The sequence below is a fragment of the Electrophorus electricus genome, chromosome 12 (assembly GCF_013358815.1).
Source record: "Electrophorus electricus isolate fEleEle1 chromosome 12, fEleEle1.pri, whole genome shotgun sequence".
NCBI classification, from domain to species: Eukaryota; Metazoa; Chordata; class Actinopteri; order Gymnotiformes; family Gymnotidae; genus Electrophorus; species Electrophorus electricus.
In genome coordinates this window covers 23,142,655-23,214,743 of record NC_049546.1, presented here as the reverse complement: position 1 = coordinate 23,214,743, position 72,089 = coordinate 23,142,655, and the positions used below count along the sequence as shown (strand labels likewise).

The window sequence follows — 72,089 nt, the reverse complement described above, 5'->3', positions numbered from 1 at the left end:
ACCCTAACCCTAACCCTAACCCTAACCCTAACCCTAACCCTAACCCTAACCCTAACCCTAACCCTAACCCTAACCCTAACCCTAACCCTAACCCTAACCCTAACCCTAACCCTAACCCTAACCCTAACCCTAACCCTAACCCTAACCCTAACCCTAACCCTAACCCTAACCCTAACCCTAACCCTAACCCTAACCCTAACCCTAACCCTAACCCTAACCCTAACCCTAACCCTAACCCTAACCCTAACCCTAACCCTAACCCTAACCCTAACCCTAACCCTAACCCTAACCCTAACCCTAACCCTAACCCTAACCCTAACCCTAACCCTAACCCTAACCCTAACCCTAACCCTAACCCTAACCCTAACCCTAACCCTAACCCTAACCCTAACCCTAACCCTAACCCTAACCCTAACCCTAACCCTAACCCTAACCCTAACCCTAACCCTAACCCTAACCCTAACCCTAACCCTAACCCTAACCCTAACCCTAACCCTAACCCTAACCCTAACCCTAACCCTAACCCTAACCCTAACCCTAACCCTAACCCTAACCCTAACCCTAACCCTAACCCTAACCCTAACCCTAACCCTAACCCTAACCCTAACCCTAACCCTAACCCTAACCCTAACCCTAACCCTAACCCTAACCCTAACCCTAACCCTAACCCTAACCCTAACCCTAACCCTAACCCTAACCCTAACCCTAACCCTAACCCTAACCCTAACCCTAACCCTAACCCTAACCCTAACCCTAACCCTAACCCTAACCCTAACCCTAACCCTAACCCTAACCCTAACCCTAACCCTAACCCTAACCCTAACCCTAACCCTAACCCTAACCCTAACCCTAACCCTAACCCTAACCCTAACCCTAACCCTAACCCTAACCCTAACCCTAACCCTAACCCTAACCCTAACCCTAACCCTAACCCTAACCTAACCCTAACCCTAACCTAACCTAACCCTAACCCTAACCCTAACCCTAACCTAACCCTAACCTAACCCTAACCCTAACCCTAACCCTAACCTAACCCTAACCCTAACCTAACCTAACCCTAACCCTAACCCTAACCTAACCCTAACCCTAACCTAACCCTAACCCTAACCCTAACCCTAACCTAACCCTAACCCTAACCCTAACCTAACCTAACCCTAACCCTAACCCTAACCCTAACCCTAACCCTAACCCTAACATAACCCTAACCCTAACCCACACTTCACGCAGTTTGACCCTTTAAATAATACTACAACCAGACACATACGGGTGCGCACATATACACAGATACACATTCTGTTTAATTTCTTTACATTTGCAGACTAGAGTAAGCTGAGGGTATAGTGTTAAACCAGGTACTACATAAACAGTATATAGTATATATACAGAGGATATAGTGTTAAACCAGGTACTACATACAGAGTATATAGTTTTACCAAAAGATCGTGCTGATCTTTGATCTCCTGGTTCTTCATCTCCAGCGCCACTTTCAGACTCATGTCCTGCTCTATGGGCTGGTATAACACACACACACACACACACACACACACACACACAGAGAGACAAACAGAAAGACACACAGACATATTAACCATTTTTGGCAGATTTCACCACGTTATTACGAACGTGGATACGTTATCTTATAATTATAAGCAGTGTGAGATGTGAAGCTAAGTGAAGCACATGTGCAGAATTTCTAACAATAGCCTGTTTTGTATAGCCTGGCTAACTGACCAATCGGTGAAATTAAATGTGGTTGCTGAGCCTGTCGCAGCTGGGTCAATTTAATTTGATTTCATTGTGTTTAATTTTAAACTCAGCTGCGTGCCACGAGACACAAGTTAATCTGAGCATTTTTTGTTTTAATGCCGACTTAACCTAGCCATGTTTTACAGTTATCTTGAAATAATTGAGGTTCATCGCTAGAGGGTGCTGTTCATCTTTTTTTTTCTTTTTTTCTTTTTCTTTTTTGTATTATCGATCAGGAAAAAACTATAAAATAGATGAAGTGGATGTTTTCTATGGATCATATGGAATTTGAGTATATGAGTGAATGTTACTATGTAAATGTATAAGAATTTGTGGATAAGATTATTATGAGATTATTTATAATCAAACGACTACACTATACAACCACATCTTCCTTTTATTTACATATTATACAGATATTTATATTTTACTTACAGAGCAGCTCCTCACTGGTTTGGCTCAGAAGCTTCTTTTCGATGTTCTCTTTCTCCAGGTACTCCTGCAGGTTAGGCATCTCCTCCGCCAACCGCCTGAGGGCAGAAGAGACGTGGTGTGAAGCGTAGCCCGCTGTTAAAGGCTACAGATATAGTACATCTGTGAGGCTAACCGCACTTATTATATGAAGCCTTACAGAGGTCATATGGAATGATCTCATTCGATCAACCCTAATGTAACCCTTACAAACTTTCATCAACTCATTTGAATAACACGACCATAGCCCTCAAGAACTTTCCTAAAATGTTTTAGGATGTTCTGAACAGATTCTCTCTTAAAGGTTAAATCCCTTGCAGGTCTTAGTCCTGCTCATCCCACATGCTGATGTGTGAGTGAAACAGTGCATAGGTGTAGAGACCTGGACTTGGCGAGATGCAGGCCTATCCTCTCAGTCTGGTGCTATTCTGTTACTAGAGGACCTGAACACGCTTCTCCAACAGCACGTTCTTCTGGGCCTGATGACAACGCGCACACACATGCACACGCACACACACGGGCACACGTACAGACATACAGATGCTGTTTAATTTCTTCACATCTGTAGATACACTAGCATAAGTTGATATATACGTTTATGAGTTTGATTATGAGCTGATTTCAACTTGACAGGTACAGAGTATATAGTATACATATAGAGTGCATAGTTTTACCAGATTGAGTGCTACAGATTCTTGTGATGAAAGGTGACAAACCCAGCGATATGAAGAAAACAAGTACTGGGTTAGTCCCTTAAAGGTTTAAAGGAGTCTCCCTTAAAGGTCTTAGTCCTGCTCATACCACATGATGACGTGTGAGTGAAACAGTGCAGAGGTGTAGAGACCTGGACTTGGCGACATGCAGGTCTTTCCTGGCAATTCGTGCTGCATTCTGCTGCAGGAGAACCAGAACATGCTTCTCCACACACACACACACACACACACACACACACACACACACATACAGGTGCGCACATATACACAGATACACATTCTGTTTAATTTCTTCACATCTGCAGACTAGAGTAAGCTGAGGGTATAGTGTTAAACCAGGTACTACATAAACAGTATATAGTATATATACAGAGGTCTCTCTTCTCCAAAGTAGCGGAGAGATATGAAAGGATAAAAGGGGAAAAGAATAAAATGCGCGTCGGTTTTAAATTCGCAGGCTGGAGTGGAAAACGAGCACGTGACGGAAAGGCTTCCGTACCCGATGGGTCCAGCTCTCGTGGCCAGTCGGTAGCTCGAAGGCCGTGCACATTCGATGCCGCGCGGCCCCTGGGGCTCACGTTTTCAAGGGTCTAAGTGCGCACGTGCTGATGACCGGCGACCTAGCTCCGTGCCTGGGCACAATTCGGGCACTTTGACCCCCTTCAAGTGAATGGATAGATGGGGGGGAAACCATACTTCCAGGCCCACCGTGTCACATCGACCATGCAGGGCAAAGTGGCTTCGTCCCTGGGCACACTTTCTTGTGATTTGAGCCTTTAAATAATACAGGATCCAGACTTCCAACGCTCTCTAAATCACATGCCCAGCAAAGTAGCCTTAAACCTGGACACACAATGGAGACCATTTGACCCTTTAAATCATACTACAACCAGACTTCCAGGCCCACCAGGTCACACAGTCATGCCCAGCAAAGTAGCTCTGGGCCTGGGCAGACCATGCAGTTTGACCCTTTAACCAAAACTAGAAACAGACCTCCAAGCCCAGGAGGTCACAGAATCATACCCAGTAAAGTAGCTAGCTAGCTTTCAGCTCAGTAAACCATACAATCAAATGTCCACCAAGCATTTAAACCGCAAGCATTTAAACCAGTAGATACAGCTAGTTACCGGCTGCACGGTTAACAGTGCAAAGCCATTACCAAGCTACCTAGCTAGCTAGCTAGCTACTGACTTTGCACTGTTAAAAGTGCTTCCGGTAGCTAGCTAGCTAGCTAGCTAGCTGGCAGCTCAGTAACCGTACAAATTCGCCTGCTGCTGAAAACTGTCAAGTTGTATTTATAGCTTTCGTTTTAGTTCTCTCAGCTTACTTATTTGTTTTTTTTTTTGTGTGTGTGTGTTTTTTTAGGGAAGTTCAATAATTTCTTAGAAATTTTGGAACATTTTGCCAGTTGGCATCTAGGAAAGCCTTTCTGCCCACAGACAATAAACACAAGCCAGAATTCCTCAACCAGGAATGAATCTACTAATTTACAACACGGTTTAGTAACATTTCAGGCACATGAGTGGAGGAACTAGCAAATTCTAAATGATGAAATCGAAGCTGATAAAAATCCATGAAAATTTAAGCTGGTCATGAAAAAATGCTTGTGAATTGAAAATGTAAGTGATAGTTATCTGGAAAAGAAAGGATTAAAACAGTCTTGATTTGATATATTTTTAAAAATCAAATATCAAGTTTGATCATTCATGACCAGGGGAGTTTCTATGAGGGTGTAAACAACAAATGCATGTGAACTAAATACTACAGTGGTATATAATTAAATAATTCGAATAACTTTGTGTCACGTCATTTAACGTTTAACTCAAGCCGTTTGTGTTACCGGACTCTTTTATCACTTAACATTAGTAACTGTTTCAGTTGCCTTGTTTATCCAATAACATTCATTAATTAATCAATGGTTTAACCCAAGCAATTTTCGTTACTTCCGCCTCTCGAGGCAAAAATGTCAATCAGAACGTTGCGCCCGCAAACTTCAAATAAACGATAAATAATAATAAGGCAAGTAATAAAAATGGATAAAGTTGAAAGATAAGTTGATTAAACTTGAGTCAAATAAAACTACTTATCAGTCAAAACGTCAATTCATATGCATTTTATTGACCCTAAATTTAATTTACGTGCATTTTAATCAGCCATATTTTTGGTGTATAGACCTGAGTTTTGTCGTTGAAGAGAATAAAAGAATCCGTCGTGTAAACTTACGCCATCTGCAGGCTGAGATGGTGTTGGGGTGACCCGGATGTGACATTTGCCAAGCTGATGACATATCGCGATATTAATTGTGAGATTTCCTTACCATCTTTGCTCTTCGCAGAAGGGCACAGTGCGGCCGAACAGCGTAAGGAGTGGACTCCTTTGGTTAGACGTTTCGATCAGTGTTTCGCCCGATTTTACTGCAGGCATGCTGTCGAGACTTGTACTCGTTTCAGGTTGCTTGACTTTATTAAGAAATTCTCAGCTATATCACTATAGTTTGGACATGTGTGAACAGGAAGATTCGGCAAGTGAAGTTGAAGGGTAAAAGAGCAGGCCTAGCTTTAAATACTGCTTATGATTGTTAAATTAGTCAGATTAGCTAGCTAGGACAGAAGCTCTGGGCCTGGGCACACTTCAGGCCATTTGACCTTTTATATAATGGAAACACCAGACCTCCAGGCCCAAGAGGTCACACAGTCATGCCCAGCAAAGTAGCTCTGGGCCTGGGCACACTTCACGCAGTTTGACCGTTTAAATAAAACTAGAAATAGACTTCCAGGCCCAAGAGGTCACACAGTCATGCCGAGCAAAGTAGCTCTGGGCCTGGGCAGACCATGCAGTTTGACCCTTTAGATAATACTACAACCAGACTTCCAGGCACAAGAGGTCACAGAGTCATGCCCAGCAAGGTTGCTTTAAACGTGGGCACACTTCAGACCGTTTCACTCTTTAAATCATTCAAAGCACCACATTTCAAGGCCTAAGAGGTCACAGAATCATGCCCATCAAAGTAGCTCTGGGCCTGGGCAGACCATGCAGTTTGACCCTTTAGATAATACTACAACCAGACTTCCAGGCCCAAGAGGTCACAGAGTCATGCCCAGCAAGGTTGCTTTAAACGTGGGCACACTTCAGACCGTTTCACTCTTTAAATCATTCAAAGCACCACATTTCAAGGCCCAAGAGGTCACAGAATCATGCCCATCAAAGTAGCTCTGGGCCTGGGCACACTTCATGCAGTTTGACCCTTTAAATAATACTACAACCAGACTTCCAGGCCCAAGAGGTCACACAGTCATGCCCAGCAAAGTAGCTCTGGGCCTTGGAACACTTCATGCAGTTTGACCTTTTAAATAATACTACAACCAGACTTCCAGGCCCAAGAGGTCACACAGTCATGCCCAGCAAAGTAGCTCTGGGCCTGGGCACACTTCATGCAGTTTGACCCTTTAAATAATACTACAACCAGACTTCCAGGCACAAGAGGTCACACAGTAATGCCCAGCAATGTAGCTCTGGGCCTTGGAACACATCATGCAGTTTGACCCTTTAGATAATACTACAACCAGACTTCCTGGCCCAAGAGGTTTCAAAGTCATGCCCAGCAAAGTACGTTTAAACCTGGGAACAAATCAGACCCTTTCTGTCATTCAAAGCAATGGGCCTCCAACTCACAACTACATGCCCAGTGAAGTGCACCCTCACCCAACCACACTACGCCACCTTGCCCCTCCTGGAACAACCACACCTCTAGTGCACCACACACCAATCTCTCATGCCCAGCAAACTGCAACCTCACCCAGCCAGGCCACACACCGTCTCCCCTTATACGGTCCAGGGACACACCCCTCCACAAACCTGGCGCACCAGCCGAACCTTTTGGGCCCAGACTTAAGCACCCCTCCTCAGACAAAACCATTTAAGCCCACCCCGCTCAAGCTGCAGGCCACTGGTACATGTCCAAAGAGTCTAGCCACTGTTTCATTTTGTGAATTGGGTTCTGGCAGGCCCTCCCTTGCTACCACCGTTACATTCGCTCATTGGCAAAAATGGTGGGGAAACTCATCCCACAGGGTTTTGGATTTAAAAACCTGTAGCGTGAAAAGGCTAGGTCCGATATGGATGCCGCTCAGACAGGCTTAAACTCGAGATCCAGACCTTTCCAACGAGCCATCGATCGACTTTCTACTCCAAAGGAGCCCAGAGATATTAACCGATAAAGCGTTATGCTCAAGACAGATGAGCGAGAAGTTGTGTCACCGCGAGTCACACACACACACACACACACACACACACACACACACACACACACACACACACACACACACACTCACACACACACACACACACACACACACACTCGACATGCATGCGCAATTACAACGAATTGGAAGAGAACTTTGAAACAAACATGCTGACTCCGAATACTCACATCTAGGCCGGGCCAGGTCCAAATGGCCTGCAACTCGGTGCACATCACCTCCATGACTGTCCCTGACGAACGCCACCTGCCACGCGTTCGTCCCGTCCCTGGCGGTTTTAAAAAATCGTAGCATGAAAACGGTGGGTCCGATCCGCGTGCCACTCGAAGTGGATTACAGGGGACATGGAGCCCTTTCCAAAGAGCCCTGAACAGAATAAAATGCATGTCGGTTTTAAATTCGCAGGCTACCTGCGCTGAAGGCGTGGAAAACGAGCACATGATGGAAAGGCTTTCGTACCCAATGGGTCCAGCTCTCGTGGCCAGTTGGTAGCTCGAAGGCCATGCACATGCGATGCCGCACGTGCTGATGACCGGCAACCTAGCTCCATGCCTGGGCACAATTCGGGCACTTTGACCCCCTTCAAGTGAATGGATAGATGGGAAAAAACATACTTCCAGGCCCACCGTGTCACATCAACCATGCAGGGCAAAGTGGCTTCGTCCCTGGGCACACTTTCATGTGATTTCACCCTTTAAACAATACAGGATCCAGACTTCCAATGCTCTCTAAATCACAACCACATGCCCGGAAAAGTAGCCTTAAACCTGGGCACAAAATTGAGACCATTCGACCCTTTAAATCATACTACAACCAGACTTCCAGGCCCACCAGGTCACATGGTCATGCCCATCAAAATAGCGCTGGGCCTGGGCACACTTCACGAAGTTTGACCCTTTGAATCAAACTAGAAACAGCCTTCCAGGCCCAAGATATCATACGGTCATGCCCAGCAAAGTAGTGCTGGTCCAGGGCACACTTCATGCACTTTGTCCCTTTAAATAATACTACAACCAGACTTCCTGGCCCAAGAGGTCACACAGTCATGCCCAGCAAGGTTGCTTTAAACCTGGGCACACTTCAGACCATTTCACCCTAACCCTAACCCTAAACCTTAAACCCTAACCCTAACCCTAACCAAACCCTAACCCTAACCTTAACCCTAACCCTAACCCTAAACCCAAACCCTAAACCCTAACCCTAACTCCTATCCTTAACCCTAACCCTAACCCGACCCAACCCTAAGCCTAACCTAACCCTAACCCTAACCCCTAACCTAACCATAACCCTAACCCTAACCCAACCCTAACCCTACCCTAAGCTTAACCCTAATCCTAACCCTAACCTAACCCTAACCCTAACCCTAACCTGCATGTGTTTGCGTATATTTGTGTGTTTATATGCGTTTGTGTGCGTGCTTGTGTGTGTATATGTGTGTAAGTGTGTGTGCGCATGTGTGTGCATGTGCATGTGTGTGTGTGTGTGTGTGTGTGTTTGTATGTGTGTGTGCATGTGTGTGTGTGTGTTTGTATTTGTGTGTGCTTGTCTGCATGTACGTGTGCGTATGTGGCTGGGCGTGTGCGTTTGTGGGTTCGTGTGTATGTGTGTCTGTGCATGCGTGTATATGTGCATGTATATATTTGTGTGCATGTGTATGCGTGTGTATGTGCTTGTCTTTTTGTATGTGTGTGTGCATGTCTGCGCGCATGTATGTGTGTGCGTGCGTGCTTGTGTGCGTATTTGTTTGCGTTCGTGCATGCGTGTCTGCATGCGTGCGTTTGTGTGAGTTTGTGTGTGCGCGCATGCCTGCATGTGTGTGTGTGTTTGCGTGCGTGTGTCTGTGTGTGGATGTGTATGTGCGTGCGTCTGTGTATGTGTGTGTGTGCATGCGTGTGTGAGTAAGTGTATTTGTGTGTGTGTGTGTGTGTGTGTGTGTGTGCATGCGCGTGTGATTGTATAAATGTGTATACGTGCGTTTGTGTGTGCGTGTTTTTGTAAGTTTGTGTATTTGTGACTGTATGTGCGTGTCCATGTGCGTGCATGTGCATGTGTGCGCGAGTGTGTGTGTGTGTGTGTGTGTGTGTGTGATTGTATGTTTATGTATACGTGCGTTTGTGTGTGCATGTATGTGTGTATGCATGTGTGCAGATATGCACGCACACACACGCAATCACACATGCATGCGCACACACACACACACACACGCACAGACACACACAAATGAACATAAACACATATACGTACATATGCATGCACACACGCATGCACACAGACATGCACAAGCACAAACATGCACACACATACACAAATACGCACACACATGCAATCACAGGCATACACGCACATACACACACACACAAATATGCACGCACACACACACACATGCATGCACACAAATACACACACAAGTACACACACATGCACATGCATGCATGCACACACACACACACACGTGCACACACACACGCACTCACACATGCATGCACACACACACACACACACACACACGCACGTACGCACATGTACTCCCTCACAGACACACACATGCACACACCTACACTCACACGTGCAAATGCACGCACTCTCACACACTCATACAGACGAACACATGCTTTTGCATGCACACACACACACACACACGCAAACACACGCGTGCACGCACTCACACACACAGAGACACACGCGCACATACACACACATATACACACACAGGCACACAAATGCATGCGCACACACACACACATGCGCGCGCACACACACACACACACACACACACACACACACACACACACACACACACACACACACATATACACACACACACACACAGGCACACAAATGCATGCGCACACACACACACGCAAGCACGCTCACACACATGCACACACAAAACCCATACAGTTTGAGTCTAAAATGAGAAACCCCAGGACCAGTGGCAATGCTTACCAAGCGCCAGCCCGTGCATGACCCTTGACCTTCTTACACAACCATGCCGTCTGATGGACGACTATGGGGGAAGTCATTGAAGATTTACAAAACCTAACCCTAACCTTAACCTAACTCTATCCTAACCCTAACCCAACCATAACCTAACCCTAACCCTTAACTCTAACTCTAACCCTAACCCTAATGCTAGCTCTAACCCTAACCCTAACGCCTAACCCTACTAACCTTAATCCAAACCGTAACCATAAACCCTAACCTAACCCTAAACCCTAACCCTAACCCAACCCGCAACCTAACCCTAACACTAAACCCTTACCCTAACCTAACCCAAGCTAACCCTAACCCTAAACCCTAACCTGACCTAACCCTAAACCCTAAACATAACCTAACTCTAAACCCTGACCCTAACCTAACCTATCCCTAACCAACCCTAACCCCAACCCATCCAATGATTCCGAGGTACACTACTGTCCTACAAATTTCCCATACATTAACTAAAATGACCCCTTGACCCAAACCACAACTTCACACCTGCCCAACTTCTTGTCAAATGAGAGTAGGGAGGATGGGTATGTGAGTGGAAAGTACCCAGACAGGCATGGGTGGTGTCCCGCCAAACCCGGTGGTGCACCTACTCCTTCTGCAAACCTAAAAGCCACCCTGAAATCAGGACACAATTCACCCTAACAATCCAGCAGTGCCTCGTCATTCACTCACACACACACACAAACACACAGACAAACCTTCTAGCTTGTCAAATGAGATTAGGGAGGATGGGTATGTGAGTGGAAAGTACCCAGACAGGCATGGGTGGTGTCCCACCAAACCCGGTGGTGCACCTACTCCTTTTGCAAACTTAAAAGCCACCCTGAAATCATACTGAGTCACCCAAGTCCTTAACTTCTGACAGTCTGTTGAGACACCCCAAGACAAAAACCATTCAGGTTGAGTCAAAAATGAGTCTAAAATGAGAAAAATATGGAAATTCTCTAGCACTCCATATGAAGACTCTGTAAAGGTTCTGCCAGTGTACAGAAAAAAAAAAAAAAAATTTTATCTATAAAGACAAAATACTACATAACACTGCCACTTGGTGGTGAGAAATGAGTCCTGCAACAAAAATATTAAAACACATGAAAATACATAATTATGTCTTCCCTTTAGAAATAATGCATAATTTTCCACTTATGCTGATGTAATTTCTATCATTTATTTTGGTGTACAACACTTGAACAGAGGAGTTATTTAATGTTTACATAAAAAAAACCTTGATTAACCTAATTTTTGTGCCAAATATTAATTTATGACAAAATATTGCTGATATTCTAGTGACATTATGAAATTTTGATGTATACACATAAATCTAACAGAAATTGTCATTGCAGGCCCTCTGTTTTACCACTTGATGGTGCTCTTGGATAAAGAAAAAAAAACATTCATTTTTTTTCCTATTAGACCATAAACCCTGTCAGTACAAATAATGTTATTGAAAAATTACATAAATCTTCTAAAAATTAAACAACTATTCTGTTTATTTACAAGGACACAGATACATTCTGCAAAAGTTCTGTCAGTGAATAGAAAAATGTCAGTTTTCTAGAACTCCATAGAAAGAGTCTGCAAAACATCTGTAATACAAGACCCACCTTTATCTAAGCCCCAAGGTCTCCAATGGGGCAGGTCATACTATCTGGATCCTTCCCAAATATTGCGGGGTAATTAGTTCCCGTTTACAGGAAAAAGGTTTAAACATTAAAAAATATGTATATTTTCTAGAAGTCCATGTAAAGATTTTATAAAAGTTTTGACAGTATATAGAAAAAAATATATGAATTCTCCATCAGGACACTGTAACGGACACTGATACTGAGCTCCTGTTTCTGCAGGTTATCTGTGTTGTACCCAATTTGAGTCAACAGAAAGAAATTACATAAACCTTCTAAGATTGAATTTTACAATATTTCTGGAACTATAAAAAATTATGAAAATGTTAACAACTAAATATAAATTACAGAACAGTTCTATGATTGTAGATCATTTATGTAATTGTTTTTAAACACAATAAAAATAATTAAATATTACTAAGCTTTCTATTCCTGTCAGGCTGGGGCTACAAAGTGAAACTCTTGTTGTGGTTGGAAGGCTAGAGGCTTAATTTTTTGAGTCCCTGGCCATAGATAAGTGAGGTTAGGCTAGCTTAGATCCAATACTAGGGGCAGGATCTCAGTTGGGTTATTTCCTTCCAGTTGGGTTTCATGGATGTGTAGGGGTGCATACTCTCTGGTGCATGTGCATGTGTAGACACACATACACATATTTAAACTAGGGTCTAGTTGGGGTTCCAATAGGTTCTGGAAAGCAGATTAGACTTTGAAGAAACACTGGGTATGGGTGCCCTTATGAGGTCTTCATATGTCATAATGTGCCCCTCTAGAATTTAGATTTTTATATTATTATTTAGTTTTATATCTGTTTATTTTATTTTAGGAATTAATACAATATGAACAAAATATATCTAACAGTGTAAATAAAATATGTTAAACATAACTATTTACAGGAGTCTTCAGTAAAAATCTAAATTAAAAATATTACAAGAAAACCATTAAAAAGTGGGGACTTTTCATATAAGTCCATCCCCAGATCCATTACATTTCTAGCTTGACTTCTTCCTGCTTCATCCTGTCCATTCATATAGACCCTGGGGGAATTCACACTGAAGTTTTTTTAATCCAGTATGGGGTTTTTTGTCTTTTCCTTTTTGTCCAGTTGAGACTGTGGTGCAGTGCCCTTGATGGTGAAGTGGGCTACCAGGTAGGTCTGCCTTTTCTTTTTCTTTTTAATGTTGTAACGGTGTGTATGAAGCTTGGTCTTAATTGAAGTGCCAGTTTCGCCTAAATATTGTTTCCTGCACCAGTGCAAGCTATCAGATAAATATAGTTTTGCCTATTTAAAGGTATTTTTCTGGGCAGGGTGTAGGCAGTTTTGCTCAGGTAGTCTTTTACTATATCTCCAGGAGGTAAACTCCCCCACTGGCGGTTAGGTGGGCCTACCCTGCTTTTGACTAGGAGGTCTTTGAGGTGTTTGTTTCTGACACAGGCTGGCATTACAGGCTGGCATTATTCGATAATCTTGTACCAATTTGGAGTTTGCAAAGGTTAAATCAAAGTTGCTTTTCAGGGCTCTGGTTAGTTTGAAGGATTGTTTGGAGAAGCGAGCTATGAGGGGGATGATCCTGGTTTTTTGTGGATCTTGAAGGATACCTGGCTGGTTTTTGTTTTTATTACAGTCTTGTTTTCTTCTGCGTTTTGGTCTCTATGTTGGTATAAAGTCCATTTATATCTACAGAGAATAGCATGGTTTCCTATTCTAAGGTCATGTTCCTGACCTTTTGTTAGGGTTAGGGTCAAGGTTCTGCTCTTATTATTTCTTCTGTTGTAACTGCAAATTTCCCCAAGACAGAAAAAGGTTATGTTGTTATTTGTTATCTCTTAGCTTAATTTATAGTTCAAAAAAGTTCATTTGGGAGCCACTGATGTACAAATATTTACCCCCCCCCCCCGCAGCACCAAGGCAAATGAATTTAAAAATACATTCTTTTCACAGCACTCTTTACATTAAAAACTGAACCATTAAATCAGTACATTTCTAATGAAATGAAGTAATTTGACAGCGCACATCACACTAACTTTAGAACCATCACTTGACCGTCACAGAAAGTGCAGGTAAACTTTTTAGAATGTATTTTACAATGAATCCAGTATGATTCTATTTTCCACAATTTCTTTATTTTATGTTTGACACCTTACCTTAGACAAGGATATTTGGAACTTTTCAGCTAAAAGCATTTTGTATTCAGATACTGGTCCCTCAAGCATTGTTATAGCTGCTGTATCTAACAGAACAAAGGTGGGACCTTGCTTGGCTACACTATACTGCACTGCCCTCTACTACAAACACAAAACTTGAAGGCTTGTTCTACTGGTTAGTGTCCAGAAATGTCAGAATGCTCATCTCAACTTTGCCACTAGATGGCACAGTAGACCCATAAGTTGTTCTCTGTTCTTGCGATGAACAGAGTGTAGGGTGATGTGCATTGGTGGGGTGGTGTCAATTATTTGTACGTTTTTTAAATTTTTTTTTATAGCATGTTAGATGCTTAAACATTTCGTTTTGCTGTAGAGAGAGACAGTCATAGAGCTTGTTTATCAGTTCATCTTTAGTGATAATGGCCATTTTCCCCTCCATTATCTCCCTACAGCAATGTAGAGAGTATGACTACACAGGTGTAACCATCTATTTAACCCCGACTCTAACCCAGTATTAATAACCAACCAATCCTACTGGGACTGCTTTGTCAGTGTAAACAATAGTAACTTCAGTTTCTCATTGCAGTGCTCTACCTGTCCAGCTGATACAATGTTGAGCACAATGTCAGTGCCAAGGTCGGGGTGGCCAATTTTTAAGTCTCACTACAAACTCTGTCAAATTTTGGAGTCAAACAGTAAAGTCAGATAAAAAAAAAATTTATTACAAAAATATTATTATAACAGCCTTACATGAGCTCCAAATGAAAACTGCAGCATGTGCACAACAGTACATGCGCTTATAATATTTCAATGTGCACATCATAGAGCAGGGCAAAGAATGTGTGGCATCCTGATGCCTTTGCTATTTAGTTTGTCTATTTCACCATGCTTGGTCAAAATGAATGCATTTGTAAAATATTTGTTATGCAAATATTGCAAATAAATGAATATGGCTGTACATTAAACTTTTTTTCAGCATACTGCAGGCATGATGCACTAATACTGCAAAATATCAGTCAAATAAATTCAATACATACTAGACAATAGAACTGATTAGTAATACAAAATAATGCCTTTTAATTTCACCTTTTCTTTGCCATTTCTTGCAGATGTGAATGATCCAGTTTTGGCAAAGTCTTAATAATAATAATAATAATAATAATAATAATAATAATAATAATAATAATAATAATAATAATAATAAAATGTAAAAATCATGAACACCACAGTATTTGTTGCTAATATGTAAACAGAACTGCCCATTCTATTCCTATCATTCAATATTCAAACATTTGTAAAGCACATCTGCATTTATTTGCATGGCTTTTTTCATTCTGGTAATGTAAAATTAAATACGATATTATTTTCTGTGTTTTGCTTCATGGTGTTGCCTATATTGTGTACTTGGTTTCCAGGTCCTGTCCTGTTTGATTTATTGTGTGTGATGGATTGTACAGTTTTGCCAATTTTAATACAAAAAACATTTATTTATGCCTATTACAAATACACACGCAAAGACTGTTTCCATCCTGAGAGTTTTTAAAGTGAATGTGATCTGCCAGAACAGGTACAGTCACAAATGCTTGTCCATGCTCTACTTGAAAATGCCATTGTCAAGCTACATATTCATCACTATTTGTGTGTAATGCAGTTCAAACTCAAATGCTCGGTCCACAGTACATCTGTGATCCAAAGCAGAGGCCCTTTGCCCATATGTGGAAGGGCAGCAGCAGTGGCCTAACGTGAAGGTGCAGGTTAACCAGTTAGCCAGTTAGCACTTGTAGTGGAAATGCTGGTGCACTTTCCCCTCCATGTAAGCATGTGAGTATGTGTGTGTATGTGTGTGCATGTCTGTGTACACCTTGGAGTAAATATTTGAGGGACTTCCAAGACCAGCAGCACCCATAGCTAGGTACCTCTGGGTGGGGAACTCAGGATTACAGCTGCCAGGGGATCTTGGGTCTTTGTCAAAGGCAGGGTGGTCCCGCTGGGGCACAGGCCTACGTGGGAGGCCCTGCCGGAGTTGGCTGTGGCACAGCCAGAGTACTATGGTGCCCATCATGAGGAGAGCCACTGCTGGGATCCCAATAATCAGAGGCCAGGGGAGGCCTGAGTTCAAGTGGGGAGGAGACACTGGTTTCTCAGTCTGGGGATCTATACACACACACACACACACACACACACACACACACACACACACACACACACACACACACACACACACACACACACACATTTTTGAGTCAAATTTATGCTAAGCTATTCACCTTTAGAATCAAGCTTATAATGTGCTTTAAAAATATTTGGAAAAGCAGCAATCACTAGCAACACCCTTAAAACAAAACTGACAAAGGCACATAAAAAACACACACACACACCTGGAAGTACAGTGAGGTAGGCACTGCGGAAACTGTAACCCATGGTGTTTGCGCCGAGGCAGATGTACATTCCTGCATCCTCATCACGGGCCTTTATAATGGCCAGCTTGTTGAGGTAGGAGCCATCGGGCCTTGACCACACATCTCCTGTGGGCAGCACCATGAAATGCTGACCACCGACCTCCAGTGTGGAGTTGTAGTGACCCTCCATGCCTGGCTCCACCCGCTTCAGCCACTGGATGACAGGCTTTACGTCACTGTGGACCTTACACTGGAATGAGGCAGTGGCGCCAAACTCAACTGTGGTGTTGACTGGGTGAGTACCTGTCAGGACAGGCTTGGAGTTTGTGCGTTCTGAAAACAACCAGAACCAACATTCATGCTTTCTATAAAGAGGCTGCATATCTGAAATTTACTGCAAATGAAACTCAACACTCAGACAAAGAATACTGATCTAGGGTCGTCTTTTACCTTATATACAAATTATTATAGAAAGAAAAGGAGAATGGTGAGCCTCTTGATACTCTAACTTCAGAATGTCTAAGTATGGCCTAGAGTCAAGTCCCATATGTGAGTTAATTTACCAACACACTCACCGATAATGTCCAGCTTGTAGGTGGCATTGATGTGTCCAGCTGCATTCGACACACGGCAAGTGTATCGGCCGCTATCCTGTGGCTGTAGGTTTTTCAATGTGAGTGTCCAAAGTGGGCGACTGCCCCGCTCAGACAGGGACAGTTGCACCTGGTCCTTCCACCATGTGATGACTGGGGTGGGGAAGCCACTGGCCAAACACTTCAGCCGAACTGAGCTGCCCACCGGTTGCTCCAGAACGCGCCGTCTCATCTTCATTGGTTGGCTGAAACGGGGCTTCTCTGTGGATGCAATTCAGTCACATTCAGTACCATTTATCTCATATGAATTTTATTCAGTTCACTTCAGTTAATTTAGTCCATGTCAGTACACTGAAACAGCACAATATACAATGAAATGTAATTAGCTTTTCCCATAGTAGTGAAACATACTACTAATGCCAGCAGGAATGTATGTAAATGAGAAATGTTACACATACAGTATGTAGCAGTGAACATTCTACAGCTAATACACTTTGTAAGATGAAAATATTGATATAACAGCTGTAATCAGTAAAGAGGGAAGTCAGCATCCTCTAAAAGCAGGCAACAAGAAACAGAAAGCCATTCCTTTTGTGAAGCAGAATAAATGATTATGTAACATGTAAACATTAGTGCAGGCACCAAAAGCTGAGTTTCTGCACTTAAGATTCAAGCCCTTCATTGTTACTTCAGCTCTTATAATTTCAACTACCATGTTACTACACACACCTGTCTCATATGTATATTCACAGGTGAATTTAAGTGTTTGGAAAATGTTCTTTTTGCATGATTTTGAACATATGATGGATCTAAGATGCAAGTATTAAAGGCAGTACTTGCTCCAAATGCAATGTGTGTGTGAGGTATAAGTGAGAATGCCACAAACATTTGATGTTGTTTTGAAAAATAAGATTAAAATGAGTAACACCTTTTTGCACCTTATGACTAGGCCTTTAAAATGTGTGGTGCTTCAGTTTTGTCCTCATAAAAGTTAATTCTGAGATTGGGATTTCTTTGCTTAGGGCTTGTTCCACTTACATACATGGTTTGTCTGTCTTATTGGGCTTTATTTAGCTAAACACACTGGACATTGTTACATATTTCATTATGTAGTGAGTGAATTCAGCATAAGTTATTTCTGAAAATCTGAAAATTGGAGCTTCAAGACTTCCAAAAATTTAAGGTTTTGTAATGTTATTTTGATTTTGTATGGTTTGTTTTTCCTGTAAAATTCAGGGAGAAGGGAGAATACATTTTTAAACAAGGCAATGGAAAATTGAATGAGACTGATTGAAAACAGGTACTTTATTTTTGTAAATACTTTCATTTTAATAGTGGATTCTCTACCAATGTGAGGACAGAAGGTTTTTTCAGTGTTGTACTTCTGATTTTGAATAATGAATTAAAATCTTGGCAACTCTGACAGCTGGTTGGCGATATGTTGATGTGCTGAGTACTTAATAGGATGGATACATTCATGTTGAATGTCAGGATGGTTGTTTTGGTCCAGGTAATAAGAGTAGCTGGAGATTTTGAAATATTTTCAAGGTTTTTGGATCTGGTACAGAAAATGAAGGGCTATGAAGAAAGAGTAACCTGTATACAAGCTGATTTTATGCTCTTCAGGTGTCTGAGTATCTTTTGATATTTAGATTTTGGTGTATAGCAGCAGCCAGGAGTAGGGCAAGACTAGACATTCTTGCCTAGTACCTATGTGCAGTGCAGAATTTCTCTTTTTGAAAATTATTTAAGTTTCAAGGTTTTAAAAAAAATAAGCATACAAAAAACCTTTGAGTACTTAAAAATCATTAATTAACTATACTTTACTATTAATTACTGTGGCACATCATTCATTATAAGCAATTACAATGTTTTGAGTTTTTCTTATAAATGAATGTAATGTAATAACATCACCCATCACTCAAGTGAGCAAATGCATACAAATATGCAAACAAGAAATTGTAAAAGTAAATGAAACAGAAAGTAGATCAATGAAAATACATGAAATAAAAATGTGTGCATATATATCTATTCCATGAAAATAATCTATACAAACCAGAATATTAAGTCAAGGAATAATAATAATAATAACAATAATAATAATAATAATAATAATAATAACTATACAACAAACAAGGGTTTGCTAAATTATAATTTACCATCAGTCATTATTTTGGTTGCAAATGTAAAAGATAACCAAGGACCCCTTTTTTTGCTTCTGGTTTGCCTCTCAAATTATGTTATTTTCTCTAAGGATATGCATGCACCCATTTCTACAAAATGGGTGCGTAGAATGTCAGACCTCTATTTGAATAATATACAACATTTTTGAATAATATACAACAGTCACAGCTAGATTAATGAAGTCCCTAGCGCTCTTGCAGAGTTTTGTAATAGCACAATAACTGGAGTCAGTTTTTTGGTATTGTGAAGGAACTCATGATCTGTTCTATGCCTTCCACCAGTTCTGTAGCTTTGGGCTTGCCCACATAATGTCCACAACAGTGGCACAGGATGCCAAACCTTGTAGTGACAAAGTCTGAATCTAGTGTTTATGTATGTATTTTGAGATAAATCACAGGTTTAGTATTATAACTACAGTGTTCTAATAGTAAACAATACACTTCAGATATACACTTCAGATGTTTGGAAGAAGTGGGTTTAATTAATAAAGTCTCAAGGTGAGTAGGGATTAAGGTTTAAGGTTTTTAGGTTTTTCCAAAGTGCCATCTTGTTTTGTACCAATATAGTGTTGAAGATAGAGACACCTGAAAAATGTACAGTCAGAACTTCAATAGCTAAGTTCTTCAAATGAGATCAATCTGGATTCTTAATACAAATATCATATTTGGCTAAACCTTTTTCTGCACACAGAAACTCTCATATTTAATGACTACAAATGGCCACTAGATCTAGCATGATTTAGCATGTTAAGTACATTTTGGGCTTGCACGGCCAAAAAATAAAGCTGTGGGTCTGGAAAATTCAGATGACCCTCTGGTAGGCAGATGAAAAATACAAAAGTTCTTCTCTTGATATTTGGAATATTACCATTCCACAAAAATCTTCCAAAGGTCTGAGAGTTAGGGTGTGTTTGTGCACTGGGTTATGGTGTGTGTATATATATATGAAACGGTGCTCTGTGTTAGGGTGTGTGTATATGTGAGACGGTGCTCTGTGTTAGGGTGTGTGTACATGTGAGACAATGCTCAGTGTTAGGGTGTGTGTGTATATGTGAGACGATGCTATGCGTTAGGGTGTGTGTATATGTGAGATGGTGCTCTGTGTTAGGGTGTGTGTATATGTGAGACGGTGCTCTGTGTTAGGGTGTGTGTATATGTGAGACGGTGCTCTGTGTTAGGGTGTGTGTATATGTGAGATGGTGCTCTGTGTTAGGGTGTGTGTATATGTGAGACGGTGCTCTGTGTTAGGGGGTGTGTATATGTGAGACGGTGCTCTGTGTTAGGGTGTGTGTATATGTGAGATGGTGCTCTGTGTTAGGGTGTGTGTATATGTGAGACGGTGCTCTGTGTTAGGGTGTGTGTATATGTGAGACGGTGCTCTGTGTTAGGGTGTGTGTGTATATGTGAGACGGTACTGTGTTAGGGGGTGTGTATATGTGAGACGGTGCTCTGTGTTAGGGGGTGTGTATATGTGAGACGGTGCTCTGTGTTAGGGTGTGTGTATATGTGAGATGGTGCTCTGTGTTAGGGGGTGTGTATATGTGAGATGGTGCTCTGTGTTAGGGTGTGTATATATGTGAGACGGTAATGTGTTAGGGTGTGTGTATATGTGAGATGGTGCTCTGTGTTAGGGTGTGTGTATATGTGAGAAGGTGCTCTGTGTTAGGGGGTGTGTATATGTGAGATGGTGCTCTGTGTTAGTGGGTGTTTATATGTGAGACGGTGCTCTGTGTTAGGGGGTGTGTATATGTGAGACGGTAATGTGTTAGGGTGTGTGTATATGTGAGATGGTGCTCTGTGTTAGGGGGTGTGTATATGTGAGATGGTGCTCTGTGTTAGGGTGTGTGTATATGTGAGAAGGTGCTCTGTGTTAGAGTGTGTGTATATGTGAGACGTTGCTCTGTGTTAGGGTGTGTGTATATGTGAGAAGGTGCTCTGTGTTAGAGTGTGTGTATATGTGAGACGTTGCTCTGTGTTAGGGTATGTGTATATGTGAGACGGTAATGTGTTAGGGTGTGTGTATATGTGAGATGGTGCTCTGTGTTAGGGTGTGTGTATATATGAGACGGTGCTCTGTGTTATGGGGTGTGTATATGTGAGATGGTGCTCTGTGTTAGGGTGTGTGTATATATGAGACGGTGCTCTGTGTTATGGGGTGTGTATATGTGAGATGGTGCTCTGTGTTAGGGTGTGTGTATATATGAGACGGTGCTCTGTGTTAGGGTGTGTGTATATGTGAGATGGTGCTCTGGGTGTTTACCCCATGGAGGCCCGGTTGGATCCTGCCCAGTTGGTTGTTTGGCAGCTGGCGGGGGCTTGTTCTGAGCTATTTCTACAGCATCATCTGAAACACCAGAAAGCCTCGTCACTGAGCCTGTGTGTGGAATGCAATTTCAGCTCAGAAAGACTAGATTGTTGGGCGACTGCTGGATAAATCACAAGGCAGATGTTGTTCTTTCATCTACAGAGACTCTTTTAAATGGCCTTGAACAATGTAAATCATGCAGGAGGAGTGGGGCGGTGCAGACAGTCTTCTTTACAGCACAGACAAACTTCTTTACAGCGCAGATAGACTTCTTTACAGCGCAGATAGACTTCTTTACAGAGCAGATAGACTTCTTTACAGAGCTCCAGCAGCTCTTTCCAGTGTGCGAAAGGGTGAGACGCCACTAGGTGCTAGGTGGCCTGGGAGCTTGTCAATTAGGGTTAGAGGTTAGGGGTTAGGCTGAAGAGGCCTGGGAGCTTATAAACGTCTATATTTCTATAGGAATGATAACCAGTCTAAGCCACAGTGTTATTCTAATGCGAATGGTGAGCTAGACGAGAGCAAACACTGCCATATTGTTTTTGCTCCACAGTTTCCACGGTGAATAAGATACAAGGGCTGATCTAACTCTGAGCAGGAAACTAATTAGCTGCATTTAACCCAAATGGCACAGCATGACTTGATGCTTTGTCTGGGCTACTGGAATGCACAGAGCAGCACTAAAAAGTACATTACTGCCAGGACACAGTTTCTCTTTCGCCCTCTCATGTGCACACACTTGCTCATAGACACATATATACACAAACCTTCTCTCTCTCCCTCTCTCACACACACACACACACACACACACACACACACAAACACACACACAAGAAGAGTGTGTAGATTACACACTGGTCTGCAAAAAGTGCTATCTGTAGGGTGTGAGAGTGTGTGTGTGTGCAGCTAATTATAGTGCATTCAGCGCAACACTATCCCTGGAATATTTGGTAGCTATGGAAGAGCTATTCTGACTATTCTGGGGGTCTTCTGGATACAGAGCAAAAGGGACCCCACACCCCCCCAAGCCCTCACACTGCCACACCCTTCACACCCTTCACACCCTTCACGCCCCTCATGCCTTTTTCACGGGGATGGTGTTTAAAAAGCCCTTATATTATTTTTTCCTACTGGGATGAACTTGAAAGTTCTAAATTCAAAAAGCCTCATTCTCCATTCATAGCGGTGTGCAAATACACATGGCAAGGATTACATAACCCATGTGCCTGGGGGCAGGAGCCAAAAATCAACTCTGAACAAGGTACTAAATCAATCCTAATTTTTGTCTTGAAGGTGTGTAATGTTATGATGTTACATAATAACTCAAATAACAACACTCTGCATCACTATCACTCAAACCATGTACAATCAAATCATAATACGTTTTCAGGACAGCTGTGCACTATAATATTTTAAATGATAAATAAGGAACAGAAGGTGCAGCAGCAGCACAGCCAAACTAAACTGGTACCATATTTTTGACAGCAATATTAGAACATTAACATCATGCATTACAGTACTTCAAATATCCTGCCAAACCACCTGGAAAGGGATGAAGGTGAAACATGAAAAACATGAGTGTCCCTGCCAGGCACAATCAGCCACCTAGATCATTTTAAAAGTGAATGTTAAACTATCAGGTAATCTGGGACCGCATAATGACCCCAAAAAGCCCCTCTAATTCATCTTTCTCCATAATTTTCTGAATTTTTCTGAATTTCTGTTAGTGCCTCTTCAGTCCTCATGAGCATTTAAAGTAAACAAGGAAAATTAGAGAGAGGGAGCAGAAGAGAGAGGGAGAGAGGGAGCAGAAGAGAAAGGGAGAGAGGGAGGGACGGTAATTAGAAGCCTGCCCATGTGTGTTACAGAGCTGTCAGTGTAGCAGTAGCAGGCGTGGGGTGGTCCACCATGAAATAGAGCACTGCGTGTACAGGGACAGAATGTCCTCCAAGGACATGGCCCAGGCAATATCTCCCTAATTAGCGCCATCAAAGCCTCTTTAATGTGGCGCTCCCATGAAGGTGGTTAATTTGCATCCCCCCGCCTCTCCCAAGGAAAATTAAAACCTTTGTGCCCTCCCAGAACGAGAGACCATCATATTGCCAAGGCACAGAGTGAATCCTGCACGACCTCAGTACTCTGTACTTTATCTGCACCAGATAAACTATAAAATGGGTGAATATTCTCTCATGTATTCCATGTGTATTCACTGTACTCCCATACCGTCCTGTAAAATGTTAAGCAGTAGAATATGTAATGTTAAAATTTGTGTAGTACAGTAGTAGCAAATATGTTTGCTATAAAAATATTAATAAGGCTCTAAAATATGTTTACTGGAAGTTGATATAATGTGTTGGCAAACTGAGACAAGTTTATTTTTGAAGCAATTTTCATACAGAGGCAATTTAAAGTGCTTAACATAAAAGAGGTACTACATAAATAAATAAAACCATTAAATAAAATGAAAATATAAAATTAAAAGCAATTTAAACAAAAAAATAAAAAAGTAAACTAGTAATTTATATAGATGTTACAGTGCTAAGAGTCAAATTTGAACATTTAAATTGTTGAGATAAAAGAAAGACATAATAAATTAGGAATTAAAAGAAATATAAGTGCATTATAGTGCTGAAAATTAAAAGTGCTAAAAGTGCTGTGCTACAGGAGCTAAGGGAACAGTCTTCATCCAAAAACCTGGTCAAATAAGAAAGTACTGGGACTGTTTAATATCCTCTGTCAACTGGTTTCATGTACAAATAGCATAACAACTAAGCATTGCCTCTGTATGCTTAGTCTTGACCTTGAGCAGGACTAACCAAAGTGTTCCATAAAGATCAGTGACAATCATAGTGACATTTTTTTTGTTTTTCTTTTTCAGTATTTATTCGTCTGCAGCAATGTGAAGCAGTCCTCTGTGTCTCACTTCAGTGTGTGCTTGTGCTTCTTTGCGAATGTAAAAGCCTTCATCTTTGTAGCTTTGAGTTCAGCCTAATCTCATGTGAGGCCTGAATGGTTTCAATTGCTGCAAGCAGCCTTTTATCTTTACTTTTTTTCAGCATCTTTTTTTCTTTCTTCTGCTCCTCACAAGCATGAATTCATTTGTGCCCATATGCGAGTGGCCTTTGAACTCACCTCATCTGCGTTCTCTGCCTTGGGAAACAACAAAAACAAATATGCTCTAGAATTCTTTAGCTGCAGTGCTCAGTGTCACAATACCAGTCATCAGAATTACCAGTTACATTACCGTCACAATGCTAAAAGCATGATCAAAGAAGATATCTCTCTTAGTGTGTTTATTTGTATATAGCAGTTACAGTGACGAGTCAGACAATAAGTAAATACTAAATGTTGTTAGCAGCTAAACCACCTCTGTGTGGTACTGGTACCGTAAATGTACTGATTCACATGTCTGGCCCTTTAGATGAGGTATGAGCTAAAGAAGACCTGTCAAGGAAAATGTTCAAATCAGCCTGAAATGTAAATGCTGGCCTCCTACCTGCTGATTGATGTTAACCAGCCTCTGCTATTGCACTAGAGCTCAAATGCTTAGGTGGCAAAGGTTACGACCATACACATGTTTATTAATATTAATCCTGAAACTCTACTAGTCTAGCAGCTCTGGAGAAGAGATCTACGGTCTAAGCCCTTAACCCTCTGCGCTCCTGCCCTGTGTCAGACCCCTGTCCCCACTGCTCTGATACAATTATATGTTTAGGTGAGGGTGAGGGGTTAGGGATTAGGATTAGGGTGAGGGTTAGCGGTTAGGGTTAGGGTGAGGGTCAGGGGTTAGGGTTAGGGTTTGGGGTTAGGCTTTAGAGTTTAGGGGCTAGGGGTTAGGGTTAGGGGGATGAGGGGGATGTAGGCTAAACTGCAACACATGTAGCTCTCAGCCCACAAAGAACAAAAGGGTTAGGCTTTCTGGAAGCTCTTCAGCAAGGCCTGTAAGAGCTGCAGGTGGTGTCCCCAGTCTCTCCCACTACGTCTCCGTACAGTGGAGGCTCCCAATATAATAGTGAGCAGTGCAGACGCAGAGCTGCAGGGTCTAAAAATATAGCCCAGTGGCTATGTGGCTGCACAAAGTCTCAACATTGAACAAAAACCTAACTAAGGGCTTGTCAGTCTCAAAGTGTTCATGTTTTGTGTTAATGACCAGCTTTAAAGGGGCTGTTTAAAGGGACATTGGTCTTATACCAGACCTGCACCTTGAGGTGAGAGTTAACCCATGGTACAGGGTTAGGCTTAGGGTTAGGGTAATTAGCTCTATTATTAATATTGGATATTATCTTGTAGCACATATTAGGTGTTACCGAACAATAATAGTGTTCATAGCATGTATGAAGAGTATAGAATTGTTGGGTACGGGGACTCTGGACACTATAGGGGTACAGCATGAGAAGAGAAGAGGACAGCGTGGAGAGACAACGACCCAGGTGGTGTCGGTATTAGAGTCACCCCTGTGCTACATAGCAAGCTATAAATGGAAAGAGAGGGTTAACAGGTCATAAAAGCTAAGTGATTCCTCTTGAGCCTCCCTCAGTTACCCTATACATTCCCACACATACCCTATACATTCCCACACGTACCCTATACATTCCCACACATACCTTATACATTCCCACACATACCATATACATTCCTACACATACCCTATACATTCTCACACATACCCCATACATTCTCACAAATACCGTATACATTCTTACAAATACCATATATATTACCACACATACCCTATACGTTACCACACATACCCTATACGTTACCATACATACCCTATACATTACCACACATATCCTATACGTTATTTTCTAAGTAGCATCTTCAACTGCAATAACGTTAGATGTTATTTCCCCATATAAAATCAGCATCTGGAACTGAAATGACAATATGTGACATTATGTGACATTAGAGAGCAAGTTAATGGCTGCATTAAAAACCAAGTTGTACAGCTAATACTTACTTACATATAGCAACTATTTCCATATAATGTGAATAAGTGAGAATGTAATGTGGGGAAAACGTATTTATTTTCACATTTGCATGCCAAATGTAAATGTACAGTGGTTTTTGTAAGACAGGCTGAAAGGTGAAAGATGAAGTTAGGGTCATGACCTCACCCTTGATCAGTGCAAGAAATCACACCAAGCCAAGCTTGATAGGAGCAGAATATTATCTAAGCAGGTAGAATTACCCCTTTATGACAGATGCACATATTTGTTGCTGCTGCTAACCCTAACCAAACCACTCAACAGGAGATGAGCAAGCAAGAGCTCTGCCTGAACATGCAGAGGGTGGAGCTGCACCAATGACGAATGCTATCGAATGACACCAAATTCCTCTTGTCCTTATTTAATCACGTCTGCCCGGAGTTCCCCCCTGCAGTGTGTTTGGGGACATAGATGTGCATAAAGTCTCAGTTTCATAGGAGGGCTGCAAACAGTCTACCTGTTCAGTAATTCTGCAATTCATATCAGCTGAGATCAACTCTTAACAAGATGAGGCTCTACAGATTACAGAGAGGAGAAAAAACTGCTTTGGGTCATTATGATGAGCCTGAGCTCAGCCAGAATTCACACTACATACTGCACCTCTAATAGGCCTTTTGTTCTGAAGCTGCCTATTATCTGGGTTAATGACTTCAGTAAACCCAGGAAGTGTAATCCACAGAGTGCTGTGTGTCCTAACTCTGAGTTCTGCAGTCCTCTAAAGGAGGAACAGGAAAGCAGTGGGTTCCTTGCCTCTGTGTGCAGTAGGCCCAGAACAAGCAGGAGGGTGGAAGACATGTCAGGCCCAGTCAACTAAACAACTCCAGCAGTCAGTAGAGCAATCGGTGCTCATCAGCCCACCACTTTCTCAACTAGCCACAGGGAAAGAACCAGAGGGTGCTGTGTCTCCTCTGTCATTGTGTCCTTTCCCTGCAGAGACGGTTTTGGACAAAAAGCTCCCCTTACTGCACAGTCCCCAGACAACCATCTGGAGAAGCAAACATTCTTATCAGCATCATGTCCCCAACAACCACCCACCAAACTCTACAATCCCATATTCCAAAGAAAAATCCACACAACTCTCCTGATGCTTTACAATGAAAACTGCATTAATTTTGCAGTCTGTCAGGGTTGAAGAAAAACAATCCCCCATTGTTGGGATAAACCAAAGAAACAGCATATTAGATTACAGACTTCATACACGATGGCAGTCAACACAAAACAGAAGGTGCGAGGTAATGAAGTCCTCCTTTGTTCTCTGGCCTGGATAATGAAATTTGGCATTGCAACTGTAAACCACTTCAACAACTAGTTATGCAACCAATGTTGCATAAATGATTCCATACATGTTTAATATGCCATCTCCTGTCAGTCACAGCTGTTGCATCTAATAAAGCTTTTCCTACTCCAGAAGTGTCCAGAACACTTCCTGGGACACAATCAGCCTTGTGTGAAAGCAATGGAATGTGGTCCAGCCGAACAGGCACTGACGGCTCCTACACTGATTGGCTGCCAGCATTAGTTGCTAAAACAACATCTATCTCACACACACACACACACACACACACACACACACACACACACACACACACACACACACACACACACACATACACACACACACAGTCTCACTCTTTCTCTCACCCATATACATAATCTTTCAGACACATCCACACACTCTCTCTCTTACACATGCAAACCCATACACTCACTCCCACCCCCACACGCTCTCACATACCCACACACACACTCTCTCTCTCATAACCCCACACACACACTCTCACATACCCACATTCACATACTCCCACACACCCACATCTACCCCCACACACTCTCACATACATCCACATCTACATACACACACACTCCCACACACCTACATCCACACACACTCTCTCTCTCTCACACATCCACACCCTCATACATCCACATCCACACACACAATCTCTCACACACCCACATCCACACACTCTCTCTCACACACCTACACCCTCATATACATCCACATCCACAGACAATCTCTCACACACCCACATCCACACACACACACTCTCTCTCTCACATACCCACACACTCCCACACCCACACACTCTCATACATCCACATCCACACCCACACACACCCACATCCACACACACACTCTCTCTCTCTCTCTCTCTCTCACGTACCCACACACTCTCATCCACATCCACACACACACACTCTCTCACACCCACATCCACACACACACTCTCTCTCTCTCACATACCCACACACTCCCACACACACACACTCTCTCCTGCACCCAGCCACACAGCTAGCCTCACCTATGACAATAAGGGTGAAGTTGAGGGACACACTGCCAAAACCATTAGCTGCATGGCAAGCGTAAATGCCGGAATCTTCCACCTCCACTTCCATGATCCTCAAGCTGTGCCTCCGGACATGGAAACGGCCCCAGCCTGCGTGCACGGTCCGGCCATCCTTCACCCAGACTACCAGTGGTGCAGGCTCTCCCTCTACAGGGCAGGGCAGGCGCACTGTATGGCCCAGCCGAACTGTCTGTCTCTCTGCCACCATGCGACTCACCCATGGAGGATCTAGAGCCAAAAGAAAAAGTCACAGCTGTCATACAATGAGCACAACTTTCCTAACCCAGTTCAACACCCTAATCCATCCACACAAACTAACAATGTCTAACAGTGCAGCAAACTAACCTAACCCTACCCTAACCCCCTAACCCTACCCTACCCCCTAACCCTACCCTAACCCCCTAACCCTACCCTAACCCCCTAACCCAGTTCAACACCCTAACCCATTCACACAAGCTAACAATGTAACAATGACTAACAGTGCAGCAAACTGCCACCAAATAGCAGAACTTCACTGCTCATAACTGATGGGTGCACAGTTTAATTCATTAGCACCAGCAACAGCATTTTACAGTGTGCTCTTCCATTATAAGATATTTCATCCAGAAAGGCTAATGTGTTGATCAGTGACGCCAGCTAGCCATGAAAACCAGCAGAGGGAATATGGCCAGGCTGACTGCCAGCTCCCATGTCTTGTTAGCAATGTTTGCATTTCTGGCTGAATCAGCCCTTTATCCATAAATGAGCATTAAGCTAAATGCTCCATGAATAGTTTAAGTGTCAGGGTCTGCCTGCACAGGGCATGTCTGAATGAGGGCGGGAATACGTCCGCAGACAGAGTCCCCATGCCCATTTACTGAATAACCCTATTGTATACTCATTCCCTAAAAGTGGGGTTAAAAATACATTTCATATCATGGTATCAGCAAAGAGGATTTTTATTTATTCTAGGTCATTTATTTAGAGTGTGGCAAAAACAGTCAGAGAGGTTACAGACATTGGTGAAAGAAATATATGGAGCCCAAAACACTGAATGAACGACCTCGAGTCTGTCAAGGCTCCACACACCCTTTTTGTGAACTGTTCCCTGAAGTGACTATTACAATAGACTACACTTCCTCAATGCTGTCGATGCAGCCTTAACCATAAAATAAGACTTAAATGGGAAAATTTATCTTAATAAATTCTTAATAAATCTTAATAAATTAATAAATCTTAATATCTTTCTCCAACCCTAACCTTTCACCAACCTTAACCTTTCACCAAGCCGAAGATGTCAGAAAGCTTTTTTAGGAACAAAGGCTCCTTGGTCCGTGTGTGTGTGTGAGTGTGAGTGTGTGTGTGTGTGTGTGTGTGTGTGTGTGTGTGTGTGTGTGTGCGCGCATGCCCCAAGTTGTTTTTTTATTATTATTATTGTTGTTGTTGTTGTTGTTGTTGTTGTTACTACTACTAATACTACTACTATACTACATTGTTCCAAACTCCCACTTAAATATCTCTGTTGGAGTGAAGTGTTTTCACCTGGAGCTTCTGGTTGTCATCCAGGAAAATGCCATGAGGGCCATGAGAGGGAAAAAATGGCTGTTTAGGTGCTGGAATTAAATTTCAGCGGATTCCAGAATGTTTCACTAAGACGTCCTCACTGAAAATATTGCTCAATGCTCCAAGAATGCATTAAAAATTCCTCATTGAAAAACAGAGCACAAAAATATTAATTGAAGTTTAATAAATATAAATTACTAAAAAGAAAAGATGTTTAATCTTACCTCTATTACAATAATGCACATTTTCATTATGATCACATTACCATACGAAGAATTTAGAAAAAAGTTGTCAAAACCCCAAAAACTAAAAAACAACACCTGACATGTAGATTTAGAGGTAAGAAACTGTACTATTCTGATTCTCTGTAAGCCTTCGGTATGCAGCCACACTCATGGTAGAAGGCTTATGTCAGATCTCTGGGTATCAGAACCCATAATACAGTGGCAATCAGTGGAACTTTTCTGGTTTAGGTCTGTGCTGGTTTAGTTTGTTGCTAGGCTTTACAATTATGTCCTGGGTTAGTTCAATGGCCTGTCTTAGAATTGTATAAATAGAATAGATAAAAAGGAGTCACACAGAATACTGGCTTACCATCAGTTTAATTTGAAGCTCTGTCTAAGGCGTAGGCTGGGCATAGACTTCCTGAACATTTCATGAGTGTTTTGTGTGTGTGCATGTGTTTGTGCGTGTGAGTGCGTGTGTGTGTGTGTTTGTGCGTGTGTGTGCGTGTGCGTGTGTGTGTGTGTGTGTGTGTGTGCGTGTGTGTGTGTGTGTGTGTGTGTGCACGTGTGTGTGCATGTAAAGAGAGGCTTCCATATGGGTATGGGCATATGGTCTAAAAGAGACTTTAAAGCTGCCAAGCATGCGTGTCTCCTCTCACACCAGCCGCCCCCGGCCTGCCTTGTTTCAGACATCTTGATTTGAGTTTCTGGGGAGGATTTATAGACAGGAGGCCTCTGAGCATTCAGTGCTCAAAGAGCTTTGAAGCACAGGAAGCCTCAGAAAGCCGGTGTCATGGGCCGAGCTTCAAACAGGTCTGACAGCACACGGCTTCACTAAACAATAATGATGGAGGAAGTGGCATGGCCATCAAACACATACCGAGAGAGAGAGAGAGAGAGAGAGAGAGGGAGGAAGAGGGTGTGTGCCAGAGAGAGAGGGAGAGAGAGCCCAGGAGAATGCTTTATAGTGGATGGTTATCACTGGATGCCTATAGCAAAGAGCCCAAAACAAACAGTCCAAAAAATTGGGGGGGTGAAAGTTCTGGCAGGAGGCACATGAATGACCAGCAGTGTAGAAGTAGAAGTGTAGACTGTAGAAAAGTGTAGACTGGAGAAAAGTGTAGACTGGAGATGTGTAGACTGGAGAAAAGTGTAGACTGGAGACGTGTAGACTGGAGAAGTGTGTACTGGAGAAGTGTGTACTGGAGAAGTGTAGACTGGAGAAAAGTGTGTACTGGAGAAGTGTAGACTGGAGAAAAGTGTAGACTGGAGACGTGTAGACTGGAGAAGTGTGTACTGGAGAAGTGTGTACTGGAGAAGTGTAGACTGGAGACGTGTAGACTGGAGAAGTGTGTACTGGAGAAGTGTGTACTGGAGAAGTAAGAGACAGCACCACGCTTTGCGTAAATGTGTTCTATGATTGAACAGGAATTTAAATGCTATGATCTGTGGTTTTACAGAAACAAGGTGTTGACTCTGACACCAGGTGCAATATAAAGCTGTAAAATCAGGTTAGAGATACATTGATACCCAAAAACATTTATAAACAAATAAAAAATGCAATAAGGAAAAAGCAAACACAATCTGAAATCTCCATAGAGTAGCAGGTGATGAGCCAAGAAAATTGCATTAAACCAGGGTTAAGGTCAGGATTAAGTTTAGGGTTATGGTCAGGGTTAAGGTCAGAATTAAATTTGGGGTTAAAGTCAGGATTAAGTTTAGGGTTATGGTCAGGGTTAAGGTCAGGATTAAGTTTAGGGTTATGGTCAGGGTTAAGGTCAGGATTAAATTCAGGGTTAAAGTCAGGATTAAGTTTAGGGTTATGGTCAGGGTTAAGGTCAGGATTAAGTTTAGGGTTATGGTCAGGGTTAAAGTCAGGATTAAGTTTAGGGTTAAGGTCAGGGTTAAGGTCAGGATTATGTTTAGGGTTATGGTCAGGGTTAAGGTCAGGATTAAGTTTAGGGCAGAAGTACAAAATACATAAGGTCTAGGTATCAGCATTGATCCCTGTATTCTAGTTCAGTATTCTAGTTCATTATACAGTATTCTAGTTCATTGGTATGTTGGACTCTAACCTACTGTGCTGTACTAGGATATTCTATGAATAAATGACAAAGCACTTTTGTAAGTCACTCTATTTAAGAGTGTCTGCTAAATGTCATAAATGTAAATGTAAATGTTGTGAGGGTTAAGCTTAGGGTTAAGGTCAGGGTTGAGGTTAGGGTTAAGGTTACTCCTAACTCTACAGGCATACAAAATAAAAAATATTGTAAAGAACACGTACTATAAGATGAACAGTATTAAAAAAGACAACTAAGCTAATAGTACATATAAGTAAAATAACTGTCAGTAGAAACTAGGCTTGTAAATTAAGTACAAAATTAAACATATTATTATAATCTCCAGAATTACAGCATTAAATTATTTTATCATCATGTTGCAAATTCAGTCATGGCCAGGGTCAGGGTCAGGGTTAGGTTAGGGTCAGGGTTTCAGACATGTGACCCTTTTCTTGCAGCTGCTGTGTAAGTGATGTGTTGTCTGTCACTGAGAATGCAATGGAGAATTAAAATCTTAATTCTAGGGAACAATAAACTATGTTAAAGAAAAAAAAAACTTCTTGATTCGTGTATAGGCCCCTAGTATTAACAGTCTTTTATAATGTTTTAAAATGACATTTTGTATAAAAATGTATATTTGTAGTTGGTTGTATAGTTTTGTGTAACCAAACATTAAATACACCCATATTATTATATAACTAACCACAGATTAGTCATCTTGTATTAAGGGAATGGTTAAAGATAAGACATTTAAAAATGATGTGGTCATGGTATTTGACAGATCACAACAGAATTCAACTTTTTTCTATATTGTCACTAATTTAAATTACTACAATATTTTAGAATATTGTTTATTGGCCTAAAGCTAGTAGAAACAATAAAAGTCAGTCTACAGGCAGTGGTAGCTCAGAGGTTAAGGTATGCAACTAATAATCAAAAGGTTTCCTATTCAAGCCCCACCACCACCATACTGCCACTGTTAGGCCCCTGAGCAAGGCCCTTAACCTTCAAGTTGTTTTTCATCATAACTATGAGGGTTTTTTTGGATAATAGTCGTTACATTTCACACATCTTCCACAGAATGTCTTGTCTATACACATGTTCTGTTCCACTGCTGTTTCCTACCAGGTCTTCTAAAGAGGGCAAAGGTCACCAAGTCATCTAGAGCTTAAACTCATGCCATCATGAGGGCTGATATAATAGCCTAACCCTTATCCTCCTGCACCCCTGACTCCCAGTGCAGCAATCCACAGTAGGGTCATGTTTGTTTTTCAGTGACATGACAGTTAGAATAAACACTACTTGTGGTGTGGAATGTGGCTTCTTTATCTAGGAGATGATAATACAAAAGACTGAAGCCTTGATAATACTAAACACTAAACCCTATGGTTGTTTTTGTTGCAGTGATGTTTATGAAACACACTTAGAAGACAATCGTAAATAGGTACCCCTCATACTCCCCTCAATAGCTCCAAAAAACAAACAAACAGCATTTTAACGTAATTTCCCCTCCCTTCGTCCAGGTGGGTCAGTGAATGTTTGCCCGCATTCTCCACAAACATTCACTGACCCACCTGGACGAAGGGAGGGAAAATTATGTTAAAATGCTGTTTGTTGACTACAGTTCAGCATTTAACACCATCATCCCCTCCGTACTCACTACTAACTTGGAGGATCTAGGACTGCATACATCCCTGTGCGACTGGATCTCCTACTTCCTAACAGACAGACCACAATCAGTACGGGTGGGCAACTGTGTCTCATCCACCCTCACCCTCAGCACTGGAGCTCCTCAGGGTTGTCTCCTAAGCCCCCTGCTCTACTCACTGTACACCTACGACTGCACAGCCAATTCCAGCTCCACCATCATTGTCAAGTTTGCTGACGACACCATTGTCATGGGCCTGATCTCGGATAATGATGAGAGGGCCTACCTGGAGGAGATTAAACACCTGGGAAACTGGTGCCAGGAAAATAATCTTCTCCTAAACGTCAGTAAGAAAAAGGAGCTGATCGTGGATTGCAGCAAGAAGCAGGAGCAGCACTACCAACCTGTGAGGATCAGTGGAACCACGGTGGAGAGAGCAGATAGTTTCAGGTACCTTGGTGTTCATATCTCGCAGGACCTATCCTGGTCCCTCCATACCAACTCCCTGGCAAAGAAGGCTCGTCAGTGTCTTTACAACCTCAGACGCCTAAGGGACTTCAGACTGCCCTCCAAGGTACTGTGGAACTTCTACACCTGCACTATCGAGAGCATCCTCACGGGGAACATCACAGTCTGGTTTGGGAATAGCACCAAGCAGGACAGACAAGCACTCCAAAGGGTAGTGCGTTCAGCAGAGCGCATCACTCACACGGAACTTCCTGACCTGCAGACCATCTACTACAAGCGGTGCCAGACCAAGGCCAGGAGGATTGTGAAGGACCCCACCCATCCCAACAATAGGCTCTTCTCTCTGTTGAGGTCAGGGAAGCGCTTTCGCTCCCTGAAGACCAAGACAGAGAGACTGAAGAGGAGCTTCTTCCCACAGGCCATTCGGGCCCTGAATCAGGGAAACTGATAAACTGTGGGGACCACCACCACCACCACCATGTAACATAACTATATATATATAGATATTCTATTCCACCATGTAACATAAAAACTGTAAAAACTGTAAATGCCATTTTACAAATAGATCTGTACATTCTGTACATTGTGTACATATACATACACAACCATATACATTGTACATTGTGCATATAAACATAATATACATATATTGTACATACATTGATAATATATTTTTGTACATATATAGAATATATATTTCTCTATGCACCCCTGTTTTCTTTTTTCTCAGTTTGGACAGAGCACTCTCAACCATTTCACTGTGAGTTGTACTGTGTATGACTGTGTATGTGACAAATAAACCAAACTTGAAACTTGAAACAAAAAAGATCCTGGTACATCTGATTTTTCCAACCTCTTTGATGCTTCTAATGAACTTAATCTGGTTAGCTGTTGGAGCCAAATTGACTAGATTAGCCTGACTAGCTTTAATACATCTTCAGATCACCTGCTGATTACCCCCAGTCCCATTACCCCATACATTATTACCCTGATACCCCATTACCCCAACACCCTATTATCCCACACATTGTTACTTTGACACTCTATTACCCCCATGTCCCCCTACCCCAACATAAGGTAGCTATGTTTACATTTACAGCATTTGGCAGCTATTCTTAGAGAGAGCAGCTTACATATTTATCAATAAAACAGTATGTATGCTCCCTGGGAAATGAACCAGAGATCTTGGATTTAAGCACCTTGCTTGATCAGGTGAGCAACAGGAACCAAAGGAAGAGTTAACAACTGTCCCTTGGATCATGGACATCATCACAGGGGTGCACAACCAGCAAGGCCTGTATCCCCAGCAGGGCTGCTTGTTATGTTATGACCAAACAGTGCTACCCAAAAATGGCATTTGTTTCTGGGACAGTGCAGGGGTGTACACCTCTGCTCTTATGTTTTCAGTACTTGCCTGAAGCTCTTATCCAGAGTGATGTACATATTCATCAGTAATACATTATCTGTGTTTGCAGCTACAACATTGGCATTGTTAACACCTTACTGTACTTGCTCTATCAGGCTTGTTACAGGAGCACTGCTCTGAAACCTGCTAGTCATCTATTCACCTGCCCATGTGTCCATGTGCCCGTGCACATTTGTTGAACATTCCTGCTAAAACTTGGCAACACAAAGCTCAACAGAAGATCTTGCTGCAGAAAATCACTGTGTATCAGTCTAAAGTAAAATAGTCAAACCCAAGTCTGTAAATATCTCCTTTTAACCTTGTCTGGGTAGAATCACAGAGACTCAGGATGCCATGGACTGGGTGTTCAACATTTCAGGCCCACAGCCTCCAGTCAACCAGTGTAGGATCACACCATATATGTTCATCCTGCAAACCACAAGTGGCTGAATCACAGGGAAAGGTCTAACCTGGCCTCACAAAGCACCTCAGCATATCAGGGATTTATGCCAACACTGGCTAACTTGCACTCCACAGCATGAGCACCTGCTATTTAAGATCAAACTTTAGGTCCACAGCTTAGCTGGCAGGCACCACATGCAAGTTCTCTAATGCTGCTTATGCTCCCTTTCTTCTTCACTGTTTTCACCTCCCCTCATGGTCTTTCACTCTTAATGCCTCTCTATCATCGTCCTGGTGTCTCACTCCCTCTCTCTTACTCTCTCTCTTCCTCTTTCATTCTTCTGCCCTACTGCTCTCCCTTTGTGAGTAGAGTTAGAGGGTTAGGGTAAGGGTTAGGGTTAGAGGGTTAGGGTTAGGGTTACAGGGTTAGAGGGTTAGAGGGTTAGAGGGTTAGAGTAAGGGTTAGGATTAGAGGGTTAGGGTTAGAGGGTTAGGGTAAGGGTTAGGGTTAGAGGGTTAGGGTAAGGCTTAGGGTTAGAGGGTTAGGGTAAGGGTTCGGGTTAGGGTTAGGGTTAGGGTTAGAGGGTTAGGGTTAGAGGGTTAGAGGGTTAGGGTTAGAGGGTTAGGGTAAGGGTTAGGGTTAGGGTTAGAGGGTTAGAGGGTTAGGGTAAGGGTTAGGGTTAGAGGGTTAGGGTTAGAGGGTTAGGGTTAGGGTTAGAGGGTTAGGGTAAGGGTTAGGGTTAGAGGGTTAGGCTAAGGGTTAGGGTTAGAGGGTTAGGGTTAGAGGGTTAGGGTAAGGGTTAGGGTTAGGGTTAGAGGGTTAGAGGGTTAGGGTAAGGGTTAGGGTTAGAGGGTTAGATTTAGGGGCTCTGAGTCGGCAGTGTGCCTTAAAGTGGTGTGTGTTCAGTTCCAGTGTGCTTGGACAGCTTTAATCTTCCCACCTATAAAAAGGAGACAAAGGGAGCAGTTCCATAGTTCCTGGGAGAAGGACCCACACCCAGCAGGGTGCTCATGGAGGGCCAGGCCCAACCTGCTCCCACAGGCTTAGCCACCCGAACCAGTAAAAAAAACTGTGGCAGAAAAACAGAAGGAGAGTAGCAGTGATGCACACTGATCACACCTGCGCAAACGTTCCACCCAGCCAGTCATGCAAGTAATGCCCACACACACACAAAGGACGACACACATCTGCACTTGTGGAGCATTTAATATAATTTTTAAAAAAAGGAGGAAAAAGTTCAAAGGCTCATTGCACTCTGGGTTAACCCATACCCTAATCATAACCCTAACACTCAGGGTTAACCCTAACCATAACACACGGGGTTAACCCTAACCCTAACCCTAACACTCAGGGTTAACCCTAACCCTAACTCTCTGGGTTAAACCTAGCCCTAATCCTAACCCTAACACTCAGGGTTAAGCCTAACCCTAACACACGGGGTTAACCCTAACCCTAACACTCAGGGTTAACCCTAACCCTAACTCTGTTGGGTTTAATGCCTCCTCCATAAATTCCAACACTTCTTAAACAGCAGTACAAGAGTCTGACCACACAAGAGCAAAGGCAACATTGTTTATGTCCAGTGTCTTCTTCAGCTGAGACACTGTGGTCAGGGCCTCAGTGAAATGAGTAGGTTTCAGGCAGATCAGAAGTGCCCTTCAAAATAATGTAAAAGGGGCTCCTGATTCAAAACTATAGGGGATTGTTACGTCTGCCAAACTGAACTCATGAAGATTTTAATGAGTTTGATCATAACATGTTCTATGCAGGCACACACACATGCACACACACAAACACACTGCCATCATGAATATAATGTTCAGATGTAATAACTGCTCTATTTCCATTTAAATGTGTTGGTTAACCAGCTCAGCATTTATAATGCCAATGAACACACACACAGTCAGTAAGATCTGCCAAATAATCCTTCCCTATACTACAAATGAAAGAGGAGGAAAAACACAGCATAGGTATACTTTTTCAGAGCACTGAACATATGCCAAGAGTGTTATAAGTCTGCTAATAGTCATGTTGCCTCAAGTAACATTTTAATTGGAGGTTAGGGTTAGGGGTTAGGGTTAGCCTACAGCACATAGCCTAAAGTATGCAGCATAAACAGATGCACACATCTGGGACCGAATTTAACAAGCTGACATCACAGAATGGTGTTCCTAATGAAAGTAGCAGTCATCTGGGAACCTCACATGGAACTTAATATCCATAGCTTTCAGCTACAACAATGAAAAAGGAAACATCAGGTTAACTATACAATGACAAAAAAAAACACTCAGATACAGACACACAGATAGACAAAAAGAGCTACTAACAGACTGACAGACAAGCATATAGAGACAGGAGAGGCTTATGTTATACTTCCTGCCACTTCTGGGCAGCTAAACTAGCTTGGTTACCATAAGGCTACATTAGGGACAGTGCCTTGAAGCTACTAACATTTCACACTGATTAATAACTAACTAACTAAATAAGTACTCCTTTTAATTTGAATTGTGGCTTTTGGACAGACTGTGAAGACTCATTAGAAGACTTTGACAAGCAGTAATCACATACAGCAGTAAAAGCTTCTGTAACCTACTCCTCTCCAGAACAGCCTGTGGTCCGTGTGGAGTTTCTGCACTACAGCAGCAGGTCACACATCCTACCCAGCACCACTGGACTGGTGATTTTATCAGGTCTTTGATTAGCACAAACACCTACAAAGCCCCATTATCTAACTTATGGACCAGAGGCTGGCACCTGCACATGCTAAACAGGGAGTCTGTTTCCTGCACACCAGGTCTGCATGTGCTCAGCCACACCCCCTGCATGTGCTTGGCCACACCCTCTTGCATGTGCTTGCCCACAACCTCCTTCCTCCCTACATAAAGATAAAGCCAGATAATTTTTTTTTCTATGATAACCTAAATTATGTAAATGTACTGACATTAGCCTGCTTAACTATCTGTCAAGTAGTCTCGTAAAATCCACAGTCCCACACAAAAATGCCTCTAGTAATGCAGTTTATAGCTTTAAAGGAGTGTTGTTCAACTGAAAGAATTTGGAACTGAAGAGTCTGGAGTCTGGGAACATGCTGCACTGTGACCATGAACACATCACACTGGGAACATGAACACATCAGACTGGGAACATGTCGAATTAGGAACATGAAAACATCGCACTGGGAACATGAATACATCAGACTGGGAACATGAACACATCACACTGGGAACACTTCACGCTGGGAACATGAACACGATGCACTGGGAACACGTCACATTGGGAAAACGTCGCACTGGGAACACGAACATGCTGCACTGGGAACATGTCGAACTGGGAACATGGTGTTTTTTGTTTTGTGTTTTGCTCCACACGGGACTCTCTGTCTTGTTGTATGCAAAACCAGAAATGTTCATAAGCTAGAGTATAGCCCATTTAACTCTGACACTGGGCGAACACTCTCAGTATGAATCCTGCTGACAGATCTGAGCATGCTTGATAGACCCTGTAGTCACCGCGTGCAGCTGAACTCAGTGCTGTATGTCATCTTTTGTTTAACATGTTAATTTCTTAATCAGAGCTTTGGCAATACAAATGTGAATATTTGTAATGCCAATAAAGCACCAGAGAATTGAACTGAATTGAGATGCTTGGCAGTCGGACTGAGTCAGAATGAACAAGAGCAGATAAACACAGCAGGATTCCTAATGTGTCTAATTATAATGTGTCTAATTATAATGGGGTAACTTGCTAAACTACATACACATACTAAACTACAGACACTAAAATACACACACGCTAAACTACACAGATACACACACACACACACACACACACACACACACACACACACACACTACTCTCAAGATCTTTGTGTCAAAGTGTCATTGGAGGGACATGCAGCTACCACTAACTTTCTTGCCTCCAAGCTCTATTTCCCTAAAACAAAAAAGCCACATAATAACCATAGTAACCCCGAGGGAGCACATGCCATGTAGGTCTTCCCTGGCCTGCATACTTATACACAGATTTTCCAGACATAACTAAACATGAGACTAAATATGTAGCTCACCTAGAGGTAGGCAAGTTATTCCAATGTTGACAGTTCAACATTCTGTGCCAAATTCACTATGCACTCTCTGAAAGTTCATACTGACCTTTGCTCATTTTTCTTAGTATTTTCCAGTATCCCCCCCACCCAAGCATGGGTTAGGGTTAGGGTTAGTGTATGGGTTAGTGTAGGTTAGTGTTAGTGGATGGGTTAGGGTATGGGTTAGGGTTAGTGTATGTTAGTGTTAGTTGATGGGTTAGGGTTAGTGTATGTGTCAGTGTTAGTGGATGGGTTAGGATTAGTGTTAGTGGATGGGTCAGTGTTAGTGGATTGGTTAGGGTTAGTGTAGGTGTATGGGTTAGGGTTGGGTTAGTGGATGGGTCAGTGTTAGTGGATGAGTCAGTGTTAGTGGATAGGTCAGTGTTAGTGGATGAGTCAGTGTTAGTGGATGAGTCAGTGTTAGTGGATGGGTTAGGATTAGTGTTAGTGGATGGGTCAGTGTTAGTGGATGGGTCAGTGTTAGTGGATGGGTCAGTGTTAGTGGATGAGTCAGTGTTAGTGTATGGGTTAGGATTAGTGTTAGTGGATGGGTCAGTGTTAGTGGATTGGTTAGGGTTAGTGTAGGTGTATGGGTTAGGGTTGGGTTAGTGGATGGGTCAGTGTTAGTGGATGAGTCAGTGTTAGTGGATAGGTCAGTGTTAGTGTATGGGTTAGGGTTGCTTCCCCTTTCCACCAACATGTGGAAGTGAGAGTCAGTAGGCGAGAATTATTCTCAGGTGAGAGTTGTGTGTGTGTGTGTGTGTGTGTGTGTGTGTGTGTGTGTGTGTGTGTGTGTGTGTGTGAAAGAGAGAGAGAGAGAGAGAGAGAGAGAGAGAGAGAGACAGAATTTGGCCAGCAAGTGTCATCAGAACTATTCTGGTTTTATCTAAACCTCTTTTCATCTAAGCAGGGGTCACAAACTTCTGCCCCTTAATAAATGCTGCCAATGTTACAGGGACAGGGAAGAAGTGTTTCGTAAATGTCCTGAGAAACTTTACCCACATTAAACGTCTAATGGAGGAATGAACCATCTACTTGATGGTACAATAGTTCAAACACACACACACACAAACACACAGACACACACACACACACACACACACACACACACACACACACACACACACACACACACACACACACACACAAAATTACATCTCTCTGGGTGCAATGCGAGGTGATTAAGGAATAATAGTATTACAATAGCAATCTTGTGCCTAACTTCAACTGTAGCTATGTCTAAAGACAAATTATTATTTTTTATCTATTTTGCAAATTTAACTAATGTGAGTTATAACTGCACTAAAATCCATTAAATCTTCAGAACAAATGTATATAAACTTTAGATTTTGTTAATGCATTCCATACTACCTATAAATTGAATTTGAGCCTAGCAACAACTCCGTGTTGGTCATTAGAGCTCCTACAAACAAACCTGTAGTGTCCGACATCCTTTCATGCAAGTGGAGAGTTCAATTACAGCAATTAATCATTTACAGCAATTCATCTGCAATTAATCATATGGACATGTGGACTAATGATCACATTAATTACCTCCAGCTTCACATGCTGTTGCCATGATCAATATCCCAGCAAGAAAAATAAGGTTTTCTCCGTCCGGAAACATTCTAATGTAGGCTGTCACTGAGAGAGAAATAAGGTAACAAGGACAGCAAGTTAGCCACCGTTTGTGCGAGGCACCACGAACGCGCAACTAGAAGAAAAACTGGACGGAGAGACTAGAAAAATAACCGACTGATCAGCAAAACGCAAATTTACGCGACGGGGTACGACAGCTAACGTCTTGTTCGACGCAGACTAGTTTTTACAGGGAAAAAAAATGCAGAAGAACTATACGAACGAGAAGGTCCAGGATTAGCCGAGTTAGGTTTCGCTTGGCTCTTCTTCCTTGACATAGTCCGTCAGCATCCCTGGCCATGGAAAAGCCAACTCAGCTGAACAGCCGAGAAACTCAATCCCGGAGCATCCGTGCGCTTCGCAACAGAATCAGAACAGAATCTCCAGCGCCATCTGGCGAGCAAGAAATATAACTCTAACTCTAATCTGTTGCGTTTCTGTTCGGAGACTGAATGTAACTTTCTTTTCGTAAAAATCGGTCTTTACGATGTTGATTAATTAGACGACTTAACACTAATCATTAATACTAGTAACTAAGTAACTAATCATTAATACTACAATCTAAGATATAATATGAATCTGTTATTACTCTTCATGCCGTCCGCTAGTTCTCATACTATATAAATCCTTTGCACAGTGGAGTTTTCTAATAACTCAGTTTACTGAATAATAAACACAATTACTGTCAAAGCTAGAGTCAGATAATCACTCATTTACACCTTCAGTGCTAGAGACTTTCTTGGTTGTATTAAACTGAAGTGCAACCTCTTAGGGTCAGGATTAGGGTTAGGGTTAGGGTTAACCCTTTTCAAAGGGCACGTCAAGCATTCCCAATGCTATTGGGTGATCACTTATTCTTCACTCAATAATCTCACTCCTCAGGTGTAAATTAATCAACCATACAAAAAATTTCTTCCATATAGTTCAGACATATGTCTTACGTTGTCATACTAAAATCAGAATCTCAGGAAAAGCATGTTCGGACAATTTTATATATATATATATATATATATATATATATATATATATATATATATATATATATATATATATATATATATATATAATTGTCACTAAACTGGGCACAAATACAGGGGACTAACATAGTCCTACTAATTAATTAAAGAGTTATCATGTGACCTGATAAGATGGCAGCCTAAAAATGTTCACTTTTCTAACCCTATTATTTTTACTCTATATCCCTTCAATTCACACTTTTAAAATAGCTACTCACTTGTGCAATAATGTTGGACACTCAGAACAACAGAGATTTGCTAGTCTACAGCTACTGTAGCAACCATACTGAGATGCTAATCTTCAACCTACCAAGGCAACCATACTAACCAAGATGCTATTCTACAACATACCATTGCATCCATTCTAGACAACATTATCTGGTGATAATGTTGCTTGTTGGAAGGAATTTGGGTACCAAGAATCGATTGAAAAACTCGATTCTTGACATTGTTGACATGGCTGGCACTCGATCATCTGAACTAGCCACACTAGAAAAGAAAATAGACCAGTTACAGGCTAAAACCATGATTTCAAAAATCTTGGTCATCAAAAAAATGTCAAAAACGAATCATGGGTCCATCTGAAAATGCTGAAAGCAACACCCTGTTTATGAAGTTGTAAAGTCTTTCAGGAACATACCAAATTGGGTGGGTCTGCCAGCAGCTACCAGGTTGATCAAAATTTCAGGGGTCCACAGATCTCTCATTTGTCATATTCCTAATGCTAACCTTCCATGAAGCATAAAGGTAAAGATGTGATTCTCCACAGAGTACCAGTGCTGCCCAGGCCAGCTTTTCAAGGACTGTACTAGTGCACTTACTGTGATTTAAAGACATGCAATAAATTCTGGGAGCTGCAATGAAAAAACCAGGACATCTTGCATAAAAGTTCTCATCTGTGGTTCTAATCTTATGTCAGTAGATGCCCCGTGGAAGTGTCATCAGTTTAAAGTTGTGAGCATGGTATTCACTTTTGATGTACCATGGCTTAGCCTAATTTTATGTACCATTAGCCTAATTTGCTAGGCTCTGGTGTCTGCATGAGGAAAATATTCGATGACCCGTAAAAGCCTGCAGACCGTGATTTCGTGATCATTTGAAACACTTAATTTGGACCCAAGCACATGATCTATTATAGCATTCTCTTTATTTTTCCAAGATAAACATTTCCAAATGAACCATTTTATATTCCTATAAGGTTTTAACTGGAAACTTAGGTTATGTTGAGGCAGTCTCAACATGTTTGTTTACCACTACATGCTTGTTTACCACTACATTTGTTTTTATGAACCAGTTCAAGAGAGACTGCTGCTCAACCAGTATGAGAGAGAGAGAGGGAGAGAGAGAGAGGGAGAGAGAGAGAGAGAGAGAGAGAGAGAGAGAGAGAGAGAGAACTGATGGACCAGTAGGGGAGAGAGAGAGGGAGAGAGAGAGGGAGAGGGAGAGAGAGAGAGAGAGAGAGAGAGAGAGAGAGAGAGAGAGAGAGAGAGAGAGAGAGAGAGTGAGTGAGTGTGCACTGATGGACCAGTATGAGAGAGAGAGAGGGAGAGAGAGAGAGTGAGTGAGTGTGCACTGATGGACCAGTATGAGAGAGAGAGAGAGAGAGAGAGAGAGAGAGAGAGAGAGAGAGAGAGAGAGAGTGAGTGAGTGTGCACTGATGGACCAGTATGAGAGAGTGAGAGGGAGAGAGAGAGAGTGAGTGAGTGTGCACTGATGGACCAGTATAAGAGAGAGAGAGAGAGAGAGAGAGAGAGAGAGAGAGAGAGAGAGAGAGAGAGAGAGAGAGAGAGAGAGAGATCTCCTGGACCAGTATAAGAGCGAGACAGCTGCTATATTGCTGGACAATATGCAGAGTTCATATATTTAGTTTATATCCCTCTTGTTCTTTTCCACCTATATTTCTATGTATAAATTTATGGTCTAAGGTTCCATTTTTTTTTTCTTGAGAACAAATATCCCAATACTGTCAAAATAATCATAATCCACGTACATTTTCTGCAATCAAATAGGACATTCTTTATTGATTAACTGCCTAAGAGTTTTGTAACACCGTTCCCCTACAGTAAATACATGGTTTTGTTATAAATGCTTATAAATGAGACAAAGTCTAATAAACTCATGCTTTTACAGGTTTTTACTGAAGATTGAAGGATTTTATTCTCTGTCCACAGCTACAGACTTCAATACACAATAAGTTAATTAATAAAGGGGTAGGGTTTATTATTAATTAACAAAGGGGTGGGGTTAATTATTGATTAATAAAGGGGTAGGGTTAATTATTAATTAACAAAGGGTTAGGGTCAGTTATTAATTGATAAAGGGTTAAGTTCAGTTATTAATAAAGGTTTAGGATTCATTATTAATTAATAATGGGGTAGGGTTAATTATTCATGAATAAAGTGTTAGGATCAGTTATCAATTAATAATGGGTTAGGGTTAGTTATTAATTAATAAAGGTTTAGGAATAGTTATTAATTAATAAAGGGTTAGGGTAAATTGTTAATTAATAAAGGTTCAGAATCACAATGAATCTATTTTTCTACTAAATGTTCATATTCACAGAAAGCCTATATAAATCCTATATATTTGTATTCATATTGTGGCGAAGGATAGCTCTGTCACATTCTCTAAAAACAAGTTATAGACTCATTATACTCATGCCAAACACAATAAGCAATTCTACAAAAATTAATTAGTAATAAACAAATACCTGTAAATACAAAAAACTATATACAGACCGATTTAATCATGGTTATTATTTTATTTTGGAATTTATTGAACCTGACCAATACATTTCAGGCTCACCTGGTAGAGGAGGCAGTGTGTGATGCTATTAACATCAAGGTCATGGATTTGATTCCCAGGGAGTGCAAGTACCATCATATACCCAAATGCCAGCTGCACCCATCAGATTTAAAACCTTGATGCATGCCTACAAAGTCAAAAATGGACCAGGCCCTCCATACATGAGGCCAATGGTCAAAGCCCGATCCGTACCTTGAGTACTTCAAACCTCAAGTATGGCTCAGCTTGAAATACCATGCTTCAAGTGTCATGGAAGGCAAACATTGAGACTATTTTCTGTCCTGGCTCCCAGATGGTGGAAAGAATGTCCACTGACTGTCTGGACAGCAGAGTCCCTTGCAGTCTTCAAACACAGACTGAAGACTCATCTAGTCATGGAGTATTTAAATGACCACTGACCCTGCTCCTATATTGACTAACTAAATTAGTACTTATTGTATGGTATTGTTTATTACACTGATGTTGTCTAACAAACTTCAGTAACTATTGTTTATTGCACTTATTGTTCAAGATAGACCTTATGTATTTTGTACTTCTAGGCAACAGCAGTGATTCCTGTATTTCTGCAGTATTCTAGATCATTGGTATATTGGACTCTAACCTACTCTACTAGGATGTATTCTATGAGTAAATGACAAAGCACGTTGGAAGTCACTCTGGATAAGAGCGTCTGTTAAATGCTGTAAATATAAATGCCATAGATATTTAAAAAGTCCCACTGCACTCTGCCACTAGATGGTGGTGTGTTTGCATTTATCAAGGATGATTTGCAGTTGAAGACTTCCACATACTGCTTGTGATGTACAAAACACAGCATTTAGAGGTGCACAAGATCTCAGATTTTTGAGCATAGGATTCGCTTAGGTATTTAAATACATTGTACATAAACATTTTGACGTGATTGTGGAAACAGGAAGCAAAGTATATTGAATCAAGCTCAAAACGTCATATGTACAGGTAGCCAGCAGCATTAAAATTTTACCTATTGGCACTTTAATAAAAAATTGTGCACTCTACTATGAACACTATAAACACCCTATAAATATCAGAAATCTGAGAAATTATAAAGATCACAGTACAGAGTGTTAGGGTTAGGGTTAAGTACAATACTGGAGGGTTGGGGTTAGATGCCCTAAAGTAAATTCATGGTTTTATTATAAATGCTTACAAATGAGACAATATCTAAAACTCATGCCTTTACCATCTGCACATAATTATTATGTTAATCTCAAACTACACTCATAAAGGACATAGATCTTCCTCTAACCACTTAACAGTTACATGCTATATGAAACTGATACTGGATAAATTGCTTGGCAAAACAGCTTTTCTCCATGTATCAGCAAATATATTACTACTGCTACTGCGCTTAAGCAATCAAAAATATATATTTTTTCATTTCATAAAGTGTATTTTTCTTCCTTTAAAGGACTGGCAGAGCACATTCACTGTAGCTAATCAAACGTATGTCTTGTCATTTGAACATTGAAATGCCTTGTGCTAGTAATTACAGTACAGTTCACAGAAATTACATCTGCATACATCTGTAAGGAGTTCTGAGATGTGGAAGAGCACTGGATGAGTGTAATTCCCAAGCCTCATGGTAGAAGCTAATCCGTAGTCTGGTAGTCGTTGACTTCACTAACCTTAATCCTGACCCTAAACCTAGTCCTTGACTTACTCCTGTAGCGTCTGCTAGATTATAGAAATGTGAAGGGGCTGTTGTGAGGAGGTCGATTCTGGATGATGATATGGGTGTTATTTGACCTCCAGGGGTGTGAGAGCCACTGGGGTTTCTTGACCACCCATTGCAGATGCTTGTGGTCTTGAGGTTTTCAGACCATGAGAGATCATCATGATAGATCTGTTCAGAATGATGCTCTTGCTGCACCTGTAGGGTTAGAGGTTATGGTTAGGGTTCTTCAGAACCCTGGCTGATATGCCATGTCAGGTACACCCTTTGCTTTCCTGACCAGATAAGTTGTATTGTGAGACCAGGTGAATTTCTCACTAATGTTTTTGCTGAGAAACTTTAAGGTGGTTATTCTTTCCACCTCTATTTTCCTCATGAAGAATAATGTGTGCTGCTGCACCAGATTTCAGTGGTCCACAGTCATCTAACACCCACTCTCAGAAATGAAAGCACTCCTGAACAACTCCCAAAAAGATTTGTATGCTGGACATTTTTGTGTTTTCTCTCATCCAGATCATTACTGAATGTGGTAGAAAACAAGTTTAACAGCAATGGATAGTTCAAGTTTCAAGTTTGGTTTATTTGTCACATACATAGTCATACACAGTATAACTCGCAGTGAAATGGTTGAGAGCGGTCTGTCCAAACTGAGGAAAAAGAAAACGGGTGCATAGAGAAATATATATTCTATATATGTACAAAAATATATTAACAATGTATGTACAATATATGTATATTATGTTTATATACACAGTGTACAATGTATATGGTTGTGTGTATATATGTACACAGTGTACAGAATGTACAGATCCATTTTGTAAAATGACATATTTACAGTTTTTTTTGTCTCTGCAGTACAACAGTTGCTGCTTTTGTTGTATTATATTTAACATCTGTCCCCATCATTTCAGAGATTTACATTAACATGTACGGCATTTCAGAGATTAGCCTCATGCAAATGCAGACTGGGTCTACAAGCTGCTCCATCTCCCCCTTGTGGGCTCCAACAGTCAGCTGGCACAGGACTAGAAACCTGCTGTTCCTCACCTCTGCCCACATGAAGGCATGGCTGTTAGCCTGGTTCAGACACAGAGGACTGGACACGTGCACTTGGCTGGATGATGGTGGGAGGTAATTTAGGAGTGTCTCATAGTGAGAGAAATGGCTCCACTGCTTGCTCTGATTCCTTCACTTCTCTCTCTCAATCTGACATGGATGTTATCCAGATGCTACCTTCATATTTGAAAGTAAGGACGGCACTGTCTTGAAGTGTGAGGCATGAAAATTGTTGCACACACATGTATGCACCCACCCTGCCCACACAGGCATAAACCCTCAACAATATTTTTGTGAACGTTTTATTGGAACCAACAGTATTAGATAAGTAAATAGAGTCCTACAAGTAACCAACACATGGTAGCAAAGACGGTCCCCTTCTTTACTGTTGTCAGTATATTTAACTGAAACTCATGCAACCCAGCCTGCTGTGATAAGCTGAGCTGGAAAAAAAGTTAGAGGTCTGAAAGATTCTTTATTTTGGCCACAAGAAGGTCACAACAGTTAGTCTGAAGGATCATGAATACCTTGACATGTGATTAAATTTGCTCTGACAGTTGGGATAAATAAACATTGTCCCCAAGCGTACTCTTGTACATTACTGCTGATTTTCTAAAGGAGTGCTAACCTTAACTTTAGTCTCTAAACCTCACCCCTAACCCTAGTCCCTAATCCTAACCTCTAACCTTAGACCCTAACACCTACCCCTAAGACTAGGTCTGTGTTTAGAGAAGATCAATAGATAAATGCAGAAGTGCCTTGGGAGGGCCAGAGAAAGACATGAAGATAGCAGAGAAGGAATAAGAGAAAGAGGAGAGACAGAGTAGCGTTTACAAGGTTACGGCCGCTGGTTCTGCATGTGTGAGAACAGAAGGTAAACAGATGCTGATGCATTACTCTTGAGGCTTGAGCGAAAAATGGCCAAAAATGACTTAACACCACGTTTTTATCCTGTCATGTTTGTAACCTGTCATGTCTTTATCCTGTCACGTCTTTATCCTGTCATGTTTGTAACCTGTCATGTCTTTATCCTGTCACGTCTTTATCCTGTCATGTCTTTATCCTGTCATGTTTGTAACCTGTCATGTCCTTATCCTGTCACGTCTTTATCCTGTCATATCATCAACCTAACGTCATATATTCAACCCAACACCAAGTCTGTGGCCTAACATAATGTCTTCACCACAATGTTAGGTTTTCTGCCTACCATTATGACTTTGGCCTTACATTGCATCTTTGGTTAAATTTAACATCATCAGTCTCAAACAACATTTCCAATGTTTCATAAAAAGCATTTATAAAAAAAAATTATAAAAACATTTTTTCATTAAAAACTCACATTCAGCATGCATGAACAAGGGATTTTTATAATGGAAAAATTATCCATCCTCCAGGCCTCTGGCAACTGTCTATTTAAAATAAAATCTTCACACTAAACATAATAAAGGACTGCTTACCATTCTGTATTTGGCCTGAGATACCAGGCTGAGGCACTCTGAGTTAAGAGCTTGGGAGAATGCACCTGTCAGTGTTCAGGAGCCACCGTGAGCCAGCACCTGCTCCCACTCCTCGACAGAAACAAATGAACAAAGACCAGAGTGAAAGAAGAGATGAGGCCAAATTCACACTACCTGTGAACCATAACTGTGGAAGTTCATTTTTAAAAGGTCACATAAATGGTCTGTGTACACCTGAAAATGAGACAGAAGATTTCAAATAATAGCCTTCTGAACTGTCAACTGAAATCTACGGAGGAGAAAAAACTGAACTGTCTAACAACAAAAAAGAGCATATGGAAAGTTGATGGCCCAGTGGGTCAGATCCATTAGTTCATGTGGCTGGTGTTTACACTGCTGTTCCCAGGACAGTGGGTTCTGTTGACACTTTTCACCAACATCAAAACACTGTGGGATACAGAGAAGAAGAAAAGGAATAACACACTTATAATCTACACACATCTACAGACAACAAAGCCAGTTGGTTGGTGAAGAAGTCAGTGGCAGTATCAACATATGTGTCCTTTTGTGTGTATGTTGAACTCAGATATTCTAGGCTCTGTAGGAATCACAGGTTATGGGTGTTTTTGCCTCTGACACAGATGGAAAGAGCTTGCTGTAAAACAAATGTGTCAGCACACCTATAGCAAGCTGTTTTTTAGCAAGACTCCTCTCCCACAACTGGATTGTTTAGTACTGAATGCACAGTATAGGGTATTGAATATATAATGCAGAATATAGAGTAGAGAGCATGCGGCATATAAAATAGGATAAAGAGCATAGGGTATAGGGTACAGATTATAGGATGTAAACTATAGGATATAAAATATAGGGTATAGGGTATAGACTATAAGACAGAGTATAAAGAATCGGGCATAGAGTATATGGTATAGACAATACAGTATAGAGCAGTGGTCAGCAAACAATTGATCGTGTTCATCAGATCAAACCAACCCTAGGGTAGCTAGGGTAAGGGTTAACTCCAACAAAGCGTAGTTGTTCTCAAGCATGACTGCCTGTGGTAGAATCTATTTGAAGGTTTTGTTATTTTGGCCTTTACATTTCTATGACACTTGCTTGATAACAGAAGACAGAAGAGGAAGTTTTTGGGTGTGTGCTGCTCCTGATGATGTTGTGGGCCCTCCTAATGACCCTGGTGTGGTAAATGCCCTGTAGAGCATGGATGACTGTTCCAGAAATTAGCTGTGCAGTTTTTAATCACACGTAGGAGTGCCTTCCTGTCCTGGGCTGTACAGTTTCCACACTAGACTGAGAAGGCGCTGGTAAGAACACTTTCTCTGGATGTTGCTGATGATTTTGCATGCCAAATTTTCTCAGGCCTCTTTTAAAGGTTTTTTTTAAAGTTCTTTTAAAGGCTCTAGCTGGGACTTCATAACCAGGTGATGTCCTCACTGTTGTACACACCAAGGAGTTTGAAGTTTTTCACCCTCTCCACCACATATGTACAGTAATGTGTGCAGCTCTTCCCTCCTACGTAAGTCAACAATCAACATCTTGTTTGTGTTCAAGGAGAGATTATTGTCCTGGTCCCAAGATGTAGATGAAAAAATGACAAACAGATGATAGTATTTTTGCAGCAGGAGGGCACAGAGGCCTACATAAGATACAGGTTGATTATGTCTGCAAACACATCAACCAACTCTGATGAGCAAACCCGTATTGTACATCCAGGAATTTTGTCTGAGCCAGCTGCCCTCTTAGGTTTCAATCCTCTGCCAAAGACAGTGTGCCCTGTGTTCTCTGTACCCTCTATGTCTGGGACACCTCTCTGAGGTTTAGTGTTGAAGGGCTCAGAGTGAGTGTGGAACTCCTTCAGCTCATCTGGCAATGAGGGTGCTGGTTGTGATCTCCCTGTTCCTCTGCTGGAGATCTGTGATGTGGTCCAGTCCTTGCCACATGCGCCTACATTGCTCTCTTGACAGAAGTGTGCGGTAGTGCTTAATCAAGCTTCTAACGTTGCTTACTTTTACATGTTTAGTAGATAAAAAGCTACAGTGTCACACGTTGGAGTGCAGCACTGGTTGGTAATAAAAAGGTCTAACAAAATTTAAAGCCAGAAAATGTCATTTTGTTTATTTATGGCCAACAATGCCATGTCGTCCATGTGTTTGGTATAGTTAGCCATCGTGTGTGGTAATGTAAGCTATATTGTCTGACCATGTCGGCCATGTGTTTGGCATAGTTTTCCATCGTGTGTGGTGATGTAAGCTATATTGTCTGACCATGTCGGCCATGTGTTTGGTATAGTTAGCCATCGTGTGTGGTGATGTAAGCTATATTGTCTGACCATGTCGGCCATGTGTTTGGCATAGTTTTCCATCGTGTGTGGTGATGTAAGCTATATTGTCTGACCATGTCGTCCATGTGTTTGGCATAGTTAGCCATCGTGTGTGGTGATGTAAGCTATATTGTCTGACCATGTCGTCCATGTGTTTGGCATAGTTATCCATCGTGTGTGGTGATGTAAGCTATATTGTCTGACCATGCCGTCCATGTGTTTGGTATAGTTAGCCATCGTGTGTGGTGATGTAAGCTATATTGTCTGACCATGTCGTCCATGTGTTTGGTATAGTTATCCATCGTGTGTGGTGATGTAAGCTATATTGTCTGACCATGTCGTCCATGTGTTTGGTATAGTTATCCATCGTGTGTGGTAATGTAAGCTATATTGTGCAACCCTCTCTGCAGCACTGGGACATTAGAGACGCGCCGCTATACCTGAACCAATAAGTGTCAGTAAAACATGCAAAGAACACTCAGTTATTTCATAAGACAAAGAACCACATTTGGAGAAAATCGCTTATTGCTCCTTTAAAAACTATAGTTTAAATGGCGTTCTTGGATCTTTACATAAATATTTGTGTGTGCATGCATGTATGTATGCCTGTGCATGAAAGATCAGATGACCAGCCGTAATGTCCTATACATATGCAGAATGTAACAAACCACCATAATGATAAGCAGAATCAAACAACATTGCAGCAACTGACAAGGAGGTGAATGTTTGTTTTGAATAAAATAGACCTGTAGGTGGGAGTGTTGGTCTATATGCTGCTTGCTTAGACAACAAGCAACTTTTCAGACACACTTGACAATATGCACAGGGATGCAGTCATACCTTCAGTTTCATAAGGAGAACAGTCTTAAGCAGCAGACTGCACAACAGCATTTGGATGCTCCTACAGCAAAGCAGTTCCAATAAAAGCACAGTGATCTGAAAATGCTTCTCTTAAATAGCAGATTATTTAAGAGCTCATTTCACACCCCCACACAAATACTGGATAGTTACAATCTCCCATTTTATTAAACACAGAGAAATGCTTTGCTCTCAAATGTACTGATTTAATTAGCAAATAAACATTTACTTCTCAGTTTCCTTGTGTGAAAGTATAAAGAGATGGTTCTGGTTCTTGGAACATTCTACAGATATAAAGTATCTGTCTGGTTAAATATTGTCATATGTATTGGCTGTATTGAACATCCATTGTAAAACAGATCAGAAGTGCTACAAAGCAAGTGGGAAAAAATCCACATGAACAAGAAACCTAACTGGGTTTGCATTCCTCTTCAAAACCTCACTGCAGGACATTATTTTGGATATTTGCAACATGTACCCAGGAGCTGTTTCTCTCCCTCTCTCTCTCTCATATACACACACAATCATGCTGTGCAAGCATTTCTCTCCCCATGAAAGAGAAATCTGTTTAAAAGGCATCTGTGCATGTCTTCGTGTAATTCTGTGCAGAGTACAAAACAGCTTGCAGAAAAAGAATCAGAAATCAGTGAAGCAGTGTGCAAAGGTGCAGAAGTACAACTATTAGGCTACCCCTTATCCCCTATCGCCCTAACCCTAATATGCACACAAGTGTGTATGTGCACATGGGTGTTAATATGGTGTATTCAGATATTCTCTGCAACAACGGAGAAACAGGAGGCATACGGGGAACAGGAGACACAGACCAGGGCAGGACAGGCGGGAACCCAGGGGTGGAGGCAGCAGAAGTCTAGCACAAGGCACAGGTGCTCGCGGAGTGGCTTCTTCCATTCCAGGAACAGAAACTGGTGGGTCCATGGGCGCGGCTGCGGCGTACAGCGGCGGAGAAAACGAAACTATGTAATGGAACTAAAAAACACAAGACCAGGGAAAACATGGAACACAGAAGCTTGGAGGGACTGATCGTGACAGCGAGGATCCATACCCACTCCATGTAGACTCCACTGGTGTGTCTTAGGGCTTTGTACTAGGTCCTCTTCTTTCTTTACACTCACACTCTTGGAGATATCATATCTTCTGATGGTTTCTGCTACCATTGCTGTGCTGACGACACTCAACTAATCCCATCCTTCCGACCTTCCCATCTCAAGTTTCCAGTTGTATCTCTGCATGCTTGGCTGACATCGCTTTATGGATGATGGCTCACAACTTGAAGCTCAACCACAGCAAGACTGAGTTTCTTCCTCGGAGTTCCTAGTCCTCAACATGCCTCTCTGGTCAGCCCGTCTGAAGCTGCTCAAAGCCTTGGTGTAACTGTGGATTATCAGTTATCCATCTCAACTCTTGTTTCAACCTTGACCCAGTTGACTACTCAACTTGCTACTTCCTAGCTTTCCTCTACATGCCAACAAACTCTACATTTGATCCAGAATACAGCAATACAACTGTCCGAAGTTCACCCATGTTTCACTCCTGCGCACTCTTCACTGGCTTCCTGTAGCTGCTTACTTCAGATTTAAATCCCTGTTCTTCCCCAACAAAGCCTAGAATGGACCAGCTAATCCATATTATGATGGCAACGGTCAAAGCCTGAACTGTGCCTTGAACATTTCAAGTATGGCACTATCCTTCAAGTCTCAGGAAAGACAAGCTGGTTCCCACTGGCTGTCCAAACAGTTGAGTCTCTTGCTGTCTTCAAATGCAGACTGAAGATTCTTCTATTTGTGACAAATTTAAATGAGTCTCTGGTCAAATGCTGCTGATTCATTTGATAAATTCTCTCATTTCCAGCCGTTAAGTTCCCCACCCTAACCCTGTCCAGCTCACTAACCTTTGTCGCAGAAGCCAAGAGGATTAAGAAGCTCACATTCCTTCAAGGACCTTATCTTGGGGATCCATCAAATAGTACTTCAGTGCACTCTTTATGAAATGGAATTATAACTGTGGATGACACCCATGGATCATGGTGGGCTATAAATGCAGCAAATGTCACAATGTCTCCCTTAAGTAAAATGTCTGTCCAATCTTGAAAGATCTGCATGTCTGTAGACGTCTGAAGCCTATTAACCTATCGGGTAATAGGTTGAATTAGTCTAAAATTCAGTACTTAGTAGTACCATTTTACAATGTCTAATATATCTTTCTTCTCATGTTTCCTCCTGGTTTCATGGACATCTCCTGTCCTTATTCATTTGTGAACTTTGAACCTGATGTTGAGAATAGGAGATGTTGACAGCTGAAATCTGTATCTCTCCTCAACTTCCTCAACTTTCCTCCATTTGAAAGATGACTGACCACAGCTGACTGGCTGTACTACTTAAAACTACATTTTTTAAATTTATGACATTTATCTGATGGCTTTATCCAAAGCGAATTACAATTATGATTGAGTACAACTTCAGCAATTGAGGGTTATAAGGGGCTTCTTCAGGGGCCCAACAGTGCAAACTTGGCAATGGTGGGGCTTGAACTAGCAACTTACCGATTACCTTAACCACTGAGGTACTAATGGCAACTTCAGTTCATGAAAAACACAATGCAGGTTTACAGTATGTAGTGGAACAACCAAAGCAGTGGATAAAACAAACAAATGAATCAATCAAACAAATAACAACAAACACACTAGAACCACTAGATTCAAAGTTAATGCAAAGCAATATCAAATAAAGATTACAAAAGAATATGAATTCATAGTGCAATTCAAGTCCAATGTACTCAGTTCCATGATCATGTCCTAGAATGTGATTTCTTCTGTCTGATGTCATTATTTACTTTGTCTGGGGTATAATCAAGTTATATATGTATATACCTTGGTATTATGGCTGTCCTGCTCAGAACAGAGACTAATTTCTCTGCCTTGTATAACTGTCTCCTTCACACACACACACACACACACACACACACACACACACACACACACACACACACACACACACAGAGTCTCATTTATTATTTGAATCATCAGTGTAATGACTCGATTGGGCAGTTTGCCTGAGCTACTGTCTTTATTAAGCTGTCTTTATTACTGTCTTTATTAAGACTCCCCATTACTGAAGCCAGTGGTTTTGCCTCATCCATTTCATGCCTCCTCTCTGCACCATTTCACCCCCATCAGATAGCACCTAACCCTAACCCTAACCTAACCCTCACCCTAACCTAACCCTCACCCTAACCCTCACCCTAACCTAAACCTCACCCTAACCCTAACCCTAACCTAACCCTCACCCTAACCTAACCCTCACCCTAACCCTAACCTAACCCTAACCCTCCATGCTCTCCACAATTCAGTTCATTTAATGTCAGTCTGCACACAGCAGAATTATGCTACAGTTGGTATGCGTGTGGTGTTTTACTAAGTATGGAGCAACAATCATTTTCACTGCAACCAGTCCTGAAGAAGCACAGCACAGTTAAGTGTTATTGTACATATCAGTTTAAGTCCTCAAGGCTTTTGTGGCATACATCATCTGTGTTGTAGCGGCATGAATGGGGTGTGGGCCTTGGTGAGTGAGCCAGCAACTACAGGCAGAGCCAACCATGTACACATCAAGGAACAAAAGCAAAAACAAATAATCAATAAATAAAAGAAAGCCAGTGGCAATTTATAAAACCTTAAAAAGATTGAATTCAAACTTTACTTTTTCATTCTTTTAATTGTTACATCTATATGTATATACTTATGCTAAATAGCCAAAAGTGAGCTAAAGAGGCCAGAAATTCTTGAGATTAACCCAAAAGTTCATTGTAATCAAAATTACTAGCTAGATATGAGTTAACACAAGTTAACTCAGTTAACTCAAGCCCAGGCATCAACCAAAACCAAAAGCCATCCTTAAGTAGGCCTTGTCACAGGTTATACAGTTCTCTCTCTCCTTTCGGAAGCAGAATCAGATGTTGCAGGGTGCCCAACAGCTTGGCATCAGCTGTTAAAACATCTTGGAAACGTTCAAAGTCTTACACTTCAAATTACCAGTTAATCCCACTTTAACATCAATATTTTTTAAAATTGTGCTTGTCAGGGCCATGTAATTGTAAAAATAATTTGTAAAAAATCTTCTGTAACTCACAAGCAACTCACATGATCTTACCCTGTTTATAGTCATATGATCATATGATCGTACCCTGTTTATGGTCATATTATCTGAACATGGCGATCACCAGAGGAATGGCCTGTGCTATGCATTTTAGGGAAGCCTATAATATTGTCTCTATCTATAATACCTGGTTATGATCTTGGCACTAAAACCTCCTCATAGCAACACATTGCCCTGAGCGTGGAAATTGGCCCTTTCTGTGTGGAGATTGTGTAAGAACTCATTACAGTAGGGGCATTCTGCAGGATGTGTATATGCTGCTCATATATAACAACATATACTGCTAAACACCAGTAGGAACTGGCATTTTATATGTACTGTTTCTTACAAAGAAATTACACTGTACATTCCAGTAAATACATGATAAATCACAGGAAATTATGCTGTAGAACATGGTCTGTCTTATATTGTTATTATTCTATTCTATTCTATTCTATTCTATTCTGTTATTATCATAACATCACCTATTGCGCTTACTGTTTTTATTACTTATTTTATATTCTTTGCAATTGCACTTGTAAGTGTATACATCCAAAAAAGTGACTGAACCTGACACATGATGAAAGGGTAGGGTTAGCCTAACCCTAATAACATGGTGAAGGGGTAGGGTTACCCTAACCCCAGTAACATGGTGAAGTGGTAAGGTTACACTAACTCTAGTAACATGGTGAAGTGGTAGGGTACCCTATCCCTAGTAACATGGTAAAGGGGTAGGGTTACCCTAACCCTAGTAACATGGTAAAGGGTTAGTATACCCTAACCCTAGTAACATGGTGAAGGGTTAGTATACCCTAACCCTAGTAACATGGTGAAGGGGTAGGGTTACCCTAACTCTAGTAATATGTTGAAGTGGCAGGGTACCCTATCCCTAGTAACATGGTAAAGGGGTAGGGTTACACTAACCCTAGTAATATGTTGAAGTGGTAGGGTACCCTATCCCTAGTAACATGGTAAAGGGGTAGGGTTACCCTAACCCTAGTAATATGTTGAAGTGGTAGGGTACCCTATCCCTAGTAACATGGTGAAGTGGTAGGGTACCCTAACCCTAGTAACATGGTGAAGTGGTAGGGTACCCTATCCCTAGTAACATGGTAAAGGGGTAGGGTTACCCTAACCCTAGTAACATGGTGAAGTGGTAGGGTACCCTATCCCTAGTAACATGGTAAAGGGTTAGGGTTACCCTAACCCTAGTAACATGGTAAAGGGTTAGTATACCCTAACCCTAGTAACATGGTAAAGGGTTAGTATACCCTAACCCTAGTAACATGGTAAAGGGTTAGTATACCCTAACCCTAGTAACATGGTAAAGGGTTAGTATACCCTAACCCTAGTAACATGGTGAAGGGTTAGTATACCCTAACCCTAGTAACATGGTGAAGGGTTAGTATACCCTAACCCTAGTAACATGGTGACAGAAGCAGCAGGACATGAATGGTATTGGTGCTTTGAGTAGTTTTAATTTAAAAAGGGCAGCAACAACAAAATTCAAAACATGTGCCTTTATTAAAGTTTGTAGTGCTGATCATTGAGAGACACCTAAAGGACCACGGTCCTGTATCCTAACCCTAACCCAATCTCTCACCTTTTTTTATCTAGAGGAAAAATATCAGACAAGCACAAAGAGCTTGAGGATGGTAATGGGCTTGTGAGCTTGAACATTATCCCTGAGCCACTGTGTCACTGCGGTGGTGATACCGCACATTGGAAATGCTCCCTCGTTTTTTTTAATTGTTTTGTTTTTTTTTGTGTGTGTGTGTGTGTGTGTGTGTGCCTGTGTGAGTGTCATTCTCCCTCTGGTGTGTGTGTGTGTGTGTGTGTGTGGGAGGCAGGGAATGGAGTTTGACTTGGGAAATGATGTACGACCCTAAAATGATAAAATCACTCTATAAACCAAATCTGTCACACGGTACAGCTTTTTCAGAACCTCCCCACACCACTGACAACCAACAGCATTATTTCAGTGTCAGAAGACACACACACACACACAGAGAGTGATTAATTTCTCTGACAGTAAGATCTAATCATATGTGTGCCTTGATATGCAAATTATTGGAGAAGACTGACGTAATTGTCTCACTCTCACAATCTCTCTCTTTAATTGTCTCACTCTCACCATTTATCTCTTTAATTCTGTGCAATGTTTTACCTCACAAAGAAGCTGAGATATGTGAAGAGAAACATTTTATTATGCTGTACACATGTATATGTATATATGACTGAATAAAACCATTCCATATGGCTGAGATCTTAATATAATATATATGATTCCAGTTAAACAACACACTAATGCACACATTTTTGTATTATGTTACCCTCATTCACAAATGAAGAGTTGGTTTTAATTTGAGTTGGTTTTGATTTATGAGCATGCAATTCCTTTTATCTCTCAAATATCCTCTCTTTGTCACTCTGAAACACGAAGCTGTCATCTATTCTGTGTCTTTGAGCATGTTTTGGTAACACTACATTACACCACTACTGCTGCAGTGTAAATATTACATTCTATATTAATGATATACGATTTACAGTGTAATTCTCTCACCATCTCTTTCTTCCATTTAAACTTAACACACACTGCTTTTTTTTTTAGCTTGTCCTGTAGCTCACCTCTAATAATTCCTTTTTTCAGGACTCCAAAGGCAGAGGTGCCATCATCCCTCGCACCTCTTCTCCCCTCTCTGTTCTTAAACCGCTTTCCATTTATTCCCTTTCTGGCCGGTGAGTCAGAGGTGTCCTATTATCCATCGAGGGTGAGCGAGATGAAAAAAGGTGAGAGCATAGAATTCACTTAGAGAACGAGAAGAGGACATCATGTCTTCTCTTTCTTTTATATCTGTTCCTCTCTTCCTTTCTCTCCCTCCCTCTGGTCTAACTTAATCGAGTCTTGCTGGATAGACTGGCAGGGAAATAAGGTTGGGGTGCTTGTACTCGTTTCAAAACAGAATGAGGTCTTTTCACCCGCTGCCTGTCCGTGAGCCCTGCCAGAGGTGTTCTGCCTTTCTGTCCAGTTAAAGGAGAGATGATGACCGAGCAGGAGAGGGCAGGCCGCGGCTACCTCTATTCCGAAGTTTTAGCCCTCCATTTTAAGGAAAGAGGTAAGGGAGAAAGTAAGAAATAAAGAAAGAATGAATGAATGTGCCACAGGTTAATGCCTACAGTGTACCCATATCTCCCAGTGTGCTGGTGTGTTCGACTAACACAATCCTCCCTGTTCTTCAGATTAAAGCACATTTATTTTAATAGCAGATACTTTAATACAGTGGACACCATTCTGCTTCTCTTCAGAGCAGAGGGTCATGAGCAGGAAAAGGGCTGGTGTGCCATAAAGAGATCAGGGAGGTAAGACAGCTCTAACTGCCCAGTGGAGCGAGAGAGAACGATAGAGGGGGAGAAAGAAAGACAGAAAGATATAGAGAGAGGAACCTCAACAATCCTTATCAAAGATGAACACATGCATTCACAGGAACAAGCAAGCACACACACGGCATTTTTTTCAATGTAATAACACACCTATAACCTCTTTATCTAACTCAGATTTTAATGCATATATGTGAGTGAGAAATAGAGGGAAGAAGTAGAGTAAAAGAAAAGAAAGGGAGTGAGGGAGGAGAGTAAAAAAAGAGAGAGAGAGAGAGAGAAAGACAAAAGAAGCTGTTTTTGGCTTGTCAATGCCTTTCTCTTTCCTCCTTCTCATTCAGACACTGTGATCCTACAGTAGTGGAAACCGTAATACTCATAAATGTAGAGAGAGGGCTCAAAACATTACACTTTTATAAGGATGCAGAATTTCAAGGTCTCCAGCACTAATGAGAAAAAAAGAGATTCCCCAAACAAGCTGACCATCACTTTAATGGTTGCAGCGCTGTGTGTGCTGCTGTCTCTACCTCACGCTGGTTCTAGCTATGCCTTCTTTATTTTTACAAAGAGCTGAATTAAGCTTCATTAATAAGGGTCAATCTAATTTTGTTTTCTACTATTCTCTTTAAGACCTTTATTTCACTGGCTATTTCAGAGGGACAAAATTAAAAGTTCTTCTTTCGAAGAAGTGTTTTGATCCTTCCCTAGTTTCTAGTAAACATGGTATAACACTTAACTCTAGACCTCATCATCACCTTGTGGAATGGACCTCTGTGCCTCCTGTTCGAAGGTGAGACATTATGCACCTGGAATCACAACTATTACAGCTAGTGGTCAGTACTGATTTGCCATGAAATAGTACAATTAATCAGATATTAGTGTTCATGCCTGCTAATGTCTGCTGTGTATTTTAACTCTCATAATTCATTCAACATTTCATGCAACAATAATGCAACATTTAGCAAATAATAGTCTAGATCAAAGCAGAATGGTAGTCTCGTGTGTGTGTGTGTGTGTGTGTGTGTGTGTGTGTGTGGTAGGGGGTGTGTTCACAGATAGATAGGAGTGTGTTCATTAACTATTGTAATAGGAAAATCAAACCTTTCTTTCAAAATGTAGTTGTTAACAAATTTAACACAACAAATTTGATGTATATTAAACATTGTCTATGCAAATGAAACAGAGTCGTTGAAATGTAAAAGAAGGGAGTCCAGCCTGCCTTGAGTGGAATAATTAAAGCAAACAATAAACTATTAGGGTTACATTTAGCAGTGGGGTTTTATTTAGGGTTAGCAATTGGGCTTTATATAGGGTTTCTCTAATTTTAAATACAATGTTTAATGCATGTGATTTGAAACATGTCAGATTTCTATATGTGTACTTCACAACTGAGGCATTCAGTTTAGGACATCCAGTTTGCATACGCACTATAAATAAATGAAGTGAAATTTGTAGGCCCCCTTCTCTTCTTTTTGTATACTCCTTCTCTTGGTGATGGAATATCTTCTCATGGTTTCTCTGACCACTGCTATGCCGATGACACTTTCTTTTACACCCTCTGACACGCAGGTCTCCAGGCATATCTCAGCATGCTTGACTGACATTGCATCATGGATGACAGCCCACTACTTGAAGCTCAACCGAGCTTCTGTACATCCCAGGAACTCCCAACCCTTACCATGACCTCACAGTTTCCTTTGAGAACTCCCTGGTATCACCATCTGAAACTGCTCGTAGCCTAGACAACCAGTTGTCGTTCTCAACTCATGTTTCTAATCTAACCGGGTCTTGCAGATTCCTCCTTTGTAACATATGAAGAATTCGGCCCTTTCTCTCACAGGAAGCTGTCCGGGTGCTTGCGTAGTCTCTTGTGATCTCAAAGCTAGACTACTGCAACTCTCTACTTGCAGGTCTTCCTCTAAGAGCCATCACACCTCTACAACTTGTCCAGAATGCAGCAGCACAACTGGTCTTAAATCTTTCGAAGTTCAGACACGTCACTCCACTGCAGCGTTCCCTTCAGTGGCTTCCAGTAGCTGCATGCATCAGATTTAAAACCTTGATATTTGCCTACAAAGCCAAAAATGGACCAGGCCCTTCATACATGAGGTCAATGGTCAAAGCCATTTCCGTACCTCGAGTACATTGAACCTCAAATGCGCCTCGGCTTAAAACACCATGCTTCACGTCTCATGGAAGACAAGCATGGAGACTATTCTCTGTCCTGGCTCACAGATGGTGGAACAAACTTCTGACTGCTCTCTGGATAGCAGAGTCCCTTGCAGTCTTCAAACGCAATATTTAAATGACAACTGACCCTGCTCCAACATTGACCGACTAAATTAGTACTTATTATTTATTACACTGATGTTGTCTAACAAACTCTAGCACTTATTATTTATTGCCCTTATCAATGTTTAACATATTCCTTATGTATTTTGTACTTCTAGGCATCAGCAGTAATCTCTGTATTTCTACAGTATTCTAGAACATTGGTATGTTTGATTCTAACCTACTGTATTGTACTAGGATGTATTCTATGAGGAAATGACAAAGCACTTTTGTAAGTAGCTCTGGATAAGCGCATCTACTAAATGCCATGAATGTAAATGTAGGTATCTAAACCACAAGGCACAGTAAAAACAGGAGAATTACCACTCAACACCTGTAGGGGGCATTGTTGGTATTTGAATGAGACTGGGTGAGCTGGTAGGAAAAGAAGATGAAGAATATGAAAGAAAGAGGGAGAGAAACTTAATATTGACTGTCTATTACAACTGACTGAAGGGGAAACGATATGCATTTAGACCTCCCTGCAGTCTTTACACAGACACACCCATACTTAATGTGCTAAAACACACGCATGCAAATACACACATACTTGCATGCAGATATACACACACACACACACACACACACGTGCACTCAAACATATGCACACATATGCATGCACACACTCACACACATTTGCACACACCCACTCACACTCATGCACACACACATTCAAACACACATGCAAGGCTGCTCAGAGTGGCTTACTTATTGCACTCTAGCAGCACAAAAACGTGTGTGTGTGTGTGTGTGTGTGTGTGTGTGTGTGTGTGTGTGTGTGTGTGTGTGTGTGTGTGTGTGTGTGTGTGTGTGGTGGGGAGGACAGGAAGAGAATGAGCTAGATCAAAACTAGATCAAATACTGGTAAAACTAGATCAAATACTGGGAGCCCTAGATCAAATACTGGGAGCCCTAGATCAAATACTGGTAAAACTAGATCAAATACTGGGAGCCCTAGATCAAATACTGGGAGCCCTAGATGAAATACTGGTAAAACTAGATCAAATACTGGGAGCCCTAAATTAAATACTGGGAGCCCTAGATCAAATACTGGGAGCCCCAGATCAAATACTGGCAGGGGGACAGATTACAGGAGAAGCCCAAACATATGGACATAAGCACTCCCTTCAGGAGAACTGCACAGAATGCAGACTTTTTAAATAAACTGAACTGAAGAGATAAGTTATATGAAGATATAGAGAACAATGTGAGGAAAACAAGAGAGAGTGGGGGACATGGGAAAGTAAGTAGAGAGAGGACAGAAAGAAAGAGAAGAGAGAAGGATGAGAAGGAGAGAAAGAGAGAAGGAGGGAGAAAGAGAGAAGAGGGAGAGACGATGACGATATTTTGACACAACCGATAATGTAGTAATAAAAAAGCATTGTCACGTACTCCACCTGTACGCCAGCGACTACCGCTCCATGCCTCCCCTGTGATCTTTCTCTCTCTCTACCTCACTGTCAGCATTAACATGGCACTCTGTAATAAAACAGAACAACATGTGGTGCTACATTATGTTCATACACCTTACATGTGAGCCAGTGTTGCTGAGCTAGACTGGTCAATGGGTGTGTGTGTGTGTGTGTGTGTGTGTATGTGTGTGTGTGTTGCAATGTTAAATACAGAGGCACTTTTGTTTTAAATCGTATGTTTAAAAGTCACACATCTTTACTTCTGTTCCATAATGAAGCATATAGAACAATACTTTGTTCTTTGTATTTGCATGGTTTGTGCATGCATGTGTGAGTATGGATATGAGCACACAAGAGTGTGTGAGTATGTGATGTGTGTGTTTGGGCTTGGCAGTGCTGCTGTGGAGTAAGTGAGTGTATGCAGATGTATAAATGACAAAAAAATGTTCTGGTCAGCTAGGTAACACAATTACAGGCTATTTACCTCATGAGGTGGGAGGTGTGCTCCCAGGGGCTTCTGGGTAATGGGACTTAGTGTGACTGACATCACCAGTTACTTAAGATGACACCGGCTCAGGAAGTCATTGTTTGTATCCTCTGAACAGGCTTATAAGTATTAGTGACTATGACAATTAATTAACCCCTTAGAACAGAGTGATATGATGGATTCACCAGTCCCTATTAATATACCAATCCCTACTAAACACCTCTCTAATACACCAGTCCCTATTAAACACCTCTCTAATACACCAGTCCCTATTAAACACCTATTTAATACACCAGTCCCTATTAAACACCTCTCTAATTCACCAGTCCCTATTGAACACCTATCTAAGACACTAGCCCCTATTAAACACCTATCTAATACCCTAGTCCGTATTAAATATCAAATACCCTGACCCCTATTACATATTACATTGTTCTGTCGTACAGTGTTTTCTATTTGTGTTTCATTCCAGCATCTTACTTATTACAGATTATGAACAGCAACAATCCTAACCCAACTCTGTAAATAGCCAGTGCATAAAGAATAGGTATGCTGTTCTTTATTTCACCTTATTGTTTGTTTCCCATCACTTATAACCAGCAACAGCACACCCAATGACAGAACTAGTGCTGAGAAATGTAACAGTCCTCTGCCACTTCTTACTGAGACTAAATTCAGCCCAACTGCCCATTTCAAAGTGTGTCAGAAGGCCATGTTTTTCAGCATTCTTCAGGGGATTTTATGAAGGTTAATTTATGGAGGTTAAAACTCATTTGGCTTTATTTGTGCAGTTGCTTACAAACAGTTGGAATTTAAAATGTTCTGAAATGTTCTGGGGCAACTGCCAGTAATCCTGCAAACCAAATGTAATATTAATGATGTAATTCAAAACATCTTCTTTTATACCCCTAACCCTTCACTTACTGGTCACCTCTGATTTAGCTGATAAGAAATCAAGCTTTTACAAAGACACAGCAGCACATCTTCACTCAACCCACACAAGTTACATGCTGTTTATTCTTTAACCCTCATCTCCAACTACTGAGGACTTTGTCACTTACCTTAAGGAGAAAATTAACAAGATCCCCCAGTCCTTAACCCTATCCTCCACACCCTTAACCACACCCTCCACCACACCCCCAGTCCTTAACCCTATCCTCCACACCCTTAACCACACCCTCCACCACACCCCCAGTCCTTAACCCTATCCTCCACACCCTTAACCACACCCTCCACCACACCCCCAGTCCTTAACCCTATCCTCCACACCCTTAACCACACCCTCCACCACACCCCCAGTCCTTAACCCTATCCTCCACACCCTTAACCACACCCTCCACCACACCCCCAGTCCTTAACCCTATCCTCCACACCCTTAACCACACCCTCCACCACACCCCAGTCCTTAACCCTATCCTCCACACCCTTATCCACACCCTCAACACCATTAACCACACCCCCCAGTCCTTAACTTTATCCTCCACAACCTTAACCACACCCTCCACATTCTTATCCACATCTCCAGCCCCGTAACAACACCCTCAGCCTTTATCCACACCCTCCCCTCCGTTACTATTGGCTCTTCACTCTTCCTCCAGAAGAGTTTTTGCAGTCACTACTGGCTATTAACTTCACCTCCTGAGCACCTGAAACCACCCTTTCCAGTATATCTTGCCCCATTATTGCATCTATTATAAATGGCTCTGTAACACTGGGTCACATACCAATCACTTTCAAGTCCCCCAGGGTGACACCCTCATCCATCCTGTGTCATTTAAACCTCTCTGCTGCCTTTGACAAGGTCAACTACAATATTATTCTATCCATCCATCAACATGTTCAACACCATTTACTCAGCAGGGCAGTGGTTTGCATCCTACCTAAAGGGTCATTCATATTAGGAACAAGTAACATCTGTTTCTTGCAGGTTCTCCATAGACGTACCACATGGCACAGTGCTTGGACTTCTTCTCTTTTTTTATACCCAGTCTAGAAAGGTTATATGCCCATTTGGTTTATCTTATCGCCATTACACTGACAACACTCAACTCATCCTCACCATCCTTTACTAACTTCAATTCAAATGTATTTGTATTGTACTTACAACAGTGTTCTCACAAAGCAGCTATAATGTTTTACAGAGAATATAGGTGAAGTAGTTATAATCCCACAAAGTCCACACAAAGTACACACTTGTGGGTCAGAGGCACACACACTGGTGACTTCACAGTGGTCACACTGGTGCAGGGGGCAGATGAGTAGGAACTCTTCTTCAATTTCAAGATTATATCAGCCATCAGAACAGAAAAGAAGGGCAGTTGTATATCTTAGCAGAGAAATAAACAATGAGGTTGTTAGTTCAGTTAGTATTTCACTGTATGTAGATTACATATGTATATGATAGAGTGTAGTAGAGACTGACAGATCTAGCCATCACATCTTAGTTCAAATGTGAGAGGCTAAAGGTATCACAGTTAGAAGGACTCTCTGTGACATCAGCAACCATCTGATGTACCATCAACAAACTTGGGTGACTGCACAGCGGGACAGCATCACCTTACTCCTCCAATCCATTCACTTTAATCCTCTAATCCATTTAATTTACTCCTCTAATCCATTCACCTTAATTCTCTAATCCATTTACCTTACTCCTCTAATCCATTCAATATAATCCTCTAATCCATTTACCTTGATCCTCTAATCCATTCAATTTACTCCTCTAATCCATTCCCCTTATTCCTCTAATCCATTCAATTTACTCTTCTAATCCATTCACTTTAATCCTCTAATCCATTCACCTTGATCCTCTAATTCATTCACTTTAATTGTATAACTCATGCAACTTAATTGACCTGGGTTCAAGCGTGTATCGTTCCCATGAGCATGTCTGACAGAGGGGGCCCACAGTGCATACGACTTTTACCAGAACCTGCTAAATATCACACCCACATAGACACAGTTCACTGGTCCACTCTTATTAGCAGGACTCGTCAAATATGAAGTGCTCATTGAGAAACAAGTGTTTTGTGACTATTTCCACTGCAGGGCCTCTGAATGTCATTACACACATGTCTGTGCATTTCTGTGACCAACATTTCCTTACTTCCGACCTTAAGCCTAGTGAGGCTGTTTGTTTATGGTGAACATAAATTATAGAGTCAGGGTTTCTCAAGAGGCCTCCATATGTCATTACTGATGATAAGAATCCTTCCTCAAAGATGTTTGTCAGGTTTTGTAAAGATTGGCCTTTTGACAAGGCACTGTATTTTTGGAAGAAATAAGTCTAAATACCAAAGAAACAAAACTGATTTTTAATATAATTTGTAATAGTGAAGTTATTCAGCTCAGAAAACAATCATAAGGAGCCTATTATGTATCTGTAATGTGCATACAATAATTATTTGATTTTGATTCCATAAAATACATCTTAACAACACCTTCAGAGCTTGCTAGCATATCACCGGTGCTAATGAACACACAAAGGACAACAAGCTTTCCTTGGATGCCTCTGCTGCCTCTAAAGATACGCCGGCAGCATAGGGAAAGAAAACAGAAGTGAGGAAAGTGAGTGAGAGTTCAGGCTGAGCTACGCTGTGCTCCCCACAGACGTCCTCTCCCAGGTTTATTCCCCTCCCACACGCCATCCCTCATCAACAAAATGGACTATCTTCAGCTTTCCATCGCCTCTAAGGGAAACCTACAAGATTCTTTCACTCTGATTCTCAGAGAAACATGGGTACACATGGTTCCAGACTCAGTTCTCGAGCTAGCAGGCCACACCCTACACTGTGGTGATAAGACCTTAGACTACAGTAAGAACAAAGGTGGAGGTCTCTGAATACACAAACGCACTTGTACAGTTGGTGTGCATACACAAAGACTATCGACACTGTTCACCTCACCTGGAATATTTGATGCTGAAATGTAGACCATTCTACTTGCCTAGAGACTTCACTGCTGCGATTATTACCACCATCTACATGCCACCAAAAGTGAACACTAAGCGAGCACTGGATGAGCTACTACCAGCCATAACACAACAACAGAACAAGCATCTGGATGGTGATTCCATCATCACTGGAGACTTCATTGTTAACCTTAAGACTGCACTGCCAAAATTTCAGCAATATGTTGATTTCCCCACCAGAGGCAGAAACGCACTAGCCCTGATATATTCAGACATTAAAGGTGCTTACAAAGCCTCATCTTCCCCTCATCTGGGGCAGTCTGTCTCACTCATTCCCAATCACACATCTGTCATAAACAGGGTCAGGCCATCGATGATTCAGGGTTGTACAGACATGACCAAAGAACACACTGAAGTGTGAACTGTAGGAAGACAGCAGACTCTGCTGGAATTTCTGGAATGTAGTGTAGGTCAGCTGGCAGAGCTTTTCACCAACATCCTCAATATGTCTGTTAGCTTTGAATTATGTTTTGAATTACATCATTGTCCCTAAATGCTTCGAGACCATAACCATTGTTTCTGTACCAAAGAAAACCATCATTAAAGACCTCAGTGACTTCTGCCTGGTTGCACTCACCCCTATCGTCATGAAGTGTTTCAAGTGATGGGTCTAGACTCACATTAAATCCCTCATGCCAGTCACCCTTAACCCTCACCAGTATGAATTCCATGCCAGGCATTCCGCAGAGGATGCAATCCCTACATCTCTTCACATTTACAAATGCTGTTTATTGATTACTGTGCAAAATGTATGCAAAAAGGTATACATTTATAAAAAGTTATATACTTTTGAGTATAACTGCAGTCGTTAGGACTATTACAAAGAATCAGTTGATCCCAATTTTATGATCAAAGTGAAAATATGTAGAAGATGTATTTGATTTTCATGAATATAATATCCTAGTAGCCAAATGCTTTAAAATGTCACAGGATTGCAGAGAATCCTTACATAAACATAGCATTTAAGTTTCATCGTGATTGATTAATGGTAAGCCTGTCAAATGCCTGCTGTTTGGCTAATGGAGATCACAATGTTTTACATATAATGTAACTCAAAAAATGCCAATGCCGCACTGTGCGGGCTACAGAGTACATTACACTGTGCATGCTGCGTCCAGTGATCTTAACTCAGAACCAAAGATAATCACATGCGATGCACAATTTGGTCTATGACAATAGAATCAGGCTGATTATGGCACAGTGTGAGCCTGACTTAACAGCCCTCCCCACAGAGACTTGTAAGACAGATGATATACACAATCACACAGGTCCATCAGGACTGTCTGCTAGTAGAGAACCAATGACATCTAATTAAAAATAAAATCTCATAACAAACTTTATGACACACAAGTTATCTGGAACCAAGGCATGATTCAACCCACCACAGGATAAATCCAGCAAATGCATGAAAAAGTTGTGTTTTTGTGCCAAACAGATGATGATGTAGCCTTGCATTCTGCACTTTTGATATTTACACTCTTTCCTGCCACAGACCTCTCTCTGATGACTCTCTCTCTCTTACTGTACAGGCAGGCTTATTTGATCTGTGTAAATACAAAAATACATAAATACCTAAAAATACATAATCACAGAAACATGTGATATGTCCAAATCACATTCTATCAGGCCTCAGAAATGAAAACGGGTTCTGGGGGGTTTTGCTTGTTTTGATATTTGCCCACCTGAGACTCCATTCAAAGGACTAAATAGTTTATGGTTTAACACAGTACAAACAACAGGGAACCTCTCAGTGACACACGACACCCCCCCACCACATACACCAACCTACACAGACCCACATCCACAGAGGTAAGTGCACAGAGTCCTTCCTTATCTGCGTTTCTAGAACTGTGTGTGTGTGTGTGTGTGTGTGTGTGTGTGTGTGTGTGTACCTCTGCTTATTGCTTTCTATACCTTCTTATATAACTGCAGCCATTTTCATTGAGCTGATTCCAGATGCAACATGTAAAATCTACAGCACAGACAGAACTGGAAAAGCAGAAACAGTTAGCAGCGTTTCCACTGAAAATGTTTCTATAGTGAGCATCACTATAGTAACCTAAACCTAGTTTCCTTATAGTAAATCTCTAGATCACTATAGTAGCTCTAACCCTCTCAAACCCAACTGATGTAGATCTCCACCTTTTAAAGATTCTTAGAATGAAATCCAATCGAATTACTCTCTCTCTTTACCACGCTTTACCTTTACTTTCTTTTCAGTCATATAAAAGTTTTTTGTTTTTTCTAGTAAAAAATTTAGGCAAAGCAATGTGTGTACCTAAACTGACAGATTTTGTTAAGTGATTGACAATATAAAAGATGTCTTATTAAATATTAATATAATTTTTGAAGTGGAACATAGCTGCAATACAATATATACAAATAGTTTTTCAGAGTCAGAAAAGGAATTCCAGTAACTAAGTTTTCAGATTTTTGAAAGAATGTTTCTCTTATTAATTTATTGTCGTGGCAATAGACGAGAACATATTTAATCACAATTTGCATTAGACTACAATGTCTACAATTGTTGTTTCTTTCTCTGCTGAGTTTTGTGGTGTCTTCCTCTCCAGATCCCAGAGTGCTGACTGCAGTAACTCAGACCCTTTCATATGTTGAAAGCTTAGACAACGCTCTCTAATAAAACAAATAACAGGGGGGAGAGAGAGACATTGACAGAGACAACAAGAACGAAAGAAAGAAAGAGACAGCGAGAGACACAGCAAGAACGAGCATAAGAGAGAGGATCATCTAATTTATATACGAGGAAGAGTTTGGGATGACTGGGGTGAAGAACACAACTCTAACCCAAACCTCTACCCTAACCCTAGCCCCAACCCAAACCTCTACCCTAACCCTAGCCTTAACCCTAACCTCTACCCTAACCCTAGCCCCAACCCTAACCTCTACCCTA

The 72,089-nt window shown here is 41.5% G+C and overlaps 1 protein-coding gene across 1 annotated transcript; it reads right to left on the bottom strand.

Moving 5' to 3' along the window:
• Positions 1 to 15,231: 15,231 nt before the first annotated feature.
• On the bottom strand, positions 15,232 to 42,477 carry fgfrl1b (fibroblast growth factor receptor like 1b). The gene is made up of 7 exons (XM_035532331.1): positions 42,453 to 42,477; positions 42,146 to 42,235; positions 28,713 to 28,985; positions 21,377 to 21,460; positions 16,916 to 17,194; positions 16,320 to 16,673; positions 15,232 to 16,095 (listed from the first exon to the last, which is right to left on the bottom strand). The coding sequence occupies exons 2-7, from the start codon at positions 42,216 to 42,218 to the stop codon at positions 15,713 to 15,715; spliced, it is 1,446 nt and encodes a 481-aa protein (XP_035388224.1). The 5' UTR covers positions 42,219 to 42,235; positions 42,453 to 42,477; the 3' UTR covers positions 15,232 to 15,712.
• Between the last annotated feature and the right edge of the window lie 29,612 nt (positions 42,478 to 72,089).

Coding starts and splice junctions, on each gene's coding strand:
- fgfrl1b (XM_035532331.1), bottom strand. CDS start 42,218: ATGTTTCCGGACGGAGAAAACCTTATTTTTCTTGCTGGGATATTGATC. Junction 21,461..28,712: donor CTTCACCCTTATTGTCATAG/GTGAGGCTAGCT, acceptor CTGGTGTTTCAG/ATGATGCTGTAGAAATAGCT. Junction 16,096..16,319: donor CTACCTCACTGTACTTCCAG/GTGTGTGTGTGT, acceptor GTGTGTGTATAG/ATCCCCAGACTGAGAAACCA.